Genomic DNA, 55,826 nt, shown 5'->3' on the forward strand with positions numbered 1-55,826 from the left:
AAAAGATAGTAGAGAGAAGTTTCAAATAAAATATAGCCAACGTTCAAGGAGAGTTCTGATCTAGTCCTAAGTCTTTAAATGAGTGGCAAACCAATGTGATTCTTTTCTTTATTTATTAAGGTATTACATATGTGTCCTTATTACCCAATTGTCCCCCACCCACCCCCCACTTGTGCCCCCCTAGTGTCTGTGTCCATTGGTTAGCTTATATGCATGCATACAAGTCCTTTGGTTGATCTCTCCCCTTACCTCCCACCCTTCCCCAATGTGATATTTTCTAGACTTAAAATGAGGTGAATGAGGTATAGATACAGAAAATGACATGAATTCATTGAAAATCATGAATGCTGAGTGAAGTAAGCCAGACAGTAGAGAGAACATGCTGTATAATACTCCATTTATATAAAACTCTTGAAAATGCAAACTAATCTATAGTGACAGAAAGCAGATGAGTGAGTGAGTGCTTAAGGATGGAAAAACAGGGAATATAAGAAAGGAGGGACTACTAAGGGACACAAGGAAACTTTTAGAGATAATGGATATGTTCATTATATTGATATGATAATGTTTTCATACGTATGTGTGCATGTGTGAAAATTTATCTAGTTATACACCTTATATATGTGCAATTTATTGTATGTCAATTATAACTCAATAAAGCTAGATATGTTTGTAATCTCATTCAGTCATCTAGTTTTTAAATAGTAAAATGATTAAAAAAGATTCAATGAGAAAGCACCTGAAAAATTTTCTAGGGCATGAGAGAAGTTCATCAAATACCTTTGACCTTGTCTCCTCACCTAAGCAGTCTCTTTTCCTTCTCTCTTTTTTTTTTTTTTTTACAGAGAGGAAGGGAGAGAGATAGTTAGAAACATCGATGAGAGAGAAACATCGATCAGCTGCCTCCTGCACATCTCCCACCGGGGATGTGCCTGCAGCCCAGGTACATGCCCTTGACCAGAATCGAACCTGGGACCTTTCAGTCCGCAGGCCGACACTCTATCCACCGAGCCAAACCGGTTTCGGCTTCCTTCTCTTTACTAAACTAACTTTACTAATGAGAGTGTTAGAGACATTTTCTAGAATTGGATTTCAAACATTTAGGTTCTATTTTTATTGGCTAAATTTCCCTTGAACAATTTGTTTAACTTTTATTAATCTCAGGTTTCTTATGTAATAAAACTGTGTTAAACCTGAAATGTTTAACCCACGGAGTTTTATAAACTGCAAATATATTTTATAATATATATATATATATATAATATAAATGTATTATTATATATAATATAATATAAATGTATTATTATATATAATCTGACTACTAGAGGTAAACGACTAGGTAGATCTGTTCTGGGTAAGAGAAAAGCTATGTGCAGTGTTATTTCAGAGAAAATTATAGGAATATACTCACAATTACTGCTCCCCAGAATGGGTAGCCTGCTTTGAATGATGAAAAAAAATCTTTCTCAAATTCTGAAATCTTGAACACGGAGTAGACAATTGTTCCAAAACAAAAACACATGAAACCAATCAGAATTTGTGTTACCTGTAGAGAAATGCATAACTCTTGTGGAATAAAAAGATATTTCCCCGAGAGTGTATCAATTTCCTTACAATTAAGGCCAAATGTGGGAAATTGCTTTGGTGCCGTAGGCAGCCCTGAGAAAGGATCCACATGTGCTATTTTCCAGCATCCTCTGACCACTCTAAGAATTGATACAAGCATGACCTAATGCAGGAATGGCCAACATAATTCTCATCGCCTTTACTGAGTCAGACATGGTGGACGTCAATAATTGTCCTTTCCATCTAAGAGAAGTTAAAGATTACAAATCCTTCAGAGCAAGATATTACATTAGCCACCAGCAATCGGCCAGAGTTGGCAGACCCTATTTGCCTTCTCATTCTAATATTCATGAGGAAATGCTTCTTTCTACCCCACAGGACCCAGTTGGTGTCAACTCATCTACTGAATTCTTTGTTCCTCATGAATCCTACTGAGAAAACTGTTGATGCAACCTAATGCTCTTTCCTAGAACCAGTCCTTATTTTAATTGAGGTTGAAAAAAGCTCACTTACCCCTAGGAATTCCAGCTCCCTTTTCAAAAATGTCAGCCATGTCTGGCGTGGTGATGGGGCAGCCTTCTCTAGTAGGGTGCTAGCATGAAAAGGTGCTTCTGAAAGTTCAATTTCAGACACTCTGTGAAGTTTAAACAGACATTTAGTCATGAGAAAATTTTCTAGCTTTCTATGTCCAGTTTTGAACTCACAAAAAAGAAAGCTTTCATTGTTTACTTTTTCAAAACAGTCTTGCAATTAAAATTTTTATTGCAATGAATAAAAAACTAAGGTTCAAAGGGTCCAAGGAACTGGTCAAGATCACTATCGAATCAGTGACTGGAGCAGACAAAATGGAATGAAAACTGTGCCAAGTCTTTTTATTAACCCAAGAATTAAACCAAGTTCTTTCCCAATTAATCTGTGCTGATGAGTGAAAATAAAAGCGATCAAACATGTTTACCTATGCATATCTCAGTCATTTTAACGTAGAAATGTGTGTGGCTATATTTTTTCACTGGCACACCCAATTTCATGTGCCTTCAAAGTAATGGCTTTGAAGGGTTAATTGAATTTCTAATCCTGTTTTCATCCTCAGAGGAGGTTAACTGGAAATACTCTCCCTACTAAAGATTTGGAATACACCTAACATTTAACAATCCAACATTGATTCTCAAAGTTCTGTTTCAGCCTCTCCCAAAACTGTTCAAAGGAAAGTCTTAACATGTGATCATGTTTGTTATTCAAAGGAAACCTAAATTATCCACCTCTATTGGCCTTCACTCCAAGAACATTTCCCCTCAAAACAGTGGGACAGAATTCCACAGCTTAAGGTTAACAAAGACTACCCAGAAAGGAGCCCAGGATCATTTTTAAAAGCATCTGTCCTTTAGCACACATCAGACACGGAGCTAGAAACCTATATGGATAGAACAAACTCCCCTACCTCATACCTAGAATGTGAGCCTCTCTCTATTGTTAGGAAACTTAAGTTATTCCCAGTTCACAAGCTGAGTAAAAACCTTCCTCCCCATCAACCAGAGAGCACTGCTGGTAAGGTATAGCAATATATTAATTAAACCAGATAGGTCTGTGACTGAGTCCATGAACTGCCATCTCCCCACCATTGTGACTATCTCTGTCTGGATCACTAAATAACTGAGCATAGAAAAAAATAACAATGAACTTGTATACATACATATATGCATAACCCGTGGACACAGACAATGGGGTGGTGAGGGCCTGGGGAGGAGGAGGGGGAGGACGGGAGCGGGCTAGAAGAGGTTAATGGGGGAGGGGAGAAGGGAAGGAGGAGCTATGTAATACTTTCAACAGTAAAGATTAAAAGAAAAAACAGAAATAGGTCAGAAGGTAGGTAACATGGATTTACTTAACAGAAAATGAAAAAAAATAATAACCTGTGCCTACCTGGAGGGCCCTTGTGGATTTGGGAGAGCAAGATCTGCTCTGCTTCTATTTTCTGACTCCATTTTTTTAAATTAATTGAGCTATCCAGTGATGAAGAATATTGTTAATGACAGACAAGCCTTGGTGTGCTTCCTCTCAGGGTGTGCTCTGGGTGGACAGTTAAAATGGATTGGCTCATGACATTAATGATTATCTTTATAGTTAAGACATTCGTCAGGCAGATAAATTTACTGGCTGATTAAGATCAACAGGGTTTCTCTTGCTATTTTGAAGAGGGAAAAGAGAGTAGTCTACTGAGACTGCTGTAAAATAACTCTGCCTGAGACCAGCAGGATTCACAGACCTAAAAATGAAACAGTTTAATGATGATTGAGAAGGTGAGAAAAAAACACTACAGAACAGAGAGAGCTGTCCTTCTCTACTTGCGTCCCAGTTCAGCCATTTCTATGGCGGAAGCTCTCCCATGGTACCTTTGAAAAGCCTATCATCCCTGTTTAAATCATACTTAGGTTCACAAGTAGGAGTATGTCTTAGCCTCTGGATCTCTGCATTCATCTCCGACTTCAATATTTATTATCTTTCTCTCTCTTCCTCTCTTTTGGACACAATGTATCTGGCTCTGCCACAGATGGTCTCAGAAACTAAATAGGCAGAGTTCTAACTGCTGTGCACTATTCCTGACAGACTGAGACAATTTCACACTAAAGATTCCATTGTCCACTAAATTATTAATGGTCTGCTGCTTTGATTTTTGTGATGACCAGGATTCGATAGCAGAAAGACTGAGGGACGTGGACTTGATGACAAATCCTATGAGTAGGTCTCAGTAGCATTGGACTGAGCAGTATGTCACAATTAGGGTGAGAGCTACCAGTAAGCCAATGTGTTTGTTCTAATTGCATAGCTAGCTAGACTATCACAAAACAAATAGACAGGTGAGATTCACAGACTTTCATTTCAGTTTAATTATAGACATAACCTTGAATGCCTCTTCATTAAACTGTAAGATACTACAAATTGTACCTCTAATCATCTGGATTGTTTCTCTGAGGTGTGATAAAATCCGAATTCTCCAGGAAACTAAGATAATTATATGAACAGAGGACACTAGAAGATATATGTATAAGTATGCCTTTTGTAACAAAAATTTATAAACTCATGTGCCATCTTCCCACTGTGTCTTCAGGAATTGGTGGACCTGAGCAATGTGTTATTATAATTAAGAAATAAACATCATTCAGTTATACACTCATCCAAAAAGGACTTATTCAGCATGTCAGGTACTGCTGGTATCACTGAGCATGCAGAGATGAGTACCGTGGTCCCCGTTCCTTGTCCAGCTCACAGCAGAATAGAACCGACAAATGAGATATTAATGATACAATATGTCAGAGGCTGCTAAACACAGGCTCAGGAGATTCCTTTCCTCACCCTCAGTGAAATTACACCACCTCTGCTGGAAAAGACCTGAAGAAATGCCTGTTTTGGTATTTGCTGGGAGCATATAATAGTTCATTATGTGTGCAACAAATAATCAGAAATTAGACTTGAGATTTAGACAGGAAACAGATGGAGGATGGTCTTCGGTGTTTGGACATGATGCTATTTTGTAAGAAATTTCAATAGAACCTTGAAAAATGCAAACCTCCAAATTGCTTCATATACCAATTTCCACCAGCATCTTCTTCCTACACTTTCTGAGGTGTGTATTATCTTCTGCACCCACACTACAGGTCCTTATACCCGTGCTCTGTCATCTTTCCCAATAGTGAACATTGAAACATATGATAAAATCGTTTTTGCTTTTTGGTGGGGGCAAATTTATCAAGATGAGTTTTGATCACATGACTGCCTGAAAGGAAGAGATAATTGAGCTAACATTTCTTCCCCACCACATAATTTCCTCCTTCTGACAATGCATTAGCACATGCTTTTTATCCACGCTCCATCTGGCTTCCTCTTTGACAAGCAACGGTTCTTTTCTCACTTACACACTAGATTTATTTCCCCAAACTCAAAAGAAATTTGCTTTCAGATCACTTCTGAAGAATTGTTTTCTCAAACTGAATGTTCAAATTATTTAAAATAAATATGCATAAATTTGCATGTTACACATTGAAAGTGTACTATCTCTTCTGATAGTCTCAAGGGTCTCTCTCTCTCTCTTTCTCTCTCTCTCTCTCTCACACACACACACACACACACACACACACACACACACACACACCCTGAGCCAAGTATGAGTTCCATAAATATGGTTAAGATGCCAAGGTTGCCGAAACCGGTTTGGCTCGGTGGATAGAGCATCGGCTTGCGGACTTTGAAGGGTCCCAGGTTCGATTCCGGTTAGGGGCATGTGCCTGGGTTGCGGGCACATCCCCAGTGGGAGATGTGCAGGAGGCAGCTGATCGATGTTCCTCTCCCATCGATGTTTCTAACTCTCTATCTCTCTCCCTTCCTCTCTGTGAAAAATCAATAAAATATATTAAAAAAAAAAAAAGATGCCAAGGTTAAGAGAGAGTCTGAGACTAACTGATATCAACCTCCTAATGTTCCACAGAATTGACAAAATATTGTTCACAGAATGAGGGGTGGTCTTAAAAGGCCTAGTGCTGAGTCCAAACTTGAACAGAATACCTTTGTCTCTTCACTTATATGACCTCAGAAATGCAAAGAGAAAGATTTATGCAGACTACCCAGGTGTTTAATATCACTCTCTGTTATGTGCCAAACTCCTAACACAACACATAGCACATAGTAGGCACCCCCTAAATGACTGCTGAATGTACTAAAAAAACAAATAGTTATATATATATATATAACTATTAAGGAGAGATGTAAGAATTAGTAGTGTAGAAAGATCTTTGCACATATGGTAAACAAGTAGATAAAAGTAACTTGTGGGTATGAACTTATAGATATTGTGGATGATTCAGTTCAGTATCAAGAGAGGACAATTTATAGATCAGATATATAAATACTTCAGCAGTAGATTTATAAATCAGGAGCCAGATATATCAGGAGCTTTAACATCAAATTTCCACCTTAAAAAGAAGACCATTGAAGTCATCAGAGGGTATGGGGGAGCCACAGTGGAAGTGTGAGGCTTTATGCCACCTTCCTTGAATACCTGACCAGAGACCCAGAGCAACAACAGCAAGACCAATGTCTAGGAATTGTGGTGCTGTTTCCTGTTAGCTTTACTTTTATTTCACCCTCATAAAAACCGTTGAAATAGTATTTGCTACTATTATACTTACTTTACAGATGAGGACAAATAGGTCAGAGAGGTTAAGTAACTTGCTCAAATTAACACAGTATCAGAATGTGAACCCAGATCCATGTGACTTTAAAGCCCTCATTCGTTAGTTCTCTGCTTTGCAGTTTCTCACCATGCTTTGAAAAATAAATGTTGACCTTGCTCTCAAAGTCCCTAATCTAAATCATGATTTCTGTGTCAGGGCATAGCTCCTTTACTCTTGTGGTTTACATGAAATCCATTGGTGTTAGATGAAGGAGGTGGGAGAAAGCAACGTGGGGAAACCTCTGGGATTGGATGAAAAGTAAGATGTTAGAAACAAATTTTTACATAGATGGGTTCAGGATAGTTAACAGTCAATGATTAACTCACTAACAATAGGGAGATTTGTGGTCTCTTCAGAGCCATACCTGTGCTTCGAGGGGTCCAGAAAAAGGGAAATTACTTTGACATTATAACAATTTATTACCAGAAATGCAAAAAGAAGATAGACAGGTTCAGTTAAGATAAAGATTGACCTTTGTCAGGGAAGATGCTGGCCTAGGACGTGACTACCCACCATAAATTGCTTTTATTTTAAAAGTTTTAATTTCAGACCATTCTTTGTGGTTATTTTTGTTGATCCTCACCTGAGGATATTTTTTTCTTTGATTTTTAAGAAAAGTGAAAGAGGGAAAGACAGAGAGAAACATCAATGTAGAGAAACACATCAACTGGTTGCCTCCTGCATGAGCCCTGATCAGGGCGTGGCCCAGAGAGGAGCCTGCAACCGAAGTACATGCCCTTGACTGGAATAAAACCCAGGACCCTTTGGTCTGCAGAACGACACTCTATCCACTGAGCCAAACCGGCGCTAGGGCCTTTGTGGTTACTTTCGGTCTCTGTGTTTGCAAAGCCACCACACAGGCCTCCCCTGAGCTTGTCAGGTTTAGAATGTGGCCCCTTTTCAACCACAACTTTTAAAAATAACTATGAATAACAGGGAGAAATTTCAGCCTTCAGGTAAAATTAACTATGCTGTCTAATATGGTCAATATAGCTTTTTCTTAATGGAGGAAATGTTGATTTTTTTTTCCCGAGAACCCACCAGTTAAGTTCACTCATCTCGCTTTCAGTGTGTTCTAAATGTTCTTATGTTAACTGATTTCGTTCTTACAGCATCCATGTGAAAAGGTGATATTGTCATGATTTTTTCCATCTTACAGGTGAGGAAGCTGAGCATCAAAGGTGTTAAGTAACTTGCCCAAGGCCATGCAGCCAGCAATTGGAGGAGGTAGAGATCAGAACCTGGCTGCCCCTGGAGTATTATTACCTTATACTGTTCCCTGGAGTTTATGCAGAAACTCACTGTCCAAATTCCTTACCTCAAGTGTGTCCAGACTGCTCTCATTGCCAGAGCTGGCAGCCGAAATTGGGTGCAAACACTTGGATTGAATATATCTAAGGGGTATACACCTGCATGTATGGGCGTCCATGCCCACATTTTCCAAATAAATAACGATATAACTATATGTATCATTTTATCATGGCGCCAGAGTAACAGTCAAATTTTAAGAGGAAGCCATCTTAGAGCTCAATGTTCCAAATCTCTACATAGCAACCAAGCAGAACACTTTGCAGACATCCTCAGTGGCCCACTGGGTGACACCTTTGACAAGAAAGACAGTGGGCCGAAACCGGTTTGGCTCAGTGGATAGAGCGTCAGCTTGCAGACTGAAAGGTCCCAGGTTCGATTCCAGTCAAGGGCATGTACCTGGGTTGTGGGCACTTCCCCAGCAGGAGATGTGCAGGAGGCAACTGATCGATGTTTCTCTCTCATCGATGTTTCTAACTCTTTATCTCTCTCCCTTCCTCTCTGTAGAAAATCAATAAAATATATTTTTTAAAAAAAGAAATACAAGCAGGAAAAAAAATACAAGCAGAAACTATGGGTAGAGGAGTGGGAAGGGGCAGGGAATGGAGGAAGAACAGTTAGCCAGAGCCATTGCAAATAGAATACTAAAGAAGAAAGGGAAGAGAATGTGTCTCAAGAGAAAGAAAGAAATGAGGAAGTGAAAAAAAAGTATTCCTTTGACCACAGTTGTTTTAAATTTAGAACTGCAGAAAGAGCTGTGTGAGGAAGTTACTTAAACTCTAAGACTTTAGTTAACCTCTAAGACTTCAGTTATCTCATTTGTAAATTTAAGCTCATAGTATCCACCTTAGAGAATAGTTACTCAGGGACAGAATGGATGTAAAGGCCTTAGCAACTAAGATCTTTACATTAATAGAATGCATAACTCTTTGGGTTATTAGGATTAAATAAGTTGTCACAGTATGCTGGTAGTATCACTGACATACATTTTAAGCCTTTCTATTACCTGTGTCTTAACTGCCAAAGGATATGCCTGTTAGGACAATGATTAAATTCTTTAACAAGTAAACAACCAAATGCAACATTTTATTGAAAATGGTAAGATAGAAGCACTTTAAATTTTAAAAACTTAATGAAAAATATCTTAGCAAAATCTGTTTCCAGGAGAATGTAGCACCCAAAATGTACATTTCACTAAGCAATTGAATATAAGAAGTCTCCCCAAAGAGTGGTTTTTTGGTGTATTGCCAGGTAGACTCCCTCTTTAGTGAAAAGAAGAGCATAAACAGCTGGTGGTGGGTGATCAGGTAATGAATTGCCCTTCAGTGGCAGGACAATGCTATGCTTAAAGGCCTCAATCATCAATTATTTCAAGTGTGGAAGAATCATATGGGGGAGAAAGGAAAACATGGCTTCAAATTTCAATTAAGGGAGTGGTTCTTAAATTCTAGAATATAAGTTAAATTTCTTCTGCAATAATTACTCAAATATGATGGACATTATTTTTAGGATTCTCCTGATTAATTAGGAGAGCACGCATAAGTTAAAGCATCTTCACAAAAAAGGACTTGGTCTCTCCTGGGAGTTAGTATATTACATTTTAAATTCTGCACAAATTTTAGTCTCTGGCACATTTGCTAAAAAAAATATTTAGAACAGTTTTCAGAGGTTCAGATCAAATAGATTAAACTATTGTCATTGAGGACATATTGCTGAATTTACTACATAGAACAGAAAATAAAACTTAAATGGGTAATATGAAATACCTAATAGTTAACATTAAATTAATAAGCCATACCCTTAATGAATAATAGTATCTAAAAATACACCTTCACTAAATCAGGACCTTCACTGAATTAGGGTTTTTTAGGGATCAGGTATCTAAGAAAAAATGCATACCAATTATTTTTTTGTATAGTAAAAAAGATTTTTTTCAACAAAATCATGATGCCAACTTCAGGTTTTTATTTTTCCTTTAAAAAGGAAGTCAGTTTAATTAGAACTCGATAATCCTAACTCTTCTGGCGTTGTCTTACAGTCAGCCCCGAAGGGACTGGGATTCAACTGTATTTCATCTGTAGAAACTGGTATAAACCACAATGATTTCCTAAAGAAGAGAAAAGCAGAAATCAGATAGAGTTGACATACTTAGTACCAGGTCTTTCTAAGTCTAAACTTGGAGCCAAGTTATTTTTAGCACTTTTGAACACTATGTTCATTTTCAGTTTGGTGTTGTAGGCATGCAGAGCAGTGCCTGGACCTTCTGGATAAAGATGATTTATAATGCTTGAGTTAGCAGAGTATACCACAGTGCCCAGACTTAGACAAATGGCAACTAAAAGCTGTCAAAAGCTTAATTTGACCTAGTGTTGGGTGGCAAGAGAGGTATGTAGTGTGTGTGCTGGGCTGGAGAGTGGCGGGGGGGGGGAGGGAGGGTGCGGAGTGCATGTTTCTGTTTACGTACAGCAGTAAAATTCATGCACCAAAAACCTAATCATATTCCTTTGTTGGTCTAGTCTTCATGTTTTCATTTTTTTCTAAGGAAGATAAGTTACAACCAACATAATAATTACTATCAAAATGGGAATGCCTTAGTCGTCACTATTATTCTGGTGGCCTATGCAGAGGCAACAGCTCCAGGGCATTGGCTAATATATAAGAACTAAAGGCCCGGTGCACAGATTCGTGCACTGGTAGGGAGTGTGGCCTGCAGGAATTGGCCCGCTGTGGGAAAGCCGCTCATCCTGGTCAGCCGAGCAGCTATGGACCTGCCCTCTGAGTGGCTGCTGAATGAGGAAATTAGTCTGAGCTGATATTTCAGGGTGATGTCTTGGGTGAAGGTGTGTTCTGTGTCCTGGAGGAACCTGGCAGAGAGCTTTGCACCCCAAAGCCACTCGGTGAATGTCCCTGATATGTGATGCCAGGTCAGTGACACCATTGGGGATGTTCAGGAAGCTGTGCTCCAGGATCCTCAGCCATGAGGACAGCCTCCCCTGGGGGGTCTGCAGTCATGTCCCCTCTTGCCATCCACCTATACTAGCTCCCCGTGCTCTTTCTAGAACACACCTTAGCGAGCCTGAATCAGCTGGTGGGGTCAGGCCAGAGTCTGGATTATCTCAGGTATTTGATAGGTGCAGAGACTTGGCTCACCCTGGGCCTGCTAGCAGCTGCTCCCACAGTGGGAGCAGCAGCTCATCCTGGTCAGCAGAGTGGTGCTCCCACTGTGGGAGCATACTGACCACCAGGGGGCAGCTCCTGGTGGTCAGTGTGCATTATAGTGACTAGTCAACCAGTCATTCTGGTCATTCCGCCATTTGGTCACTGGATATATATATATGAAAAGGTGTATATGTGTGTGTGTGTCACTAAATCCCTCAGCCTTTTTTTTTTTTTTACCCTATGAAAGTAAGTTAAAGAAAAGATCAAGGGTATTCAACAATGCATATGTGCTTAATGCCACTAAACTATACACTTAAGATAAAATTTACCATTTTAGCCATTCTTATGTATATTTTACCACAATAAAAAATAAAACATCAATTCTCCCCCTCCCTGCCCCTCCTAGTAGTACTCTGATCAAACTAAAAGATATTGCACACTAGCTCTGAACTCTAAATTATTCTTTGGTGTCAACTAATTGGGTTTTTTTTAAGAGGATATTTTTTGCCATTGATTGAGGGAAGTGAGGAGAGAGAAATCAATAAAAATACATATTTTTTTTAAAAATACACCTGACCAATGTGGACACAAAATTCTTTAAAATAGAAAAGTGCCACACAAATCAATGGAACAAAATAGAAAGAGTCCAGAAATAAACACATGTAAATATAGTCAATTAATTTATGACAAAGGAGCCAAGAATATACAATGGGTAAAGGATAGTCTCATCAATAAATGGTACTGGGAAAACTACACAACCATATGCAAAAGAATGAAACTGGACCACTATTTTACACCATACACAAAAATTGACTCAAAATGAATCAAAGACTTTAATGTAAGACCTGAAACCATAAAACTTATAGAAGAAAACACAGGCAGTAAGCTCCTTAACATTGGTCTTAGAGGTTATTTTTTTGGATTTGTAAAGGCGACAAAAACAAAAATAAACAAGTGGACTACAGCAAGTGAAAAAGCTTTTGCACAGCAAAGGAAGTAATCAACAAAATAAAAAGGCAACCAACTGAATGGGAGAAAATATTTACAAATCATATACCTCATAATGGGTTAATATCTAAAGACATAAAGAACTCATACAATTCAATAGCAAAAACATAAACAATCTGGCATCCTATTGTTTCTTTCTTTAAAGGAAGACTGTAAACCTCAATTTACTAATATCTAGTCCAGTGATGGCGAACCTATGACACGCGTGTCAGAGGTGACACGCGAACTCGTTTTTTTGATTGATTTTTCTCTGTTAAATGGCATTTAAATATATAAAATAAATATCAAAAATATAAATCTTTGTTTTACTATGGTTGCAAATATCAAAAAATTTCTTTCATATGTGACACGGCACCAGAGTTAAGTTAGGGTTTTTCAAAATGCTGACACGCCGAGCTCAAAAGGTTTGCCATCACTGATCTAGTCCTTTCTTTGTTAGACAGCAGCATGACCTGTAGTAAACTGTTAGCCCTTTTAGTTTCCGTTGCTTACTATAAAAATTGGAAATAATACCTTCTGTCCAGTGTTTATAGATTTCAAAATATATAAAGACTAAAGATGATTTATGAGTGCTTGAAAAATCATAATAATATATACATTAATGTATCCCCCCCACACACACACACAAAGGACCAGGTGCTCTTCAAGACCAAATTCTTAGTCCCATTGGTCTTTGTCTTAAAAGTGCTGAACTTGCCCTAACCGGTTTGGCTCAGTGGATAGAGCGTCGGCCTGCGGACTGAAAGGCCAGGTTCGATTCCGGTCAAGGGAATGTACCTTGGTTGCAGGCACATCCCCAGTAGGAGGTGTGCAGGAGGCAGCTGATCGATGTTCCTAACTCTCTATCCCTCTCCCTTCCTCTCTGTAAAAAATCAATAAAATATATATATTTTTTTAAAAGTGCTGAACTCAAGTGTCATAAAATGATCAGGTTCTTCATCTTGTTACAGAATTTACCAGGCAACTGAAAAATACACAGGAGTACTGGAGACACAGGAAAAACCCATTTATTTTCAGATGTTTTGCATGTACTAGTACAGGACTCAGGGGAGACTATTTCTCTCCAAATCCTGAGCAACCCAATATGGAGGAAGTTCTCTCTTTATACCCCTTTGGTTTCTTTGTCCCCCAAATAAGGATCAGACTTCTGGGCCTTTCGCAGGCTTTGCTAAAAGCCCCGTGTGTTGGGATGGGGGCTGTGAAACCACACCTAAAGGCCTGGCCTGGCCCCAGCACTGATAACTCCATCTGGGGATTTTGTATTGTTCACGGTTTATGGCCTCTGTAAAATGGGAGTAGTACTTAGGTAAACAGGTCTTGCAAGACCAGATATTTAAGGAAGGGGCAGTGACTAGACCAGCCGTGGGCAAACTACGGCCCGTGGGCCGGATCCGGCCCGTTTGAAATGAATAAAACTAAAAAAAAAAAAAAAGACCGTACTCTTTTATGTAATGATGTTTACTTTGAATTTATATTAGTTCACACAAACACTCCATCCATGCTTTTGTTCCAGCCCTCCAGTCCAGTTTAAGAACCCATTGTGGCCCTCGAGTCAAAAAGTTTGCCCACCCCTGGACTAGACTATGGGCTAACAGGAATGTGCATTGAGTTACTGGAGCAGATTCAGATTGCTAGTCCCCGAAAAATGTCTTATTTTCCCCATCAATCTTTGGCCTTGACCACACCTATCTTGTACTGACTCTAAGCACAGTGCCATTGCAAAGTAAGATCAGGAAGTTAGTTTACTATTTGAAATCATCACAGCTCTTACCTCTTTCTGAATCCCACACTCAGTGACAAGGTAATTAAACTCATATCCCTTCTCAGTTATGTTTGTTACAGGACAACCAATTCCCAGAGACACTGTACCAGAATGCAAAAAGTGATCTTGACCAAGTAGAGTCGGTTCAACCACAGCCCAGAATATAGAAGAAGTACATCCTACGGACACTGTTGAAAGAACACCTCCCGCCCAAAAAAAAAAAAAAAGACTCAGATAAAAATTTTAGTCCTAGAGGACACTCAGAAAAAATTGGAGCATAGCCTCTTACTAACTAACTAAATAAATAAATAAGTACCCCCTGGAACACCTTTGAGAGATGCAATGTGAATGTTCAGGTGAAGTCCTAACAGTTGTGAGTGAAAAATTAACGTCAGGTCAGACTCATAGAGGCCTATTGGGGGACAATCTTCATCTCCCCCTTCCAGCATCATTTCTCTAAAAACTATAGAGTTAAGCTTAATGTGGGATGCTGTCTCTGCTTCACTTGCTGTGGGACTGCCCCTGGACTTGGGGTGCCTCAAGTTAGTGTTCGGCCTTGGATCTACAGGATGAGGCCAGTGTAAATGATCAATGGGACAACTCTCTGTAGTTTCTGGCCCTCATTCAGAGCAGCCAAACACACCTTTTGTGGGTGAAGGAACAAAGGAAATCATATATTTTGAGCAAGTGCTGGATCTGTCCATGAAATGAAGATCTATACCTGCTGTGTCTCCTGCCCTGTGTCCCTTCTACAAAGCAAAATGAAGATCATCTTAGATTAAAGCCTACTCATGTCTGGTGAGTCTGTCAGCTCGAATCATATCCACAGTAGTGGTGCCCCATTAACTCTACTCCAGGAAAAAAAATCTAAGTCTTCAGATAGATATGCAAAGAATGTCTAAAGATAAAGCTACCCGTCATTATATTTTCATGATAAGGAAATACTAGAAGTAATAAAATTAAGTTTACTTTCTGTGTAAAATTAAGTTTACTTTCTATCCAGTGACTTTTTTAATAAAGAAAAAATAAAAGTTTTCATAAGTAAAGATTATTGTAAATAAGGCACAGGCAGAACACAGACAAAATCAGTGGGTTGCAAATGAAACAACAGATATTAACAGATAACTTTATGATTCAGGAAAAATAGGAAGTGAGTAGAGAAAGAATGGAGAGCTTTGTTTCCACAACCTGATTTAGAATTAACACACAATCAGCAGAGGATGCCCAGAGGCAGGTAGCTGTATTATGTGCAGATCATGGTGGCATTTGGAAGAGTAGTCTGAAACTTTAAATAAGGAAATCTTTTTTCCCCAGGTGGGATGGTGGAATAGAAAGCCACACAATGGGAAATACCTGCATCTGGAAGGAAGAATAAAATTAGCTCTTTCCCAAACATGAGATAAACTAGACAAATCATTTGCTTTGGGGAGAGGGGTGGCAAATAGGAAAGCATCAGTACTACAGAAGTTAGAAAAATAGAATGGCAAGTCACTTCTACTGAAAGCAGCCAACAGTAACAGCCAGAGAAACTACATGTCAGACAACAAACATGTACCTGACATTTGCTCAGAAGCCAAAATCATGAACACACAAAAAGATGATTGTAACGCCACAAAATCCTTCATGATTTTGATCGTCAGCTCCCAACCAATGACCCTTGAAAAACACAGGAAATTGGAGGCACCCAATCTGCTTTGGATAATTTTATAGCCAATGCCAAACCCAGCTGACTGCATTTACAAATTACTTTGTGCTGATTGCTTTTATTTTCCGGGAATATGTATTGGGTTTTTTTTTAATTGCATAATATCTGAAAATATGGAAAGTGAGAAGAACAAAATAAATCTTTATGAAAATGGCCATTTTTTAATATTTCAAGAAAGACTTCTTTCTCCCTCCTGAATCTAAACATTGTCGTAATCACTCCAGACTGGAATCAGAAGTGCAAATAAAATGCCACCGGCAAATCTTTGAAAGCTGTGACTCCTTTAGGCCCTCTGAAGTTCTTGGGGAAACAAAATGTTCAGGAGTGTCAATGCTTGTTTATAAATTGTTGGGGAATGACATTCAGGGAGATACAGTGGGGCCTTGACTTACGAGTGTCCCGACTAACGAGTTTTTCGAGATACGAGCCGTCTCTCGGCCAATTTTTTGCTTTGAGTTGCGAGCTAAAATTCGGGTTACGAGCCAGCTTCAGATACCCCACCGGTAGTTGGCGCGACGAACGTCACAGTGAATGCCACATCAGCCCAGCATCACGTGTCTCACTCGTTCACAATTGATTTGACATACGAGTAATTTGAGTTACGAGCTCCATCACAGAACGAATTAAACTCGTAAGTCAAGGCCCCACTGTATTTCAGCCTGTGGTTTTTGAACTTGAGAGGCATCAGAATCACCTGCCGAGCTTGTTGAAACACGGGTTGCTGGGCTATGTCCTGAAGATGCTTATTCAGGGCTCGTGTGGAGCCTGAGAATTTCTATTTCTGAAAGTTCCCAGGTGAACCTGATGCTACTGGGGTCAGAACCACATTCTGAGAATCTCTGACTCAGATACAGTCCCTTTAGAGCAGTGGTTCTCAACCTTGGCTGCACATTAGAATCACCTGGGAATCTTTTTAAAATCCTGATTTCTGGGCCTCATCCTCCGGAAATTCTGTTTCTTTGTTGCTAATGTTGTGGCCTCACCCCATAACAAAGAAACAGAATTTCCGGAGGATGAGGCCCAGAAATCAGGATTTTAAAGATTCCCAGGTGATTCTAATGTGCAGCCAAGGTTGAGAACCACTGCTTTAGAGAGCACCCTGTTCAATGGCTTCCAGACTTCAGAATGATTATCAACATCATCTGGAGTGCTATTTAAAAATAAGGATGTTTTAGCCCCACTCCAGTCCAGTGGGATGTGTTATAGCTGGAAGTTTTAGAGTACATTTGAATCGCTGCAATTTGTTGTCAAATTTCTTGTCAATTTCTTATAAATTTCCAGAGTCTGCCCTAGCCGGTTTGGCTCAGTGGATAGAGCGTCGGTCTGTGGACTGAAGGGTCCTGGGTTCGATTCCAGTCAAGGGCATGTACCTTGGTTGCAGGCACATACCCAGTAGGGAGTGTGCAGGAGACAGCTGAATCAATGTTTCTCTCTCATCGATGTTTCTAACTCTCCGCCCCTCTCCCTCTCCCTTCCTCTCTGTAAAAAAAATCAATAAAATATTTAAAAAATTTTTAAAAATAAAAATAAAATAAATTTCCAGAGTCAGACCTAGAGGGACAGGGCCCAGGTATATACATTTGTAACAATTGCCCCAGGTGATTCGTGGAGGCTCCCATTTTGAGAAACCTTGAGCAGAGGTCCTCAGGACTGCTGATGATGGAGGAAGCAAGGCAGGCCTCCAATTCTCCTTCAATTATTTTCACTTCCCTTTCATCTGTTTTATAGTAGAACCTTTTAAAAAATCACCCACATTAGAAATCCTCTGTGTCCTTTTATTTGATGTGTACAATCATAATTTTAAATAAGAAATCAGATGTGCCTAGAGCAGCCGTGGGCAAACTACGGCCCGCGGGCCGGATCCGGCCCGTTTGAAATGAATAAAACTAAAAAAAAAAGACCGTACCCTTTTATGTAATGATGTTTACTTTGAATCTATATTAGTTCACACAAACACTCCATCCATGCTTTTGTTCCGGCCCTCCGGTCCAGTTTAAGAACCCATTGTGGCCCTCGAGTCAAAATGTTTGCCCACCCCTGGCCTAGAGGCTACTCAATAAATGTCATCTTGAATGAATCAATGAGGAATAAAAAAGTGAACCCAAATCTTACTTTGCTTCATGAATTCTCTTAGTGTTGCCAATATCTACATGATATAGACACTAAAATATTTGTGCTGGTAGTCGTGGTCTTTTGAGGCTCTGGAATGACCTAAAAGAACAGAGAGACCAGTCCAAGTAGCATGATGTTGGGACAGTTTCCAGGATCCGCAGTCTGAACAAAGGCTTTCCATAATGAGGGGGGGAAATAACTTTCACTCAATATTAATTAAAGCATTTCCCTCCTCTCTCCCAGTTTTAGCCTTTTCTAGACACTCACATATTATAATAGGAAAACAAGATGGGCTCAATCAGTTGCCACCCTGCCATTTCATACCTCTGACATGGAAAGGAAGGACCTCTACTCGGGGATACAGGCTTTAGAGGGCTTCTCACTATGGCTTTCTCCACTGTGCCCTTCACTTGAGAAAAAGAAATGTTGGACCAAGAGAACAAGCCCCCAGAATTCCCTACCCAAACAACCCTGAGCTCACATCTAAGGACTGCACAAGCCATTTCCTTGAGTCTGCCCTCCCAGATCTGTGTACCTTACAGTGGGTAGCCAAAGGGTAGTTGCTTGCAAATGACAAGTGCTGGCAAGGATGCAGAGAAAAAGGAACCCTCATGCACTCTTGGTGGAAATGCAGACTGATGCAGCCACTGTGGAGAACACTATGGAGTTTCCTCAAAAAATTAAAAATGGAACTCCCATTGACCCAGTAATCCCACTTCTCTGAATATATCCCAAGAAACTAGAAACAATCAGAATGGATATATGTACCCCTATGTTCATAGCAGCACAATTTACCATAGCTAAGATTTGGAAACAGCCTAAGTGCCCATCAGCAGATGAGTGGATTAAAAAACTGGTACAGCTACACAATGGAATACTATGCTGCTATAAAAATGAAGAAACACGTACCATTTGCAACAGCATGGATTGTCCTGGAGATCATTATGCTGAGTGAAATAAGTCAGTCAGAGAAAGATAAATATCACATGATCTCACTCATTTGTGGAATATAATGAACAACATAAACTGATGAGCAAAAACAGATCCAGAGACAGGGAAGCATCGATGAGATGCTCAAACCTCAGAGGAAAGGTAGGAGAGGGTGCAGGTAAGGGAGAGAGATCAACCAAAGGACTTGTATGCATGCATATAAGTATAACCAATGGACACAGACACCCAGGGTGGGGTGAGAGCATGAGCGGGGAGACAGTGGGGGGATAAGGACACATGTAATATCTTAATCAATAAAGAAAGAAAAATAAATAAATTAATTAAAATATATATATTAAAAAAGAAATATGAACAGAGCTTGGATGTGCCATCTGTAGTGACCACACACAGGCACTCTCTGTGTGGAGGTCCTTACAACACAGGTCAGAATAAGGTTGGAAAGAGAGGAGAAATTGGGCTATGGGCCTTGCATGGGGAAGTGCAATATAGTGGAGATGGATGATGGCACTTATCACATGGAAATGTTCCAGGCCCTAAGAATTCTAAATGAGGCCCGGCCAGAGTGGCTCAGTGTTTGAACGTTGACCTAGAACCAGGAGGTCATGGTTCGATTCCTGGTCAGGGCACATGCCTGGGTTGCAGGCTTAATCCCCAGTGTAAGGCATGCAGGAGGCAGCTAATCAATGATTCTCTCTCATCATTGATGTTTCTCTCTCTCTCTGAAATCAATAAAAATAAATTTAAAAAATAATAATTCTAAATGAAAATCTGTCTATCTCATTATAATAAAAGTTGGTTTGTCAAAACAGGAGGGCAGAACAGATCTTATTTAACAGTGTCTTCAATTGATTTATAACTTTTACATTGATATATGGTATACGTGCCTCCACTCAAACCCTTGTTCCAGCTCCCATACATGCAACGCAGGAGCAAAACTGAGGCCATTTGTGCTCAGCTCAGAGTAACTTGGGAGCCATTAGGACCTTGTCTTGCTCTGCTAATAAGCGTAGAAAGTTTGAGTTTTACTAGATATTTTGGTGCTTGACTCATTCCTACATTCACCTTCAGTAAGTCAAGCAAATAACCAAAATTACATAAATCTTGCTTATCAGCAAGGAGAGGTAAAAGAAAAAGAGTGTAGATTATCTCCAAGTAGATCTGCTTGATTAGATTTTTTTAAATGTGGACTAGAGGACTCTAACATACTTAATACTTGAATGACCTTGATTCCAAACCCCAGATGCTCAAATCTTGAATTCTCTCAATCCTGATGGAAGCCAACTCAATTGCTTACTTTTCTAGTTTGCACCTGAATAAACTTCTAATATTTATTCCATTGAGATTATCTACCAATACGTGCATGTTATTTAAAAATATATGCGTTATCAATTTGTAATTTGGCTCTGAATCTGGGGCTGTTCCTTTAAGCAAACATTTGACAACCACTTATGTTATAAGTATTTTGCATGGTACCGTAGGAGATACAACAGTGAACAAGAAAGACTTACCTTTAGCTTTGCCTTTTTTAAAATTTATTTTTAGCCCTAACCGGTTTGGCTCAGCGGATAGAGCGTCGGCCTGCAGACTCAAGGGTCCCAGGTTTGATTCCGGTCAAGGGCATGTACCTTGGTTGCGGGCACATCCCCAGTGGGGAGTGTGCAGGAGGCAGCTGATCGATGTTTCTCTCTCATCGATGTTTCTAACTCTCTCTCCCTCTCTCTTCCTCTCTGTAAAAAATCAATAAAATATATTTTGCAAAAAAATTTTATTTTAATTATTGAAAGTATTACAGATGTCCCTTTTTTCCCCCTCCACTGACCCCTTCTACCCAGCCACTGTCCCCACACTCCAGGCCTCCACCACACTATTGTCTGTATCCATGGGTTATGCATATATGCATATAAGTTCTTGGGTTAATCTCTCCCCATTCACCTACCCACCAGCACTTTCCCTCTGAGATTTCATCAATTTATTCATGCTTCTGTGTCTCTGGATCTATTTTTTCATCAGTTTATTTTGTTCATTAGATTCCATATATGAGTGAGATCATGTGATACTTATCTTTCTCTGATTGGCTTATTTTGCTTAGCATAATACAGTCCAGGTCCCTCCATGCTATCTCAAAGGGTAAGAGACCCTTCTCTTTATTGCTGCATAGTATTCCAAGGTGTAAATGTAACATAGCTTTTTTTATCCATTCATCTACTGATAGGCACTTGGGCTATTTCCAGATCTCAGCTATTGTAAATTGTGCTGCTATGAACATAGGGGTGCATATATTCTTTCTGATTGGTGTTTCAGGTTTCTTAGGATATATTTCTTGAAGTGGGGTCACTGGGTCAAATGGTAGTTCCATATTTAATTGTTTTAGGAAACTCCATACTGTTTTCCATAATGACTGCACCAGTCTGCATTCCCACCAGCATTGTACTAGGGTTCCCTTTTCTCCACATCCTCACCAACACTTGCCATTTGTTGATGGTAGCCTTTCTGACAGGTATGTGGTAATAGCTCATTGTCTTTTTAATTTTCATCTCTCTGATGATTAGTGACAGAGCATGTCTCTTGGTGAACTGTATGTCTACTTCAGAGAAGTATCTATTTAGGTCCTTTGCCCATCTTTTAATTGGAATGTTTGTCTTCATTTTGTTACGCTGTATTAGTTCCTTATATATTTTGGATATTAACCCCTTACCTTTGAGAAACTCATGTCTGGCAGGGAGACACACATCAAACAAACACAGTTAAGAAATAATTCTGCAAGTAACTAATTGCACTTTTCAGAAGTGCTACAAAGGAAAGTACAGAATACCAAGAGAGTAGATAACAGGGGGACATAACCAGGTCTGGGAAGGGCAGAGAGAGTATCCTTGAATAAGTGGTATTTATGCTGAAGGATAAGCCATTGGAGGGAACAGGAAGCAGCACCACCTGAAAGCCAGCATTCAAGAGAGGAAAACCACACATGCAAATAAGCCTTGAGGCAGGGAGGAACTTGGCACAATAGAAGAACTAAAAAAAAAAAAGTGAGTTGGAACATAACAGAAGATAGTGAAATAAACGCTGGAGAGACAGGCAAGGGTCAGAAGATACATGTTTTTAGAGATCACATTTAAAATATATGGAGTTTGATTCAAAGTGCAATGGAAGCCTTCAAGGTTTTAGCCTGGAAGCAAAGAATCAGAATTATGCTTTGGACGATCACTGGAGGTGTGAAACAGTGCTCAGAGCCTACAGAGTCACAGATATATTTTCAAGTCTATGATATTTTAAATAACTTAAGATATTACCAGGACAATCAAATATCTCTCCTGCAAGTTTTTAAAATATTCAAAACTGACTTTTTCCCAAATACAAAGTCTAGGGCACTCTGGGTCAAACTGTATTTCTTGTATTTCTTGAGAATTTCTTTTCTTTAGGTGGGGTCTACATATCAATCAAGTTTGGGAAATGCTGCTCTAGGAGTTAAATGAAAAATGACTTGGCTGGACTGGCCTGACTCAGTGGTTGAGCGTCCACCTATAATCCAGGAGATCACGGTTCAATTCCCAGTCAGGGCACATGCCTGGGTTGTGGGCTCAATCCGTAGTGTGGGGTGTGCAGGAGGCAGCTGATCAATGATTCTCTCTCATCATTGATGTTTCTATCTCCCTCTTCCTTCCTCTCTGAAATCAATAAAAATATTTTTTAAAAGAAAAATGACTTGGAGGAGGGTACAAGTGGCTAAGACAAAAAATTGGAAGTTATTATGGAGGTGCAGAAATTATGGTAATTTAGACCAGAGTAATGTCAGTAAATGCAGAGAGAAGCTGACTGGCCCCAGAAGGTAGAATGTTTGACACTGGGGACTGATTAGACCAGTGATCGTGGGAGTCGGGTATCAGGCTTGACAATCAGACTACAGGTAGATATGAGTTGATGGTTATCGAGACAATAAAAGTTGAGAATTACTAGTATGTACTGCCTATGAGTACTAGGTACTATTCAAAGCACCCTTGTGGTAACTCATAGAATTCTCACAAAACCTTAACAGAGAAGAGGTATTATTACCTACACAGAGGTTAAGGGACTTACATAAGGCTATTTTTCTGGGTCTTTAGCCAGGACCGTGGTCAGTGAACCTGCCTTCTCAGGATATAACAGGATATAATCCAGGAAGAAAAATAATAGTTTTCTGATTCTGTGCTTTAGCTTGTATGAATGCAAGTCTGTTTACAGTGGTGTGCCTTCTCAATACAGCCCTCCTCAGAAGCTCCATTGGGGTTTCACAACCTCTTACCTGGAACCTGAAGTTCCCACACAGGAACTTTTGTCCATGGATCAGTTACTGTTTCTGTGGGGTGATATGAGCAGATGACTTCCTACTCCACCATCTTGCTGACCCAGAGCAAACATTTTAAAGCTAAACTGATAGTATTCACTATTAGTTCTTAGAAGACGGATAAACAACAGTTCTCACATGTAGCACATAGCATCTTACCTGGCATGGCAAAAATCCACATTTGATGTGCATCTCTGTGGTTATCCTTCTGACCTGGAAATTCTCAAGGCATCTATCTTAGGAGAAAATCATAGGTCAAAAACCAATCCCCTATACTGTCTGTCCAATTTGAAACTTAGAACTTAGAACTTCTGCTTCCATTTTTATGTGTTGTAAGCCCTAGCCCCATCAAAAATAAGGTCTCTTAAAAAAAAAAAAAAAAAAAAAAAAAAAAAAAAAAAAAAAAAAAAAAAAACATAACAAAAGCAGAATGGAAAAGAGGGAAATATTACTGAAAATAGTCACTCACCTAATTTATTCATTGGGCTGAAGGCAAGTAAGAAATGTGAACCTTGAAGGTTTGGGATAGAAAACAAAGACAAATTATTATTACCTCATTCTCCCTGACCACACCTTTCAAGTCTTCTTCCTGGTTTGTGATATTACTTGGAAAAATACACTTCACCACACCTATCTGAATTGCTCAATATTTGCTTGAGTAAAAGAGGCTGCGGGCAAGCCGAAGGAGGAGCTTTCATTCTTTTCTGTCTGTCATTCAATAAATAGGCAGCAAAGTCCTCACCATTCCAATATACTGCTGGAAAGATGAGACAATCACACCAGCTGCCCCTAGTGGGGCTCTTATTGTTTTTTCTTATTCCAAGCCAACTATGCACCATCTGTGGTGAGTATCCTTTGATCTAAAATTACTCTACTATGATAGTCTCCTGACAGCTACTGACAGGAAACTTTGTAGAGAGTTATCTGAAAAAAGATCCTATCTCAGTTTTATATGTGGTTGGACTCTATGAGTAATGTAAAGGGTGGCCAGAGATGGTAAGGAAAGTTCCACAACTATTGTTATGAGGGATCAGAGATTCAATGTTAACTTGCCTAACTATTCTTTCTATGTTCAGATCCTCTCTACCACAGTGATGTTACCAAGTTGCTGACTATTTCTGTTCATTTTCAACGGTGGAAAATTCATGACCCCCAAAAATTTTCAAGATCATGAAAAGTTATCTTTCGATTTTGAGATACAATCTATTTTTCTAAAGTCCAGCCCATGGGCTTTGGGTTAACCTTTTGTGACTACACAGAAAAACGTAATATTAATAATCTCTTTTAAATAATGAAAACTGTTCTCTTGTCATTATTGAGTTTAGCTATTTCATGCTACACATTCCCCTCCCTACAACTTTTTCCTACAGGACATGGGTACAACCCCCATCATCTTTCCTTTGGATATAGACACCAGTGACTATGTGGTTCTATTAAAAAAAAATAGTAATCATAAGACACTGGGGGATAGGGGAGGCTAGGGGACTGTCTAGGGCGGGGGGATAAAATGGACACATATGTAATACCCTTTGTAATACTTTAAGCAATAAAAAAAAATAGTAAGGAGAAATAAAAACTGGGTTTAGGTCTAGTCTGACCCCTTAGTAGCTGAATGATCCAATATTTCTGATTTTCTTTTAGCTTCATTCATAAATGGAGGTTAATCAGGGAAGGGTGTTGAAGCAGGTGATTTATTAAAGTCTGGTGTAGCTCTCAGATACATGATTTCTGCATGTAAGTCTTTACCCTGGAATTAAACTTCAAATCAGTCCAAAGATGACTATATGGTGCCAACTGTGGCTACATCTTCCTGGTACTTTCTAGCCTACTAGTACAAGAAGAGATCAACACCACAACAGAAAGACTTGTATTCACACAAGCTAAAGCAAAGACTAGGCCAACTCTAATTTTATTTTCTGGCCTGTCATTTTCTTTATTGTATCCTAAGAATAGGGGGTCTCTATGGAGGCTTTGAAATTCAATACATTGTATAAAATAATTTACTTTAGTGGTCAAAGAAGTTGGTTGGAATTGTTGGTCAAGGAAGCTGGTTGGAGTTATTGACCAGGAACTAAAAAGTCTGTTTCGAAGCCAGAAAATCTGCTAAATTAGATGCTTCCACAGAATGTCAGAGATGACTCACAATTATCCAATTGTATCTGTGGCAAACCATGACCCTTTCTATGATCACTGAATTCAGATCTTCTTGATCTCTATTTAAAATGAAGAAAGGTGAGCAGGGAAAATCACATAGCCTGGATTCTCTAAGTATAGGGATAGAAGCTCCAGCTAAGCTAAAAGTAACAATTTGCACAATATTTTACAATTTATTGATTTATTGTCCGATATATATGAAGTAGTTGTTAAAACAAAGAAACTGAAGGTCAGGAAAGTTACATATCTTACCCACAGTCATAAATTAAGGAGCATATAATCCAGCCACAGTCTGTCTGGATCCAGGGCTCATATTCTTCTCACTATCACACTAACCCATGATAATCTGGAAATGGGTAGGATTTTCTTGGGATTATTATCAAAGCATATTTAGAAATGGTAACTAACTTTTCTTGTTCTCCTCTAGTTCTTAGGGATTCTGAATTCTCTTTTTCCTTCCACAGTATAATGTGACTCCCTCCATCCTTTTGCTTGGGATTTGGACAGGTTGTTGGCTAAATCTGGAGGGTTTCCCATTCTGAGTTTTAATATTTTCTATGTGTTTCTTATTTCCTCCCTCCCCTGCCACAGAGGTAAGCAAAGAAAACCACTCCCGTTTAAACCCTCTACTAAACACAATGATCCATTCAAAATATGCCAGAGGAATCCAAGCTGCCAATCTCCTGTTAGCCCTCAAACTTGTTGGGATCCAGGACCAAAACTTAGAACAACAAGTGTTCCAAGAAGTCAGCGACAGTGTGGAAAAGAAGAGTGAGTACTACTATTATATTCTCTGGAAGGTTTAGGATAACAGTTCCCTATCTATATTATCTCCAGTGAGTCCTAAAAATTGTGTGTCCAAAGTATCCCTGCTACATCTACCCAGCAGCATAAAACTTGAGGTGACAGAAAGGTGCCTCAAACTATCAATCCCCCTGCCACTTACTCAAGAGCCACTTACTTCTTTGGCTCTTGAAAACCATTTTTTAAGAGATCACAGGAAAAACAAAATAAATTATGGAGTCTTAACCATTAATACTGTTCTACAAACTAGCTGAGTTCACACCCAGATGCGGTGTGGACCACAACTAAGAAAGCTGACAATAGAGAAGCAACCATAGAACAAGAGACATGTGTCCTTGGTTTCAGTCCAAGCTCCACCTTGTACCTGTCGTATCAATACAGAGCCTCAACTTTCTATTTAACATAAGGGGGAAGTGAAGCTACCCTACCTATCTCTTATTGCAAAAATTATGAAAATCCCAAGCGTTTTTATACTCTATAAGGCAAAATATAAAAGTTAATTATTACTATCCTGGCAAGATGACACCCACAAAGACAGAAGATCCCAAGATTTCATTATTTATCTATTTTTCTTCTTTTTTATTTTTATAAGGATTGTAAGATTCCAAAAAGATTCCATGATTTCATCTAGCTTACATTTTTACAGTACAGCTAGCAAAAGTTATGCTTTGGAGATAAAGATGAGAACAGTAAAATATTAGTTTAGAGTGGAACATAAGAAAGAAGTGACAGGAAACTTAAGTCACAAGGAAGACGGGAGGCCAAAAATATCAGAAGTGTATACCTTGTTAAAATTGAATAATTTTCTTTTCAGGGTCAGATTTAACCTCGGGAGAGCTTGCCTTAGTTATACTGGCTTTGAGAGCATGTCAGAACTCTGATGAAAGTGTTACATATTTTCATCTGGTCAGCCAACTAGAAGAGAAATTCCAAGAAGAAATTGAAAATATGGGTGAGAATCAAGTGTTTAGAGACCCTGGACAACCTTGTCTTCTTCTCTACTGATTCAGAACTGTATGAAGTATCCTTCCACTCTTCCTTCTCCTCTTCATTCCATTCATCTCACTCTATCTTTGTAGATCACCTTCCCTTCTTCCCTTTCTACATGCATCTTGAATTGTCTTTTCAAATATGTTCAACTGAACACTGACCCTACATCAAGCATACACACACACAATACAGTTGTTTATTCTATGCAAGCTTGACTTTTAGACAAATAATGAATCACGCCAGAAATAACTGAGCAATACAAGACACTGTATCATGATTACTGAAGCATACAATACTAATATGGGAGGTAAAGATGGCCAATAGTACTTCATCACTGGAAACAATAGGTTGACCATGATGGCTTCCAGTAAGGTGCATTGCTTTTATTTTAACTCCTATCCAATATCCTATTATTCAATAAATCCCTCCAATCCCATCCTTCTTTGAGATTGCCTCAACTTCTTATAGCTTCAGCTCATTATTATTGAACATGTAAGAGGCTTGGTGGTGGGAAATCTGTGTCCTAGCTTTGTAACCACCTGAATATCAGGATAGTTTTTTAATACTTTTAATGCTGGGTCTCCTCAGTGATAAAATGTAAGGATTTTAATTTGGTGGCTCTTAGAGCCTTTAAATTTCTCAAGTTTCCTGATTCTATGTGTGATTCTCCTTTTATATTACTCATCTTTCATTCACTGTAAAGAAATGGGAATAAAGTAAATAGGAATAGACTTCAAATGTATCATCCCAGTACCACTTCCATGTGTGAGGTATTTCTTTTCTCTCTGCCAGGAGTACATGATGGCAATCCGCTGACTAACTACTACCAGCTCAGCCTGGACGTGCTGACCTTGTGTCTGTTTAATGGGAGCTACTCGATCACCGAAGTTAAAAAATACTTCACTCCTGAAAATAAGAACTTTTATTTTGGTGGTCAGTTCTCAGTAGGTGAGTCATTAAACTCAATTCCCTTGATAGAGAGGACACAGTTATTAGTAGGTCTTGCCTTTAGGGTTTTTCTACAAGTAAGTACTTAGATTCTTTTTCTATTTCATCTACCCTAGTCTCCTCAGAAGGGAGTTTTCTTTTTTTAGAAGAATGGAAACTGGGAGGCAGTTAAGTCTTTTTCTAGATGTGTAGTATAGTAGAAAAACATGGATCCTATCCCAGCTCTTGAGTTATAGAACCAATGGACATTAACACAACTTTAATTTTCCCATCTTTAAAATTAGGATAGAATATGAGAATCTTCACATTTTAGAAATCATAAGTGTTAGAAAAAGGGAATATAGTGGAATCCATTTATCTTAACCCCTGCCTCTTTTTCCAGTTTATTGGAACACACAACCTCTGCAAGTAACAAGGCCCAATATTTTGCTCAATAAAATGTGTATTCACAATGGGGAATTACCGTAAATTTTCCACTGGGTCAGCTTACCCATCCAAAAAAAGTCACCTCTAGACAGCTAGTATTGGTGCTCAGCCCCTACAGATTCAGATACACAAAAGCTAATCTTCCTCAAAGCAGCTCAAAGAAAAGCATTCTGTATCTTGGATAGTAAGGAAAACATGAGATTTCTTATACTCCTTTTCCTTTGAAAAAGGGAGGCCACCACCTAGGGGGGAACTAAAAATCAAGCCAGGAAAAAAGAAAACAAACCTTATTTTTCCTCCTTTCAATCTCATCCTCCACCTAAAGGAGGTTTATTAAAAAACAATTCTCTTAAGTGTTATTTACTAATCAGTCTAATGGAAATCTTGAAATATTACAAAGATATATTTTGTTTGGTTTGTCATCCTTTGTTTTCTCAAAACAAAGGATTCCTTTGAAAATACGGCTGAAAGATGAAAAAATGAACATGAAAAACAAGATGTAAAAGTGGAAGACTGTTCATGAGTATGCACCTACGAATTCATGTGTTTCTATGACCAAGATGTGAGTTATTGGGTACAAGGTACATGGCTACTCAACATAAGGAAAGACTCTTAAAATATTGGAGTGATGCCCTGACTGCTTTGGCTCAGTGAATGGAGCATCGGCCTGTGGGCTGAAGGGTCCCAGGTTCGATTCCAGTCAAGGGCATGTACCTTGGTTGCAGGCATATCCCCAGTGGGAGGTATGCAGGAGGCAGCTGATTGATGTTTCTAACTCTCTATCCCTCTCCCTTCCTCTCTGTAAAAAACAAATAAAATATATTTTTTAAAAAAATATTGGAGTGATTAGTGTTGAAGGGATGATTGCTATCTCTTGAAATCCTTCTCTCCCACCACCAACTAGCATGAACAACCATCCCAGTTTACCCAGATTGTACCTTTTTTAGCACTGAAAGTCCCACATACCAGGAAACCCATCAGTCCAAGGCAAACTGGCATGGTTGGTCACTCTATCACCAATATTTGGTTTCCTGACAGATACTGGTGCAATGGCTGTCCTGGCCCTAACCTGTGTGAAGAGGAGCATCCAAAACAATGGAGAGGATTTACAGGATATCAATCATTATATAGAGTCACTGGTAAAAAAGATTCTGTCTGAGAAAAAAGGAAATGGTCTCATTGGGAATACATATAGTACAGGAGAAGCTATGCAGGTAAGTCCAAGGCTAACACAGGAAATAGGGAAGGGAGTCACGAAGGAAAGCAATAACTTCATTCTTTCTTTTTGGCCTTCTAAGATCTTATTATCCATCTGTTTCCTATATTACCTTTGATTCTACTCATATGATTCTCCTCCCTGCCTGAAATGTATTCTCCTTACCTTCAATCTTTACCTTTCCATATCCAATGCTTCTATGAAGCTTTTCTTGGTTACAATTTCTTTAAGAAATTCTAGAGTCTACTACAACTACAACCTATCTTGTTCTATAACATGCAATTTCACACTTTACCATATACCATTGTTTTGAGTTTTTGTCTTAACTCCCAAGTTTGATATTGTTGTAGAAGTGGCAGTGGCAGGAACAGGAGCTGGTATTTATTGACATTAACTCATTGATGCACACAACAACCCAATGAGGAAAGAATCATTACTTTCATTTCCTATAATAGGAGCATGAGATATGGAGTACCAGTAACTTGCCTGATATTACAAAGCTAGAAAATGATGCAGATGGGGATGAAACCTAAACAGTTGGTTTCAAAACTCACTCTCAGCACCTACACTCTCCTGTATATGTTCCTTGAAGTCTGAGACTTTATTCCTGCACTGATCTACTCAACTCCAAGAATACATCAAAGAAGACTTACAGAAAAAAAATTCACTGAGTCTTTAGAAGTTTGCCATGCTGACTCAGGGTGAGAGAACCTTCAAAGCGACAGAGGATAGCAAGACAAAGACCAAAAGCATCAAGAACATTACACATTTTAGGAAGATCCAGGTGTTTAGAATGGTAAGCATAGGGTCCTTAGGAAAAATTACAATGTGAGGCTGGTTGTAGGCAGGGGTCCAATCATAAGGTTATATTGTTGTTACTATCCATGTTGTCTGCCTTGCTAAGTTTAAATTTAAAATAAAACAGTGGCTTCCCATTCAAGCTGCACATTTTGAATCAGGAGCTTTTAGAAAATACTCATCTTTCAGCCCCACACCAGCCAGTTAATACAGAAATTTCGTGTGGATCATGGGCCTTGGTCTTGTTTAAAAGCTCTACAGGTGATATTAATTCACAGCAGGATCAATAGTTTCCTGCCTGCAAGACAGCTCTTAAGAGGAGATATAATATGATCGGTTTCATTTCCTTTATTATCCATACATGCTTGTTGACTACTTGTTAACTTTAAGAATCTTCAAGAAAAGGTGGAAAAGGTGGATTGCTCTTCCCTCAGAACCTACAGAGCAAAATCTTCAAGTCCAAGCCATTTACTTCTTGTCTTTCTCATTCTAATTCCCTCCTAACTTTTCTTACCCCATAATTCTGCTCCTTCAATCCAGTTTACATCTACTGCCCAAATAGTTTCTGTTCAAAAAACTATTAGGCTTCCCACTGTTGAGCAAATATTGTTGGACACCTCATCCTAAAATTCAAGGGTCTACCAATCTGGCCCCAACCTCCTTGTCTAGACTGTTCTTCCACAATGTCCCTGAGTGTTTTCCACATACCAGTCCTCCCAGACCAGGGAAATCCTCCAGGGATTTTGTTAAAATGCAGACACTCTCATCACCATCAGGCCATGCCCTATCCTGCATATCAGATATTTACATTACGATTCATAACAGTAGCAAAATTACAGTTATGAAGTAGCAACAAAAATAATTTTATGGTCGGGGGTCACCACAACATGAGGAACTGTATTAAAGGGTTGCGGCATTAGGAAGGTTGAGAACCACTGCCTAGCCACTGCTACTCTAGCACCTTCAGTCATGCTGTTCTCTCTGGGTACAGGGTTCCCCTCCTCATGTCACCTACTAAAATGCTATCATATCATAAGGACTACCTCAAGTACCACCTTCTCCACCAAGCCTTTCCTCAACCCCACTAAATGTTTAGAGCTCTCCCTCTTTTGAGAGACTGCCACTAAATGCTTCTCTTAGAGCATTCATCTCAGGGGCTCCTTAACAACAGTTTGTTAACAATATGTGTTGAGTGCCTCTTATATGGCAGGTATTGTTCCAGTGTTTGGGACACAAGAGTGAATATGGTAGAGAAAGTCTATTCTCATTGGTGCTATTACAGTTTGGATTATTAAGCAATTCACCACCTCCCCACCCACAATAGTTGATAATCTTCTTGAAGGCAGGAAATGTGTCTAAAGCACCTCCTATGTAGTCAATGTCAAATAAATATTTACTGTATTCCATGTAAGCTTTCCCGTATTTAAAGTCATTCTCTCTCTCCCTCTCTCTCTCTCTCTCTCTCTCTCTCTCTCTCTCTCTCTCTCTTTCTCTCTCTCTCATTAGGCTCTCTTTGTCTCATCAAACTATTATAACAAAAATGAATGGAATTGTCAACAAACTCTGGACACAGTGCTCAAGGAAATTTCTCAGGGAGCATTCCATATGCCAATTGCTGCAGCCCAGATCTTACCTGCCCTGATGGGAAAAACCTACTTGGATGTTAACAATGTCTCTTCTTGTGCCAGTGGTCCAGGTAAAGAACTAAAGAGTAAACTGTTTTTGCCTTTCAGCATAATACCCAAAGCACGTGAGATTTAGATGTCCTTAGGGACCAAAAGTGACCAAATAAATCTCTAAAGCATCATAGTTTTCACACAGAACTCAGTCCTTAATATGTCATCAGAGATTATACCCATCTGAGGATTTGTTCTTAACAAGGTGGTAGGTGTCATTCTTGGTTGAAACACTGATAAACAAGGTAGACTTGATTAAAAGGTGTCTATCTCCAAAAGTATTTTTCTGATTGCTGGAGATGTTCTGAATATCATTCCCATCCTAAACAAAGTATGGCATCTCTGACTTTCCATTGTGCACAGTAAGTGATCCCTCAGGGAAATAAGACAACTGTGTGGAAGGAATATGGCAATATTGAAAGAAATTGCAGTGTGCATCATTGATTTTGCAAAAAGATAAAGAAACTTATTCTTCTATCGCATTCATTCCTGGTTCAGACACTGACAGGTTTAGGGAACTTGGACAAAATGTCTAACCTCTAAGTTTCAATTTTCTAATGTAAGAAATGCAAATGATAATAGTATCTAATGTAGGTTTTTGTAAGGATTGAATGAAACAGTTCACATAAAATGACTAGTACAGTTCCTGGTGCACGATTTTTTAATAAATGTTAAGAAATAAAAGGGCAAAAAGATGAAGCATTATTGTGTGCTGTACCAGAAGGAAAAACTCAGGAGCCTCCATGAGAAATAGGGGATGGGGCAACTGAAATGTTTAAACAGCTGGGAGTCAAGCTGAGCATGAGCATTCACAAGCTGGTGAGCATCTGGTTTTCATTTCTGCTTTCATCACATGAGAACTCTGCCCCTTGATTGACGCCACTTACTCCTGTAGCAAATCCCCCCTGCATAAAGGAAAGGAATTTGTGGATAGAAGTTGGATAGGTGTTCAAACTCTAACATTATTTTTATTGTCCTGAATAATAACTCTTTTCTGCTTTCCTGTCTCTGTCAGGTCACCTTAACATCTCTATTCATGAGCCAATACCTGTGGAACCTACCATTTCATCCACATGGATCTCAGTCAACTACACTGTGCAAATCAATGAAACATTTTTCACCAAAGTCACTGTGCCGAAGGGTTCTGTCTTCCTGAATGTGATGGAGGAAGCTCAGAAAATCAATCAGACTGCATTTTGGTATGTTGTACATAACCTCAGGTTAAGGGATTTAGTGTGATTTTGAAAGAGTAAAAAAATACATCTGCACATAAATACAATGAACAGTTAAAACACATCTTAATCAGTACCTTTACTGACCTTCTACATCTCATGGCAGATGAAAGAGATGAGACCTTTCATCTTCTAATACATATTAGGCATTAAATTAATGTTCACCTAGTGGATGAATAAGTCCCAGGAACCTCACTTCTGTCAGTAAAACTTCTTCAATAAATATAACTTCTTGCCAAAACCGGTTTGGCTCAGTGGATAGAGCGTCGGCCTGCGGACTGAAGGGTCCCAGGTTCGATTCCGGTCAAGGGCATGTACCTGGGTTGCGGGCATATCCCTAGTAGGAGATGTGCAGGAGGCAGCTGATCGATGTTTCTCTCTCATCGATGTTTCTAACTCTCTATCTCTCTCCCTTCCTCTCTGTAAAAAATCAATAAAATATATTTTAAAAAAAAAAAATATAACTTCTTAAGGCAGGCATTTTGTGTCCAGAACAGTGGTTCTTAACTATTTTTAGTCACTGACCCCTTTGAGTAGGATGCTCATTGCAGAAAAATGAACATACACATAAAACATCATTAAATCAGAGGTTTCACAAATGCATGGAAGCCTCTCTATGCCTTACCCCTTTCATCAGATTTCATGGACCCCCTAGATAAAGGTTCCCTGGCCTAGAGAGGTCAAATATTAAAATTAAGATATTGACTTTGTCTCTGAAAACTGTGGTTTACTTGGTTTCTTAAACCTAATTGACAATTGTTTATTATGTTTAATAACATGATGTAAGATGTTACAAAGAATATAATATATATATGAAAATATATATATATTATAATATATATAATGATAAAGGCTCCTTGCAAGTGCTCCCAGAAATATGACTAAAAAATGTGAAACATATACTGACCATGTCATTTTTTTTTAATCCTCACCCAAGGATATGTTTCTATTTATTAAAGAGAGAGAGGAAGTGAGAGGGAGAGGGAGAGGGAGAGGGAGAGGGAGAGGGAGAGGGAGAGGGAGAGGGAGAGGGAGAGGGAGAGGGAAACATCGATTAGTTAACTCCCACTCATGCGCCAACCGGGAATTGAACTCGAGACCCTTCAGTGCATGGACAATGCTCCAACCAACTGAGCCAGTCCAGCTAGGGCCACCATATCACTTTTTTTTTTTTTTTTAGGGCATTTTATTCTTTTTTTAAATTTATTTATTTATTTATTTATTTATTTATTTATTTATTTTTCTTTATTGATTAAGGTATTATATATGTGTCCTTATCCCCCCATTGCCCCTCCCATCCCACTCCCACCCGTGCCCTCACACCCCTAGTGTCTTTGTCCATTGGTTAGGTTTATATGCATGCATACAAGTCCTTTGGTTGATCTCTCCCCCTCCCCCCTCACCCTCCCTTGCCTTCCCTCTGAGGTTGTTTTGTTTGTTTGTCTGTTTGTTTGTTTGTTTGTTTGTTTGTTTTATATCCCTCTGAGGATTGATGGTCTGATTGATGCTTCTCTGTCTCTGGATCTGTTTTTATTCATCCGTTTATGTTGTTCATTATATTCCACAAATGAGTGAGATCATGTGATGTTTATCTTTCTTTGATTGACTTATTTTGCTTAGCATAATGCTCTCCAGATCCATCCATGGTGTTGCAAATGATAAAATTTCTAATAAACAATCATGAAATATTAAATTATTCTTCCCTGTTTCTCTTTCTGAAGAGAAAACCTACTAACTTAGGACTTATGGTGCCCCTAGGATATCAGGTTAACACTTTCGTCTACTGTTTTAGTAACTTTGACAGTGGCTATCTTAGGGTAGAAGTTGTCTTCAACGTGTCTCCTATGGTGGGAGGGAAGGGCAAGAACATGGGCATCATTTCCCTAATTTAGCATGGACTGGAACTGCCTGTATCAAAATCACTTAGAAATGTGAAGATTCCTGGTCTCAGCCCAGACCAACAGAATCAAAATATCTGCAGATAGGGCCAGGAAATAAGCATTTTGGGGGTAACATCTTCAAGTGATTCTTAGGACATTAAAGTTTGAAAAATGTCCATGTACAATTGCCTTTGAAAATTCTAAGCTAAACTGGTTTGGCTCAGTGGACAGAGCATCGGCCTGCAGACTGAAGGATCCCGGGTTCAATACCTGTTAAGGGCACATGCCCGGGTTGTGGGCTCAATCCCCAGTAGGGGGCATGCAGGAGGCAGCCAATCAATGATTCCCTCTCATCACTGATATTTCTATCTCTCTCTCCCTCTCTGAAATCAATAAAAACTATATTTTTTTAAAATTCTAAGTTCCTGTAACCTATTCATTGCCCCCATAGTTTCAAATATGTGGAGAGCTCGTGGGGCCCTTACATCATCTCTGTTCAGGGCTTGGAGGAGAACCATAAAGACAGAACCTACTGGCAACTTCTGAGTGGAGGCGAACCAGTGACCCAAGGTAAGGGAGAGTATGCCAAAAGCCCTACAAAGTGAAAAGGCCCAGACTGTTCATCTGTGAGGGTGTGGCATGGAATTGGAAGAGTGATATCCATTATTTAGTGATTTGATGGTCAAATCATTTGACCCACTTCTCCTTCTTCTTCCTTCCAGGAGTTGGAAGATATGTTGTCCATAATGGAGAAAATTTGGAGGTTCGCTGGAGCAAATACTAATAAACTCAAACCTTCCTCTGCTGGATCTAATTCTTTTGCAGTGGAATTCCATGTGGATGTTGGCCTCGTGCCTTTCTTTTTATTTATCTCAATTACAATAGGAGCTTCAAATACCTCCCTTTCTCTCTTTGCATGTTCAATAAATATCAACAAGTATACAAAAATAGTATGTTCTAATCATTTTATTTTAAAGGGAGATTATTATTAGAGAGAAGACCACCTCAGGAAGAAGTGAAGTGAAAGATTAAACCATGTCTAAAAAGCTGAGTTCTACTCAAGGTCCCCCTGATAACTATCTGGGTGACCTTGGGCCACTGGGGAGAATGGAAATAAGGTTCTAGGTCTACTGTTGCAGCCACAAGCAATGAGATCAACTAGACACCTGTAGGGAGACCAAGCTCTTGGAGGCCCAAATGCACGGAAGGAACCAAATGGATAAATGGACCTCACACAGGCACTGGGTTAAAAAGGAAAATCTTGCTCTTCTCAGAATGGAAGTGTGAGGTTTATACATAAAAAGTCAATCCATAAAGCTTAAGGAAAAATATCATCCCCTCCACATTTACTTTCCTTTTCTACTCATAAAAATCGTGTGATATTCATGTCATTAAAAGAAACATGCAGCCTGGCTGGCATGGCTCAGTGGTTGAACATGGACCTATGAACCAGGAGTTCATTATTTGATTCCCAGTCAGGGCATATGCCCGGGTTGCAGATTTGATCCCCAGTGTGGTGCATGCAGGAGGCAGCCAATCAATGATTCTCTCTTATCATTAGTGTTTCTATGTCTCCCTCTCCCTTCCTCTCTGAAATCAATAAAAAAAACACTTTTTTTTAAAAGAGACATGCCAAAAAAATCACCTCTGATGTTCATTTCAGCAGAACTCATTTAAAAAAAAAAAAGTTGAATCATAGTGCCCAGCCAGTGTGGCTCAGTAACTGAGCATTGAACCATGAACCCAGAGGTCACTGGTTTGGTGCTGTTAGCATAGGGCAGCAGCTGTCAGATCTGTTTGTAGACTATATAGTCTATGGGAAATTGAAGTATAATGGTTTAAGGTGGCAGATATGCAAAATGTTAGAATTGGCATTACTGTCCATAATAAAATGTGTGGCCATACAGCTTATTATCCAGCCATGACACTATAAAGAGTGACAGTGAACACTATTAATAATTACATTTGAAAAAACAGATTAAGAACTGAGATTATCCTGGGAAAACCAAAACATATGCTCTATTTTGCCCATAAGGAAAAACAGGGAAGCTTAAGCAAAAAACATAGGCACAAATATGTCAAAATAACAGAAAGTACTGACCCTGTAACTGACCAATGAAATTGACTCTCAATATAACAAGGTTGGAATACTGGATGTCCCTTTGAGATCCCTAACTCTCTCCCTCTCTCTCTCTCTTTCTCTCTCTCTCTCTCAGCATTAAAAAGTAATTTCCTTTATAATTCTTATTTAATTATTCCAATTGGCTCAAGCATCAAATCTCACATTATACTTCCTAATGTTATTAGCGTTCATTTTGAACAAAGAGAGCTGAGTTTCTCCAGCCAGTGGTCTCTAAATAGAAGGTAGTAACACTGCCATATGGTAGAAACTCCTTTAATCTCAGAGATAGCCAGATGGTTAATGGAATCACATTCCCTTACCAGTCCACTAATATGAACTTGGTGAAACCTAGCTCTGGCCTCACTTACATTCTCAGAAGCACTTAAGTCTTAGGACTATTATAAAACCTACATATTTTCTGAAGGGACAAACTTCCATCTGCTGCCACAGCAAAGAATAATCAACCCAAATAAACCTTTACAATGTCCAGAGAGGGAGTCTGGGTGCTTTGAGACTAGGAAATTAGGCACAGGAAAAAAGCAAATAAATAAATAAGCCCAATCAATAACTAACCAAGAACTGTCAAAACATACTGTGTAGTGAAATAATGTATGGCCTATGGTTTCCTGTTTGCAAGTTATTTGCTAAGTGAAGCAACTGTGTCATAATCAATCTGCAGTAACCATTGCCATAGAGGTAATTTATAAGGAAGTGTATGTTTAAAGAATGGGAATACCAGGGTGTGTGGATTCTCTCAGGATGGTCATGCACAGGCTCTGGAACCCAAGATCAACAATATGCTGGGTTCCTATTTCTGTATTAGATTCTTATTGCTGCTGTAACTAATTACCACAAAAAATGTATTGGCTTAAAACAAGACAAATCATACAGCCCTGGAGGTCAGAAGTCTGAAATGGATCTCACTGGTCTGAAATCAAAGTTTTGAAAGAGCTATGTTCTTCTAGAGTTTCTAGGGGAGAATCTATTTCCTTGCCTTTTCAGGTTTGGGAAGATGCCTGCATTCCTAGGCTCACATTCCCTCCACCTTCAAAGCCAACACACTGCTTCCATCATCACATCACCTTCTCTGACTCTAATTCTCCTGCCTCACTCTTCCACTCATAAGAACTGCTGTGAAACCAAAGCCGGTTTAGCTCAGTGGATGGAGCGTCGGCCTGCGGACTGAAGGGTCCCGGGTTCGATTCCGGTCAAGGGCAAGTACCTGGGTTTCGGGCACATCCCCAGTGGGGGATGTGCAGGAGGCAGCTGATCGATGTATCTCTCTCATCGATGTTTCTGACTCTCTATCTCTCTCCCTTCCTCTCTGTAAAAAATCAATAAAATATATTTAAAAAAAAAAAAAAACTGCTGTGATTACTTTGGGCCCACTCAGATAATCCCAGATAATCTTCCTATCTTAAAGTCAGTTTATTAGCAACCTTAATTCCATGTGCAACCTTAATTCCCTTTACCGGGTAACCCACCACATTCACCAGTTCCAGGGATTAGGATATGGATATCTACAGTGGCTATTATTCTGTCTATATTCCCTCACATGGCACACAGGCCCTCTACCATGCAGAGCCAAACTGTCTTTCTGGTCTCATCTCCCACATAGGCCATGTATCAATTATATATTGCTGCATTAAAAATTACCCTAAAACTCAATGGCTTAAAACAACATTTCTTATCTCACAGTTTCTGTGAATCAGAAATCCAACGGAAGGCTTAACTGGGCCCTCTGGCTCAGGGTCTCTCACAAGGCTGAAGTCAAGATGCCGCCTGGTGCCTCCTTCATCTCAAAGCTTGACTGGGGAAGGTTCTGCTTTCCAGCTAATAACATTAGGAAGCAGAGTGACATAACATGAGACTTGATGCTTGAGCCAATAGGAATAATTAAATAAAAATTGCATGGTCATTGACAGGATTCCTCCCTCCCTGGCTGTTGGCTAGAAGCTTCTCTGTTTTCAACACATGGTTTTTCCCCAAGACAGCTTATAATATGACAGATGGCTTTATCAGAGCAAAAAAATGAGAAGAGCCAGGAGACACTGCAAGCGAGAAGGAAGTTGGTCTTTTGTAACCTCATCCCATTACTTTTGCTGTATTATATTCATTAGAGATGAGGCCAGCCCACACTCTAGAGAAGAGGGTTATGCGAGGGCATATACCAGGAGCTGGGAACATGGAGCCATGCTAGAAGCTTTCTAGCACACCCCAACATGTACCCTGTGCTCTCTCACCTCACAAAAACCACTAACGTTCCCTGAAAATGAAAAATATGATTTATAACCTGTCTTATATTTGTTCATTAATTCACTCATTCTAAAGGTATTCAAGTGGTACTATGAGCTAGGTAGTATCTCAAATGCTGGGGACAGAGCTATGAACAAAATAGACAAAGCCTCTTGGAACAGACACTCTAGTTGGAAGGCCACAGGCAATAAATAAACTGCACACATAGTGAGAAGTGATACAGGTAAGGTACACAGTGAGGGTCGTTGGGTGAGCATGTCTTATATACAGTGGTCTGGGGAAACCTCACTAAAAGCTGACCTCTGAGCAGAGACATGAAAGAAGTGAGGGAGCCTCCATGAGAATATTTGTAGTCTACTGCCAAGCACACTTTGGCACAGAGTTCTTTACTTACTTTTGCCCACACCTGTATATCCTTAACACTTAATATAGTACATAGATCTCACATTTTCTAATTACTTACTTTAAAAGATAATATATGGCCAAAACCGGTTTGGCTCAGTGGATAGAGCGTCGGCCTGCGGACTAAAGGGTCCCAGGTTCAATTCCGGTCAAGGGCATGTACCTGAGTTGCGGGCATATCCCCAGTAGGAGATGTGCAGGAGGCAACTAATTGATGTTTCTCTCTCATCGATGTTTCTGACTATCTCTCTCCCTTCCTCTCTGTAAAAAATCAATAAAATATATTTAAAAAAAAAAAAGATAATATATGAAAAGTACTTTCATCCCCAGATAAGGAAAGAGAAGTCAAACAAAATTTCTGGGAAGCAGGTCCTTTGCCTGCCTGAAGTCAAACAACTTCAAAGAGCCTAGGCTGGAGTCCAGGTCACGTCAACTTCATTGATTACACAAAGCCAGACTTCACCTGGCAGATCTTTTCCTGAGAGCCTCAAAGGGCATATGGTAAAGCACATACCTCAAACCATGAAGTGAGGTGTTGTGTTAGGAACCACACACACCTCAATGAAGTGGCTGCAGTTAGACACAGGTGGTCTGACAGGGAGTAACCCTGGGAGGAAGCCTCATTTATCTCAGTCTTTAGCCATACTCCCAGTGTAAAGACCCAGAATTTGGCTAAAGGGCACTTTGTCATTGCCTTCATTACACACGCAGCCCAAGTTTCTCATATGACTGTGCTACCTAGAAGTCACCTTCAGACACCTTGGAAGGTCTATAGTAGGTAAACTTAGATAAGTATAAGGACATTAGTTCTATGCGGGGGGAGAGAGGTCAGCAGAGGTTATTAGGAGTGACTGGGATGGGGGTGGAGGGCAGACTTTCCATAAAGAGGAGCCTATATAAGAGAAAGTAGAGAAATACTCCTTTTAATAACACTGGGATTTTTTAACTGGAGACATGGACAGAACAGGAGAGAGAGGGATGGCCTGGTTTACCTTTTACCTCCTGAACCTTCTCTGGGCTACAGCTGGGACCAGCACCCAGACCCGAAGCTCATGCTGTAAGTATGGTGTGTTTCCTGAGGATGTCAGGGAAGCAGATACCCAGGGGACAGGCAGAAACCTCAGGCACAGGTTTGCTGATAAGAAAGTGGTGAAAAAAGCAATCACTATAAGAGCTCCAAAATGGTGAGCCGTGGTGGGCATGTGTGGTTCATCTTTCCTGACTTAATAGTGAAAGTTCTTTGAGAGACAAATCTATGCATTTCATATAAAGAGAGATTAAAATACTGTTTCAGAAATGATGGTACAAAGGCACACCCAGTGAGCCTTTCTTACCAGGTACCTCTACTAGATCCCTTTGGGGTACTCACTGAGTCATATCTCAAATCTTTAATTTGTCATTACAGAATGAGAAAAAAAAATGGATGCAAGGAAAACAGTGATTTGGGGGAATGTGCTGGAAATAATATGAACTGTCCACAAGACATATTGCTTGAAGTTGTTAAATGAGAAATCACTTTCTTAAAAAAGAAAAAGTATTTGACAAGATGTAGGGACTAATTGGCCTCTGAAGAAAAATCTCAATGTTTTCTCCATTTCTCTCTAGTAATCAGCCCTGAGAAGCATCACTGATGATTGAAATGCTAATCCTGTCTTCTCCTAAAAGACCGAGGGAACAAGGAAGAGGGGAAAAAGGGTGAGGGGTTTTGTAAATGGCTTGTCTCTTCTCAGCTGTTCCCCCAGCACAGCAGCCCTTGGTTAACAGTATGCAAGTGCTTATGGAGAACTCTGTGACCCACTCAACCTACCCCAACCCCAGCGTCCTGATTGCCATGAACCTGGCTGGACCCTACAACCTGGAGGCCCAGAAGCTCCTGACTTACCAGCTCATGGCCACTGACACAGCTGGTGAGAAGTCCAAGCCTCTCCATTCACATGCTCCCTGAATCCTGCACACTGTTCACCACCTCAGATCCCAACTCTCAATCCCCAACCCCAATGTGGTGGTCTCTGAATATATCTAAATCTCCCAAACACCTTTCCCAACATATCTGGAAAACACATGGAAAGATCTGTGTATGAAGTTGTGACATTCATAGAGGAGTGCACTAATGCAAAAGGAGCTCTAGACTAGATGGAAAAACAGTGGGCTTCCAGTTCTGGATCTGCCACTTATTAACCCTGACCTTGAACAGTCTCTCTATCCTACTTAAGCTCATTTTCCTCATTTGCAAAATTCAGATGATTCTAATAACAATAACACTAATAGTAATCACAACAAGGATAATAATAATCAAATCTCTGTTCTGCTCCCTCACAGGAATTGCCTTGAATCTCAAGTTAAAAAATAAAGTTAAAATTATTTTTCACCTGGCCAGTGTTCCTCAGTGGTTGAGCATTGACCTATGAATCAGGAAGTCACAGTTCGATTCCCAGTCAGGGCACATGACCAGATTGTGGGCTCGATACCCAGTGTGGGGAGTGCAGGAGGCAGCTGATCAATGATTCTCTCTCATCATTGATATTTCTATCTATCTCTCCCTTTACTTTCCTCTCTAAAATCAAGAAAAATGTATTTTAAAAAATTATTTTGCAACTATAAATTTTCATATGTGAATTTGTATGGGAGTTCTTGCTGCTTTTCTAAACAAACACCGTGGATTCTTGGTGGAGTTCTCAAGTCACATAAAAGCCACTGGATTAAATGTTCCTTAAGTATTTTTTCAATACTGCTTTCTTTAAGAATTAAGGCAGATTAAAAAAATCACATTATTTTAAAATTCAAAATGATCTGGAAAGAAGCAGAGAGTTTAGCTCTGGCCCCTGTTGCTTTCTCTTGCCTGAAAATACCTTTAACTATTTTGTTCTCTGCTGTGCAGATATGACCGTTGGTCAGCTCGCACTCACCATCATGGCCCTCACCTCCTCCTGCCGGGACCCTGGGAATAAAGTGTCCACTCTACAAAGACAAATGGAAACCTGGGCACCTTCAAGTAAGACCTCGTCGGAAGGGAATGGAGGGTGAGGCAAATGGTCCTTCCTGAGAATTTTACACCTAGAAAGAAACGGGTAGGAGAGTGGGAAGTTAGGAAAGAGACAAGGTATCTCCACTCAGGTTCCCTCTGCTAATTCCATAGATGAGTTACTCACTTCCAATCCAAAATGAACCAGAAAAGACCAGTAGCCCAGGGCCACAGCCTTACCATGCCATCACCTGGCAGAAGACAGCACCAACCCTTTTCATTCCATTCTCATGCCAGAGAAATATAGATGGGATCTTTAGCCAATATGGTATCTTTCTTTTTGGACAGGTTTTCTAGCAATGTCTATTTAAAAGGTTTGGCATTTCTTATCTCACAAATGTCCTCGTTGTGGTGAATGTTAGTCTTATGTAGGCCCTCTATCCTCTCCCAAGGCCCCAACGCTGAGGCTTCAAGCTTCTATGGGCCCAGCCTGGCGATCTTGGCACTGTGCCAGAAGAACCCTGAGACAACCTTACCAATAGCAGCCCGTTTTGCCAAGACCCTGCAGGCCAATTCCTCTCCCTTCAATGTAGGTGAGTTGGTCGCCACTTTCAAACTGCTCTGAGCTGGGAACATTGAGGGCACTGAATGGTGGGGCTAGAGGGCAAGTAGGAGGGGGAGGAGCTGGGGATCATGAAAATGTCTGTAGAGGGGAGTATTTAACAAATATTTGTTGGACATGTGAATTAAGGAATAAATGAAAGGTAGCTGGTAAAACCTAGATAACACTTGAAATGTCTGACAGTTACAGAATCTCCGTTGGGAGCAATAAACATATCACCTAGGTCAGGTTTGTTCCCAAGCAAATTATTAAATCTACATCTTCTAGACTCAGCTCTACCCTGAACCCTCTCTTTTATCACTAGTGATGCTTCCACATTCTATTCTTCTCAATGCTTCTCCTTAGAAATCCAAATATGTTCTGTCTATTAAACAGCTACTTTCTGAACCCTAAGTCCACCATGCTCCCCTTCAAGGACACTGTGGAACTGTCTTGTCCCTTCATTCTGCAAACATGGCTGCTTGTGAATGAAAACCTTTCCTCTATAACACTATTTCCTTCTTGGGCCCACCCTTCTGCATCTAATGATCCCTTCTCTGTATAATACCCCTCATTCATGGTCATTTTACTCCTCTGCCACTCTCTAAGCAAAGGCGTTAACTCCGGTTTTTACCCCCTTAAATATGCTTCATCTGCAACCTCTCTTGTTTTAGGGTCATTCAAACCAACAAGCAGGTAGATATTTACTCTAGTCTCCTCACTGTGGGTAAAGAACAGGCTGGCTTTTGATTACCATCTGGAGCATCTGGACATTTTTTACAACATTAGTTTCAACAATTCTGTCACCTTTAATGAGGTCATGCAACTTTATGGTAGAGATTGGGGTAGGGAGGGAAGATCAATGAAAGAAAAGATAGCATCTAGCAAGTCTTTCATTCATTCTGGTCTTGTCAGGCCAGAGCTGGCTAATTCAGTCCATACATGTTTTCCTGTGAAAATAATGGAAAAGCCCCTGTCTTGGGCCTTATGGGGGGTGCTAAGCTCCCACTACCCAGGAATTCATGGAGCCCAGTAACAACAAAACAGCAGAAAGTGCTAAGATTGCAAAACGAGTACAAACAATGAATGTTATTTCAGGAAAGAGACTGCACCTGTTGTGCTGAGATAACCAGAGAAGGCTTTAAGGAGACATGGTGATGGCCTTTGAGAACCAGTGGCATTCTTGAAAGATAAATATTGGGATAAGAGTAGTGGGAGTGAATAGACTACCAGTCTATTCACTTTAATTTAATTTATTAATTAAAAGCATGAGCTTCGGAGTCATACAAATCTGGGTTCAGATCCCGGCGCAGCTACCTTCTAGCTGTGTGGGCTTGGGCAGTTATTTAACCTCTCTGGGATTCCATTTCTCATTCCTTAAATTGATATAAGTACAGGCCCTATTTCACAGGTTGTTCCAAAGAGTAAAAGAGATAATGTACCTAGTATACAGTAAGCACACAATAAATGTTAGTTGTTCATATTCTTGTGGTGGTGGTTGTCTTATCCCCCTATGATTCACAGACACTGGAGCAATGGTGACCTTGGCTCTGACCTGTATGTACAACAAGATCCCTGTAGGATCAGAGGAAGGTTACAGAACCCTGTTTGGTCAGGTACTAGAGAATACTGTGGAGAATATCAGCAAAAGGATCAAAAACAATGGAATCATTGGGGACATCTACAGTACTGGCCTTGCAATGCAGGTAAACATATTAATGATGCTCTTCATTGGGTCCATGCCAATAAGACTGGATTGTAGGATCAAGAGACCAGGCTTCTTCTAAAGTCTCTGGGAAAGACCAGCTAGTGTGACCTGAGGTAGATTCCTTGTGGTGCCTGTGCCTCAGTTTCTCTACTGGTAAAATGCTGGTGTTAATTCCTCCCTCACTTACCCTCTTCCAGAGTAAGTGTGAAAACAAATCTACATGAACTCTTTTCCCTTCCTTGGGTAAAAAAAAAGAAAAAAAAACACAAATAAATCCAAGAAAATTATTATTAATAATGAACAGTTTGTCCATAATAATTATAGACTAAGGAAAATTTGATGTATAAAAGTAAGGATATTAAAATAGGTTCTCAAAAAAATATTGAACTTTCTAATTCCACCTTGCTTATCAAGTATTCTTTTTTCAGCCCTTTATCTTGATCGAAAAAAAAAAAAAAAGGACGGGCTTGTATTCAAAATAATTAATTAAAATAATCTAATGAATATCTAATGCTTTTAAGGCTCACATCAAATCTTTGTCAATCTCTATTTCAATCTTGATCTCATTTTCATTTCACAAAGAGCTCTAATAAATGGTGGAGCCATATGTGTCAGGAAACCAAGTCCATACTATACTTCCCTCGTATCGATTCCTGGACTTGGATTCTATCACATTCTGCTTGATTAGGGTTGATTAAGGCAGCATCCTCCCATGGAAAGCAATGATAATGGGGAGAGATAAGCAACTAGACTCAGAAACTAAAGGGTCATCTATGGCCAAGTCCTCTATTCCAAACTAAAAAGTTTGTGCTTCAAAGTCTCAAAATGCCCAGTCTCTATGTCATGTCACGGTCAATGGAATTTGCTGTGGAACAAAATGTTGTTTGTTACCATGGCTGAAACATATGAGACCAATCCCCGGGCTCAGGTCTAGAAAGCTTTGTGGAGGGACAAAGGCAGTATAAAAGGAATAGAAAATTGGTTTTAGTTGTGACTCACATAAAATAAACTTGCTTCACCAAACATATGATAGAGAAGTGATTGCTATGGCTAATTTGGTTTATGAATTCTGTTTGGGATTTTATCACCTTCAGGGTACAATCTGATAAGCTGTTCCTGAGACTTATTAAAGCTATTTCTATGAAAAGACAGGACTGCATCCATATGCAGATAACAGTTTATGTCAGTTCTTGTCAGTTAGGATAAAAAGCCTCCTCCTGCCTCACTTATGGCCCCACTTTGGAGTTGAATCAAAATATATAACCTTTTTCTAATCTAAAATGTTCTAGTATAGAAAACCAAAGGCCTTGGGAACTTTAACAACTTGGGTTTAAATCCCAAATCTGCCTCCACTTTGGCAAATATAGAATTTATCTGAATTACATTTTTCCTCATAATAACAAGGTTGCAAAGGTATTAAAAAAAAATCACAGGCACAATGTCGTGTGCAATGATTCTTGGTGGTTTCTCCCAGCAGAAGAGTGGTGACATTGAGCTTCTGGTTCAGCCCTCACTCACCTTCTTCCAGGGTACCAGTACCCTTCAATGGCCTGAGCCACCCACATTGCTTCCCAAAGGCACTCATGAGACATTTCCTCTGTTCCAGAATTTTTTCTCTTTCTTCCATCAATATGCTTATGCTTTCAAGGCTCCTCTAATAGAAACTTAACTTGAAAAGGATCTGACCTTCCTCATGCAAAGTTATTGATGAATTCTCACAGTTTAATGTGTTACTCCTCTCTAGAGTGTTGGTGTTGGTAGTTTATCCCAAGGCTCCATCTCATTTAGTGAGATTTGGGAGTTGAATATGGAAAGTGAACAAGATAAGGTTGGTGAGGAGTACCCATGGGATGCCTAAACCAAACTTCCGTATAAAGAGCCACGGTTCATGGTTGATGAGGATAACAGTGATGGTTGTGCCTTTCCAAACTGTTTAGTTGCTCATACTAATGCCTCACAGAGCCATTTCTGACACCCCTCTCCCTTCTCCCATTTCCCATCTCAAGCTTCAGGTAAATTGATCATCAGCAATTTCAGCCCATTAACAGGCTCTGGTGGCCATGGCCAGCACAATCCTAAAGGGAGGGAAATGGTAACTTACTATTTCACATAAACCGGGATGTTCCAGGGATGGATTAGGTGATTTCAGAATTCATCAAAATAAAGGGCTCCAGTCATGATATCAGGGACCACTCTTTTTTCATGTATCAGCCCTGGTTTTTGTCATTTTTTCCTGCTCCTTGGCTTCTTCCAAGTGGCCAAAGAAGATGGTAACTAACAACTCAATGCTTACTTAGATGGTACCAGCTAAATAACCCCAGTAAGGAGACAAAATGCTTCTCTCAATGTTTGTTTATAAGGAAGAACTTTGATTAGTGCATGTGTCCACCAATCACTGTCACCAAGAGGATGACATTCCATGATTATCCCAGCACAGTCCATGAGTCCACCACTGGCAAGGGTGATGGAGCCTCTGGGTGACAGTCCCAACATGATCAAAAGTGTGGGGGTGTACACTAAAGGGTGTGCAGGACAACACAAATCAAAAGAGGTCTACTATGTTTGTATGGTCACATTGTCCAAGACTGAAGATCCCCTAGAGCTTGCTTTGCCCAGCTCTCACCCTCATTCTCTGTCCAAGAACTGTTAGTAAATACAGCAGCCCTAATAGTGTTCCCCGAATCTAAGTATGTGGCTAGTATGTGACAGACACTGAGCTAAATGGTGAGGATGCAGCAGTGAACAAGACAGATGTTCCTATGCAGCTTCATTTTGGACTCTGGGTGATCAAAGAGATTAACGATCAAGTGTATCCCTTATAAGACAAGCCTAATCTCTCTATCTCTCTCTCTATCTCTATCTCTGTCTCTATCTCTATCTGTCTCTCTATGTGTGTTCCAGGCTCTCTCCGTGACACCTATGCAACCTAACAAGGAATGGAACTGCAAGGAGACTATGGATGTAGTGCTTAATGAGATTAAGCTGGGAAAATTTCACAACTCCATGTCCATTGCCCAAATCCTCCCTTCCCTGAAAGGGAAGACATACCTAGATGTGCCCCACATGTCTTGCAGCCCTGGTAAGAACTCTTAACATCTGTCTTTCCTCATATCATAAACTGGCAACTTATATTAGGAATGTTATGTGGTTTCAATTTTAAGTGGCATATAGGCTTTTCTTTGTCCATTACTTTCATGTAGGCAGAACCACATCTGGCTTCCAATCCTCAAGAGTTGTGTGATAACACAGCCATATACCATCCTGCACTCAGAAATCAGTCCTCATGTCCACTTCATTCAACATTTAGTGATAGCCTACTGTGAGTAAAACATTTTGTGAAATAGAGAGGGAAGATCCATGGTCCTAACAAATAACATACCACTTCATTCATTTGACAAATGTACCAAATATGCACTACCTTATCATATCTCTTCTGTACAAAGCCAGCTGACAAATATGTAGACAAAAACTACAATATTTGGAGGAATGAAGTAATTATTAAATAGAAATAGAAGACATATATAGCACAAAAGCAAAGAAAGTGTAACCAATCACTGACTTATCTGGGAAACTTAGGAAAAGAACAGAGTTGACATTTCAGGCAAGCCTTGAAGCTCTAAATATGAACCCTTGGTGCTCAAAGCTCACCAAATGGATGGGGTAGAACCCTGGCACACAACCTTTTTATTTTAAATATCCATATTTTGCCCAATTACCAATATAATACAGAGATACAATGCAGAAATACGCATTTAGAAACTGAGAGTCCTGCATAAAAATTATATTACTCCAGACATAACTAGTCTTTGGATTTAGATTCCTCCAACTCTTCTTTCTACTCAAATACTAAAATAAATTATTATTCATGTTATGTTGTATGGGCTTCCTAAGATAAGCAGAGATTAATAAAATCCTTGTCTATCTCAGAGCAGAATCTACAATCAAGTAACCTAATCTGAATCATACCAGATACAGCCACATTCTCCTAACCTTAGGCTTCTTCCTAGTCATTTCCCAGCTTTAACCAGGTGACCATGGAGTTCCCTCTTAGGATTCCACAATAGCTGCCCAGGTACTTTGTTAAATAGTCTGAAATGTACTACCTTTGCTTCCATTCTTAAGCATAACAACAACAAACATACAACTTAACAGTGAGTGCCATGTAAAATACATGACTTAGGGCTCTTAATCCTCCCTTCAAGTTACAAATTCTTTTAACAAGATAAATGTCCATTGTACAACTATCTGTCAGTTCTTCAACTACAATCAGTTCTCTAGAATGGAAATGAGAGCTTCATTGTGAACATTCTACGAACTCATTGCCATTTCATGAAATGTTTACTGGGACAGATTGCCGACAGCAGAGATTTTGCCCCATTAATACAAACTCTATTGTGATTTACAAATTTGGCCTCTTTGCTCTTCACAGATCCTGAAGTACATCCAACTCTACCCAACCATCCTAGTCCTGTGCCCACCATGGCATCCAACATCACTGTCAAATACACCATCAATAACCAGCTGAGGGGAGTGGAGCTACTCTTCAATTTCACCATAGATGTTAGTGTGAAAAGTGGGTCTGTGCTACTTGTGGTCCTAGAAGAAGCACAACGCAAAAATTCCACATTCAAGTGAGCACTACAAGTGGCATTTGCCATTCTCCCTGAGCCTAACCTGAATTACCATTTTTGCTCTCTCTTTCCTTCATTTACTTACTTTTTTTTCCTTCTCATAATAATAACAGATTTTTATTTAAATAGCTCCTTGAGAGCCTGCAATCTCTCATGAAAAATTAAATCATACAAATCACCATATGATAGAATTTTTAAAAAAGAAATTCAAAGGAAAGAGAGTCCATTATGTATTAGAACAGTCAAGAAGCTCTTGGCTTTGGACCACATTCAAAGAATAGGTACCATCCAGGAAAATATGAGAGAGTAGCATTTAGAGAGAGGGAATGGTTAGAACAGAGAATTCAAGATTGGAATGGGAAAGGAATTCAAGGTCAATGAGTAAGCCAGCTTGACTAGAGCAGAGAATTTGAGATTTAATTGAATCTGGAAGGATAGATTGGGTGGTTTTGTAAAAAGCTTGAAATACCACAATAAGGAGGTTGGACTTCATATTGCAGAGAAGTACTGTAAGATTTTGAATATGAAAAGCCATGTTGTAAAATGTTAAAGGCTAGGGCATGAGAGACTACAGTAAAGTGATGAAGCTGTAAAGTGATGAAGACTGCCTCTAAAATAAATGGACTTATAGCAAGGAAAAGTCACAGGGCTCTGAGTACAGGATGTGGAGGTCAAGAGAGAGAAGCTTCAGCACTATTGACAGGAGTATCAGGAGGAGAGAGAAACATAATTCCTCTGGATATCTTTAATTGTGGGTGTTTGAAAGAAAAACATCAGGAAGCTTTTGGAGATATAAAGGAAGTTCTAGAAAAAGAGGTCAGTACAGGCAAAAGAGATTGGGTAGAAGTGATGATCTAAGTTAAAAAACTGCACAGTCCTAGCCAGTTTTGTTCAATGGATAGAGCATAGGCCTGTGGACCACTGATTTTTCTTTTGCTGACTATGAATGTGATAAAGATACACAGAGTAGAAATTTTGAGGAAGAAAAAGCATAAAGAAAAAAAAAAAAACCTCTATATTACAAAGGGTCCCGGGTTTGATTCCGGTCAAGGGCATGTACCTCGGTTGCAGGCACCTCCCCAGCCCGGGCCCTGGTCAGGGCTCTTGCAAGAGGCAACCAATCGATGTGTCTCTCTCACATTGATGTTTCTCTCTGTCTTTCCCTCTCTCTCCCATTCTCCCTACAAATCAATGGAAAAATATCCTCGGGTGAGGATTAACAAAACAAACAAACCCCTCCCAAAAAAAAGAACTGCACAGATACGATGCTCTCAACAAAACCAAGAGACATATCTAATTATTCCCATTTTATAGACAGAACCATTTAGGCCCAAAGAGGTTAAGTAATATTTCTAAAGTCATATAACATGTAATTAATAGAGTTGAGATCTGAACCCTTAAACTTCCCTATCTTCTATAGACAAGTCAGGATAAAAAAAAAACTGCACCTCAAGAATACTTAATTTTCAAACAACCCTCTGAATATACTTTACTTCTCTGAGCTTATCTTTAATTTTGCCTGATTTTTTCTTTTTCTGACTATGAATGTAATAAAAATACACATAGTAAAAATTTTGAGGGAGAAAAAGCATAAAGGAAACAAAACCTCTATAGTCCATCCACAATATAATCACTGTTGCTGTTTTTTATAATTTTGTAGGTGTTTTTTCTATGCATATTACAAATAGTTGTGATCCACTATATATGTGGGATGGGTAAGTATTTTATATAAAATTTTTATCCCACATTTTCACTTACCATTATTACATAAGCTTTTTCCCATGTCACTGGAAATTGTTGAAAAATACAGTTTACATAACTGCAAATTACATAATGTTGGATATTCATTCCATCACTTACCTAATTACTAGTATTTGCCCATTGTTGCACATTTACATATTTAATTTGCTTACCAATGGTTATCTTTTAAATCCTTTCATTCAATTCCAAGTGATTTCATATTTATTAGTCATTTACATTTTCTCTTTTAAGCATGATTTTATCTGATCTCTATAGCACTTAAATGCCTCTGTCCCTTCATCTTACCCCCTAACTGTCTGACCTAAAGTAAAGTGTTAATCATATATATGATTTTATTCTTATAGATTTGAAACCACAATGACATCCTGGGGCCCTGTTGTCTCTTCTATCAACAATATCGCTGAAAATGTGAATCATAAGACGTATTGGCAGTTCCTCAGTGGCAAGACACCTTTGAATGAAGGTTAGAGAATAAAAGAAATGGGAGCATTTCCTTCATAGTTTGAAGGCTACATTCTTTAATTTCCTTATTTAATTAGTTCATTCATTTGATCAGTAAATACTAAATGATAGATAGATGATAGATGATTGGTAAGTGATAGACAAATGATAGATGATGGATAGAAAAATAAATATATAGATATATGTTAGCTGGTTGATAAATGATAGACAGATGATAGAATGATGATAAATGATAGATAGATAGATAGATAGATAGATAGATAGATAGATAGATGATAGATAGATAAAATGAGTGGCTATTTTAAAAGGCTTTTTAAAAAATCAAGAATCCTGGCTCCACTCTGGGAAAATATCCAGTGAACAAGAAAAGTGGAGTAATCTACTTAAAACAATAAGGGCTGAAGAAGGAAAAAGCAAATAATGTGAGAGAGACAACAAGAAAAGATGAAAAATAGTAAATTCATAGCCAGTGGTAAACAATATGAAGGATAGAATAATCCCCATTTGTGTAAAGATGTTACATTTTCTTGTTTCATACATCCACTTTGTAGGTATTAGTGATTCTCTTTTACAGAGAAAGAAACTAAGTCTTAGAGACATGAAAGGGACTTGTACAAGGCACATGTCTAGCGTGCGACAGAGCAGATAGTCAAGCCCAGGATGAGTGTGCTTTACTAGTATACCACAGCTTCACTCAAAATTCATTCTTCACCTTCTTTTGCTTTTAAATCTTTTGTTTTTAAATCTCCAAGGAACATCTTTATGTGCATTTTGTGTACATACAGAAGGATGAATAAATCAACAAGTTCAGCAAAACTTTAAAATGTTAGCATAAAAACTAAAATATCCTGTAAGGGCAGTGGTATATGGCTTTGTCTATGGATGATGTTACCTAGTTAATCTGATATTGTCACTGAGTAGAGATGTGAAGCCAACTAAAGTCATAGCAGAGCCAAGACTGGGCTGTTAAGATGCTTCAATATCCAAGATGACAATGAGAGAGATGTTTTCTGAAAGTCCATCATGTGCTGGATAATGAAACCCATTCCCTGGTGCCTGAGCTGAAGGTCAGGCTGACAACACATCTGCCTCTGGCAAGGTATGCTTCCAGGGATGGCTCTGCCTGGCACTGCTGGATTCAGATGACAATCAGCTCAGGGGCCTTTCCCGGGCACTCTCTACAAGTTCCTGCCCTGAATGCTCTAAATCTGGCTTAAATACATCATGTTGATAATAACCACCATTTATTGAATGCTCATCATGTGTCCAGTACAATATTAGGCACCTAATATTCATTATTTGTAATCCAGGATAAATATTATCTGTGCAATTTTATATATGAGGCTCGCACAATTTAAGGGGCTTGCCCAAAGTCATGCTCCTATGGCCACCTAGAGCCTGCAAACAAGGACTCCCTAAATTTCAATTCAATGCTCCTTCCATACTCACCAAGCTACCCATTTTGCTCTACAGTGATTTTACTTCTCTAACGATGGCCTGATCCTTTGGGAGGTGGGGGTGGTTATATGTACCATGGTGACCTCTTGTTACTCTCTGCTTGTTTTCAGGAGTTGCTGACTATATACCTTTCAATCATGAGCATATCACAGCTAATTTCACCCAGTATTAAGGACAAAGTGAGTTCAGATTCTGTTTAATATCTCCAAAGGATGGCTGGAATTCTACGGTCATACCATATCCCTGGTTTAAAAACAAAAACAAAAACAAAAAAACTAAATATGGAAACCATATGTAGAATAAATGATGATGCAAACTTCTCTAGAGTTGTACCATCTGTGACCCATGAAAATAAAGTACGGCTTCTCAAAGCAATGACTGCCAGTCATCATTTAAACCTAGGGTGAGGGAGATAGAAGAGCCCAGCTGATATTTTTGGAGATCATTCTGAGTTTCTGGGTTTCTTCTTTAAAAAAAAATTATATATATATATATATATATATATATATATATATATATATATATATTTGATTTTAGAGAGAGGAAGGGAGAGGGATAGAGAGATAGAAATATCAATGAGAGAGAAACATTGAGACATTGATTGGCTGCCTCCTGCATGCCCCTACTGGGAATCCAGCCTGTAACCTGGGCATGTGCCCTGACTGGGAATTGAACCGTGACCTCCTCGTTCATGGGCTGATGCTCAACGACTGAGCCACACTGCCCAAGCCTGAGCTTCTTGATTAATTAACATACTCCTTTATTTACACAAATGAAGTGATATATTTTAAAACTCCTATTTTTGTTTCACATATCAAGTACTCCTTTTTTAATCACAAAGTGTAAACATATGTATGTACATACATACATGAAGTGGCAAGAATTACTTCATATGAGATGCCCAGATAGTTCAGAATGAAGCAAATAATATTAATGTCATAACTCTCCCCTTCCATTTCTAATATTTGTTCTGGCAAAATCAAGTTTAAAAGGTATATTTTTATATAATCCTATATAATAAAGATGTAATATGCAAATGGTCATTATGCCATGAAGCGTAACGACCAACCACGTAACGACCAGATCACGGATCAGCAGGAGGGTGGGACAGCAAACTACAAGCGGGCAATGGAGACCTACAGGAGGGGCCAGGCAGCAAGCTATGAGGGGGGCAGGGGGGCAGAGGGAGCTACAGGAGGGCAGGGTAGTGGACGGAGAGCTACAGGAGGGTGGCAGTGAGCTACTGGCTACAAGCGGGCAGTGGAGAGCTACAGGAGGGGGCAGGGCAGCAAGCTATGAAAGGGAATTCGGGGGAGGGAGGTGGGGGGAGCTACAGGAGGACGGGGCAGCAGGCGGAGAGCTACTGGAGGGTGGCAGCGAGCTACTGGCGAGCTACTGGTGCATGGATTTGTGTGCAGGGCTACTAGTTTATATATAAACTAGAGGCCCAGTGCACGAAATTCATGCACTCAGTGGAGGTCCCTCAGCCTGGCCTGCACCCTCTCACAGTCTGGGAATCCTTGGTGGATGTCTGACTGACAGCAGTCGGACATCCTTAGTGCTGGCATGGAGGCAGGAGAGGCTCCCGCCACTGCTGCTGTGTTCACCAGCTGTGAGCCCGGCTTCTGGCTGAGCAGCGCTCCTCCTGTGGGAGCGCACTGACCACCAAAGGGCAGCTCCTGCGTTGAGTGTCTGCCCCCTGGTGGTCAGTGAGCATCACAGCAACCAGTCATTCCACCATTTGGCTGATTTGCATATTAGCCTTTTATTATATAGGATATACATTTAATATAAATGTAATTAGTATTTAATATTTAATATAAAAGTTAATAATACATTTTATACATTAAATGTAGATATATATATCTATAATCCCACTTCATATCCTATATAATAAAAGGGCGCAGGCTGGGCTGAGGAACCCCTCCCCCCCAGTACACGAATGTCAAGCACAGGGCCTCTGGTATAATTTATATATTAAATGTAAATATATCTATAAGCCCATGATATATGTTGATATGTATATATATATATATATATGAAAGCTTTCAAAGACAGTCAAAACCCTAATCTCTGCTGGTAGGAGTCAACACTGATATATCATACCTACTAGTAAAATGTACCTAACTTTGACTCCAAAAGAATCCCAATTCTGAAAGTTATATGAAGGGAAGAATCATAAGTGGACACAAAATACAAGAGTCAACATGATGGGACAATTA

At 39.5% G+C, this 55,826-nt stretch overlaps 3 protein-coding genes across 3 annotated transcripts in view; 2 read left to right on the forward strand and 1 right to left on the reverse strand.

Moving 5' to 3' along the window:
• MS4A2 (membrane spanning 4-domains A2) overlaps window positions 1–3,631 on the reverse strand; it is a 9,793-nt gene extending 6,162 nt beyond the window's left edge. Inside the window, exons 1-3 of the mRNA XM_036325745.1 lie at window positions 3,487–3,631; window positions 2,080–2,200; window positions 1,412–1,546 (exon numbers count right to left, since the gene is read on the reverse strand). Coding sequence (XP_036181638.1) covers window positions 1,412–1,546; window positions 2,080–2,200; window positions 3,487–3,548 — 318 coding nt within the window. The 5' untranslated portion in view covers window positions 3,549–3,631. The remainder of the gene's footprint in view (window positions 1–1,411; window positions 1,547–2,079; window positions 2,201–3,486) is intronic.
• A 20,203-nt stretch (window positions 3,632–23,834) lies between these two features.
• On the forward strand, window positions 23,835–36,257 carry TCN1 (transcobalamin 1). Its single transcript, XM_036323445.1, has 9 exons — window positions 23,835–23,961; window positions 25,863–26,042; window positions 26,890–27,027; window positions 27,858–28,013; window positions 29,478–29,653; window positions 31,960–32,149; window positions 33,145–33,328; window positions 35,693–35,811; window positions 35,964–36,257. Exons 1-9 carry the CDS (start codon window positions 23,883–23,885, stop codon window positions 36,023–36,025), a joined length of 1,284 nt encoding a protein of 427 aa, XP_036179338.1. The 5' UTR covers window positions 23,835–23,882; the 3' UTR covers window positions 36,026–36,257.
• A 4,742-nt stretch (window positions 36,258–40,999) lies between these two features.
• On the forward strand, window positions 41,000–53,776 carry CBLIF (cobalamin binding intrinsic factor). The gene is made up of 9 exons (XM_036323459.1): window positions 41,000–41,078; window positions 41,752–41,928; window positions 42,900–43,013; window positions 43,436–43,576; window positions 45,109–45,290; window positions 48,194–48,371; window positions 49,722–49,923; window positions 52,029–52,147; window positions 53,715–53,776. Exons 1-9 carry the CDS (start codon window positions 41,000–41,002, stop codon window positions 53,774–53,776), a joined length of 1,254 nt encoding a protein of 417 aa, XP_036179352.1.
• The last annotated feature ends 2,050 nt before the right edge of the window (window positions 53,777–55,826 follow it).

The sequence above is a fragment of the Myotis myotis genome, unplaced genomic scaffold (genome assembly GCF_014108235.1).
Source record: "Myotis myotis isolate mMyoMyo1 unplaced genomic scaffold, mMyoMyo1.p scaffold_m19_p_10, whole genome shotgun sequence".
Classification (NCBI taxonomy): domain Eukaryota; kingdom Metazoa; phylum Chordata; class Mammalia; order Chiroptera; family Vespertilionidae; genus Myotis; species Myotis myotis.

Bases quoted from the DNA above. Each gene is read 5' to 3' on its own strand.
- CBLIF (XM_036323459.1), top strand. From the start codon at position 41,000: ATGGCCTGGTTTACCTTTTACCTCCTGAACCTTCTCTGGGCTACAGCT. The intron at 41,929-42,899 runs GTGAGAAGTCCA...TCTGCTGTGCAG, and splicing joins CATGGCCACTGACACAGCTG to ATATGACCGTTGGTCAGCTC. The intron at 52,148-53,714 runs GTTAGAGAATAA...GCTTGTTTTCAG, and splicing joins CAAGACACCTTTGAATGAAG to GAGTTGCTGACTATATACCT.
- TCN1 (XM_036323445.1), top strand. From the start codon at position 23,883: ATGAGACAATCACACCAGCTGCCCCTAGTGGGGCTCTTATTGTTTTTT. The intron at 29,654-31,959 runs GTAAGTCCAAGG...CTCTCTCATTAG, and splicing joins GTACAGGAGAAGCTATGCAG to GCTCTCTTTGTCTCATCAAA. The intron at 33,329-35,692 runs GTATGTTGTACA...TTGCCCCCATAG, and splicing joins ATCAATCAGACTGCATTTTG to TTTCAAATATGTGGAGAGCT.